We start from the raw sequence: 69,561 nt of genomic DNA, 5'->3' as shown, positions 1-69,561 counted from the left end.
CTTAGAGAGGGATTGCTCGGACTTGGGGCATCGGGGTCAATCAGTACCTTCAGATCAAGACAAGCATGTTAGCATATAGACGTGTTTGAGATATACTGCAAACATTAAGGCCTTTTGTTCCTATAAATTTATTCAGAATGGTACTGATACATATTCGGCGAAGTGCATAGTACTTTTATATTTGTTTAATAACATTAGGACTTGCATACATTATTCTACTTGATAGTATCTACTATCTTCAAATCACTTAGCTCACCAGGGTGTAGAAAGCCCTCATGTCATTGCCACCAAGATCAACTCGTGGTTTACTTAAAACCGCAGATGGCTTTAGCTCAGCACCTGCTAGAAGTAGCCTGTTGTTGTACGTTATTCTGAGTGGAACGGTTGGTGTAAAGGGCTCCAACACATCCTGTATGACATGAGCCATAACCAAAGGATCCATTGTAGCCTAAAATATATTTGATGAAATATCTCGTCTAATGATTGGCTATTGCTCTTGCTAGATCTCTGAACTACCTCTCTGTGGACATGGAGGCAGTTGCAGTCTGAGTATGAACTATTTATATTGGAGTTGAGGGGGGATGTCTTATTCACTTCTCTGAATTTTGAGATACTTGAGCCATCGCAGTTACTGCCTGTGCTGCACCATCCCTGCAAACGGATGCATAAATATGTTGTGCTCTGCAAACGGAGTCCACTTTTCGCCATCTCACGATAAGGATTCCAGTTTCGTCCTGCGCTATCCAAGTAGAATCCTGTTGTACCACCTTCACATGGGTGAAGCTTTTTTACCACTATCCCTTATCCTAGGTTAACTTTTGGAGGCACGCTTTTAGTATTTTTTTTACTGTGGCTGTGGTCGAGTGACGGGCATAATATCATATTTGCTTTCCCGGATGCTAAAACGAACCGAGGCTCCCTACTCCTCGGTAACTTTGGAGCATGTGAAAAGATGAGCATCTCTTTCCCGGAGAAAACGAAAATGGTGGCCAAAGGCGCGCGCGATCAAATATGAGAATATTTCGGGCGCTCCTTTTTTATCCTCCTTTTATCTGTTCTTTTTTTTACTGAGTGGACAATATATATTCTCACCTTCCGATCCTCTCTTGTGCTCAAAAGGTTTTGCACTTGATTCTGGCCATCGCAGGCTTCAGCTACCTGCAGTCTTGCCTAACTTGGTTCCAGCAGATTCCACTGGCTCTGCATCTGCTAACCCTCTGAAGAATCCTTCTTCCTGTGGCTGTCAGGCATGTGCGATGCCTCGACATTATTGTTGAGCAAAGCGGCAGCGGCGTCCACGACAGTATCTGCTGCAGTACGTACTATGTAATGTTCTTCCTTTCTCGGACGTGTGGGCACGGCGATCGCTTGCGCAGTTCTTGTCCACTTGTGAATTTGTGATCGCGAAAACGCCTGGGCGCAGGCGGCCGGCAGCTTCTGTCGGGGTGGACGGGGGCGCCAGGCATCACGTGCTTTCCACGTGCCACAATAGATGAATAGAACTCTAGGAGGATGGTGAGGTCATTCCAATGAAAATTTTTCTTAAATATCTGAATTGATGAATGGAACTAGTCTTCGGAAACAAAATTCCAGTTCACGGTTTCATAAATTAATTAATTTATTGCGAAAAAATGCTTTAACAACTACGATAAATGATTTCTTTATATGAACAAAATGATTAAACAAAACAAACAAAAAGGTTAACATTGCGAACATCTGAAAACTAAATATTAGGAACAAATGAGTTCACATCACGAGACAATTTAGTCGACAAATTGAAAAAACAATTTAACATCACGATTAAACTAATCATAAAAAAGTAAAATATTATTTTTACATAGACCGCGGTGGATGTTGTAGTTATTGTCTCTTTATGTTCTGCGGTGGATGTTGCATGGAACATGGTGTTAATATTGCGGTGGGAATTTTCCATCCTCGAACCAAATGTCAGTCTTTTGTATACATATTGTTTTGTTGTTGCAAATGATAAGTTCTGACCTTGCAACTGCTATTTATCAATATTGTGATGGACTGTTCGATGAAAAATTCTGATCGGATCATCCGAACGCTAGGATTGCTGAACTTTTTAATACCTAGCGTGGTACGTGGTAAAAACTCCGCACAGATGGTCTTACACAAGTGCCTATACTTTTTTTCACGAACAACGTATATGTCAGAATTTTTGCGTGGATGCATGTAGAGCTCTCCCGAGTCCCGACTCCTGGTGGTTGTACCATCCTTCTGCAACCTCATGTTTTTTTAAGAAAAAAGAGGGTTAAGAATTTCTTAAACATCAAAATAGCAACCTACAAAAGATTTGCGCATCTCCTTTAGTTTGGCCAAGAATGAAAAGGAGGAAGTGGAGAGGAGAACGCTTCAGCATCTTGCTTTTCTGTTGACGCCAATGGTGCACCTAACGTCTCGACAGTGTTTGTTCGACCGTGCAAGTATTCAATTCTATCAACTATAGTACCAAACGATTCTCATCTCACAAAAACAAAAGGTGAGTTACAAAACTTACAATAATTATAATCCTGATGATACGGAAAAGCTAAAAGGTTGGTGTTAGTTTTTTCTGTTGGTACCTGTAGTAGCCTTTTAATTTGAACAGGTATCTTGTAGTACTATCCGAGATCGATCCATGGCCATAGCAGAGAGGTCCATCCTGATCACTGCATTGACATGCATGCAACAGCATGATGTAGATTGCATGGAGTACTAACAATGATCATATCATAGGCCTAAGTAAAGCACATGCTGCGATTAAATCTGCAGCTTTTGGTGTGAGGGACCGAAACTGGCGACCAAAGGGGGTGAATGGGAGCCGATCAAAATTTCAATCGAAATCGATCCGTCGGCCTATATCCCGAAAATCACCACAAACCCTCAAATCCTAGATGAGGTGTGGAGTAGCTATAGAAGAGCTAAACCAAAACTAATCACCCCTAGGAACGAGCGAGAGAAAGCACGAAAGCGATCGAGAAAAACTGCAGATCTAGCAGTCAGGGACCGGTCAGACCGCTCGCTCTGGGCGGTCAGATCGGTCGGGCTGGATTTGAAATTCTAGACCGGCCAGACCGGTTGCTCGGACCGGTCAAACCGGTTTCTGCGACCGGTCAGACCGCTTCTGCCCAGAACAGAATTCCAGCCTGCGAACTCGAGGTGATTTTAAGATTACTCGTTCAAATCATCACCAAATGGTCTCAAAATTTGCAGGGAGGTTCCTGGGATAGAGACGAACCTCACCATAAAAAGAATTAATCCAAAACGCAAAGGATCACTAGAATTTCGAGGGGGAAAGAGGCAAAAGAGGGTTTTCCAAAAACTCCAAAAACCTCAATCAGAGGGACTCGTGATTCTCGGGGGTTTAGCTCTAGGCTAGATGGTCGAGATGCAAATCACGGAGTCCCTAAACCCACCAAGAGAAAGCTTTGATCCCAAAAACCATCAAAAGGGAGGAAATCAATCCAAGAACAAAAGATGAACGGGAACACAAGAGAGGTGCTCAAAAGGGTCCTCGATTTCATTCAAATTCATCGTGATTTACAGAGGAATTCATCTATACAAGAGCTAGACCTCCACCCATTCATCCACCCTCTCAAATTTGTGGACCTAGCTATAATCTAGACCACTTTGCCATGTAGATCTCGGCCTAACCCTAGAATAGATAGAGGAGCAAGGAAAAACAGAAAAGGACTCGTGGCTTGGAGGCTCACCTATCCAAGGGGGGCAGGTGAGATGTATTTATACGACCTCGGGGGCGACCGGTCAGACCGGTCTCACAGACCGGTCAGACTGGTCCCTTCCCAGAAATGACCTCCACCCTAACTCATACACTAAAAACGCTCGTAGGTGCAAAACCGGAAAGGGTACAAGATCTCATCCGACGGCAGAGTTTCTTTCTTCGACTCGAAGCCTTCTCTGCGATGCCGCCACATTGATGCAGATCTGATCCGCGGTTTTGAGGGGTCCGCAAAACCTGGTGAGGTGGCCGGTTTTGTGAAAACCGCCAAAACTCCACGCGCGGGAAGATTCCCGCCTCCACGCTGTGGCCCTGGACGCCGTTCCCGCCTCGGCCTTCTGACAGCCCTAGACGCCGCCCGATGCCCGACACCTCCTCTCCCGCAGCGAGGCCCTAGTCGCCGTCGACGCCCGTCACCTCCGCTAGTCCCGAGGCCGACGCCCGTGCCTCCACGACTTGGCGTCTTCAACCGCCGTCCGCCAGCTTGATTTTGTGGCGCAAACCAAGAAACCCGTCATCCACCGGTGCTTGCGCCCTCGATCCAGGAGTGGACGCCACAGTTGCCGCCCGGCCCGAGCTCCGGTCCCGGCTGACCTTCACCGCCGTCCACCGCACGGTCCATCGGCCACAGCACCTCCACGCCAGCTCACCGTCGACACTCGATGCCCGTGTACCGCAACCAAAGACCAAGTACACGATCACACCGCACGGTTGACAATTCACTCATCTCAGCCAGGAGTGAGTACTGCTCATTCCTCAATCTCCCCCTTGATGAGTGCATTGTCAACACACCACCTGTAACCAGAGAAGTGAAAAGTAAAAAATGGCACGAAGAAAGTGAAGAACTCAAACAAGTGACAAAAAGCTCAGAAAGGTAAGAACAGTCACTTACTCAAGCAAAGATCGATTCCCTAAGACAAGGGCAATGGCTCGACGCAATCGATCAAAAGCCAAAACATGACTCCTCAAAGACAGAGGTAATGCTCGACGCAGTCATGCAAGAAGCAGAGGGAGGGCGAGGAAAGATCAGGAGCCAAAACAAAGCAGACACTCCCCATGCAAAGCCTTTCCCTCTCACAAGTGCAACTCTCCCAAAATGATGCACTCTCAAAGCCCTGTGCGCAACAAGTTTTTCAAAAATCAAACAAGTCTCTTCCTTGTTCGATCACTTCTCTACCAAAAATTCTCCCCCTTGTTGGCACATGCACACATCAAGCCTAAAAAATGCCTAAACCTCCCCCTGAAATCATGCTATGCAATGAATGTCGTGCAGAGGGTGTAAGTGAAACATTCAGGCATACAAAGATATGATCATCTAGTGACAGGCATGTGTGCTTCATAAACAGGAACTGAATCTAGCTCAACAGGGTATATCAATCAAGTCCAGAGCTAGCAAGTTCAGTTCAGCAAAAATAAAAGCATCACCCATGATCTAGCAATCCCACATGGATCTTTTCAATCCATTTCAGACATATATTAAACAATTTTAACAATTTTAGCTCATGTCCAAGATTAAAGGCCACACTAGCATGAATAAGATAGCAAAGCATATCAATACAACTTAACATGCCAGTAGCCAAGACAGGGTGATCATGTTTTCAGATTTTCAAATCAAAATAGCTTAACTCAGATGATATGACATATACTGAAGAGCAAGCCATACATGATCAAGTCTAAGAAACTACACTAGAAAGCACTAGAGGATCATAACAGTGTATACAAGAATGCCAGTGTAGTAATGCAAAATGCAAATATGTACAATGTAAATGCATCTATCAGAAGCTAGAAAGCGAAGAGAAACAAAAACAAAGACATACAAAAAGCTAACCAAAGAGAAGTCAGCGATCAAAAGGGGTAACAAACCCCAAGCTCCCCTCGCAAGCGCGCAAAGGTGTCCTGCTCAAGTGGTTTGGTGAGGATATCTGCGGTTTGCCTCTCTGAAGGGACATGGTTCAAGTCTATATGACCTCTCTCATGGTTATCTCGCAGGAAGTGGAACCAGATATCTATGTATTTGGTTCTGGAGTGTAGGACATGGTTCTTTGCAATGCTAATGGCAGACATGTTGTCTACAAAGATGGGAACCCTACCAAAACTAAATCCATAATCCTGCAAGGTCTGTTTCATCCAAAGGATCTGGGAGCAACAGCAAGCAGCGGCAACATACTCAGTTTCTGTGGAAGAAAGCGCTACGCTAGCATGCTTGTGAGAGGACGAAGACACCAAAGATGTACCGAGAAATTGACAAGTGCCGGATGTTGACTTGCGATCCAACCGACACCCACCGAAATCGGCATCAGAAAAGCCAACCAAAACCAGAGAAGAATCCGCAGAGTACCAAAGACCAAACTCAGGGGTGAATTTAAGATACCTGAAGATGTGTTTCACCACCTGCTTGTGGGAGATGCGCGGCGAAGCCTGATATCGCGCACAGAGGCCGACCACAAACTGAATGTCCGGCCGGGTCGCCGTCAGGTACAGGAGAGAGCCGATCATGCTCTTGTACTCCTTCTGGTCCACCGCCTCACCGTCCAAGTCCTCATCAAGCGCCGTCGATGCGCTTATCGGAGTCGGCTGAGGAGACAAGTCACTCATGTCGAACTTTCGCAGCAAGTCCCTCGTGTACTTGGCTTGATGGACGAACGTGCCCTGGGAAGTTTGCTTGATCTGTAGCCCGAGGAAGAACTGCAGCTCACCCATCATGCTCATCTCGAACTCCCTGGACATGTGCTCAGAAAACTTCGAAACAAGAGCGTGAGAAGAGCCACCAAAGATGATATCATCCACGTATATCTGAACCAACAAAAAATCAGTGCCAGAGCGCATGAGGAACAAAGTTTTATCAACACATCCCATTTTAAAATCTTGAGCAAGCAAGAAGTTTTTAAGCCTATAGTACCAAGCTCTAGGCGCCTGTTTCAAACCGTAAAGAGCTTTCTAGAGTTTGTAAACTCGGTTTGGAAACTTGGGATTTTCAAAACTAGGGGGTTGTTTCACATAAACTTCCTCTTCAATAAAACCATTCAAGAAGGCAGATTTCACATCCATTTAGAAAACTTTAAAACCCTTGGAAGCAGCAAATACAAGAAAGATTCGAATCGCCTCTAAGCGTGCTACCGGGGCAAAAGTTTCCTCATAATCAATACCCTCTTTTTGGCAAAAACCCTAGGATACAAGCCGAGCCTTGTTCCGCACTACCAACCCATCTTCACCTTGCTTGTTCTTGAAAACCCATTTGGTTCCAATGGGATTACAAGCAGGTGGAGGCTCAACCAAAACCCAAACCTGATTCCTTTCAAAATTTTCAAGTTCCTCATGCATGGCATTAACCCAATTGGAGTTAGAAAGAGTGTGTCCAACATCTTTGGGCTCAAAAGAGGCAACAAATGCTGAATGAGCAAAGCCAGCGATACTTGTTACCTTAGACCGTGTGACTCGCTCGTTGAGGTCACCTAGCATCTGTTGAGGTGGGTGACGACGCTGAATGTGTCGCGGTGCTTCCCTTGTCGAAGTCGCCTCCTCCTCAACCAAAGCTGGTGTCTCCTCATGTGCAGCAGGGGAAGGCTGAGTCACCTGCTCGATCGGCCCCCGGGAAGTGGATGTAGTCGGATCGGGGCCGTCATCATCGTCCGAGCTCATGGCGGAGGCGGCTGGATCCACAGCATGTGTGGTAGCCTCAGCATCACCCTCCGCAGCTTCTTCCTCCTCATCTTCAAAGATGGGGGTGCCGAGCTCATCATCCCCTGCAACCTCAAAGACTGCAACCTCAAAGACAGAAGAATTGCACGGTGCAGTCTCGTCGAAAGTGACTTCACAAGTCTCTCTGACGATGTTGGTATCAATAATCAGCACGCGGTAAGCTCTAGAGTGAGAAGCATAATCGATAAAAATACTGTCAGTCGATCGAGACTCAAACTTATCAAGATTTCCTTTCTTCAGCACAAAGCACCGGCAACCGAAAACTCTGAGATGGTCAACACGGGGCTGGCGTCCAAATCGCAACTCATAAGAAATCTTGTGCATGAAAGCACGCAAGAAAATACGGTTGGACACATAACAAGAGGTGTTAACCGCCTCAGCCCAGCACTTTCTAGGAGTCCTATGCCCATCGAGCATCGTCCTAGCCATGTCCACCAGCGTCCGATTCTTCCGCTCTACAACCCCATTCTGCTGTGGAGTGTAGGGAGAAGAATACTGATGTTCAAGACCTTGATCACCGCAAAAGGTGTCAAAACGAGCATTTTTGAATTCTGTGCCATTGTCACTGTGAATCGCTTTCATGGTCTGGGGTAGCTCATTTTTCAACCTCAAGATCAAGTCTCGAACAAACTCAAAAGCCTCATCCTTGGTTCTCATGAAAAAGACCCAAGAATAGCGAGAAAAGTCATCCAGGATCACAAGAACGTACCACTTCCCACCAACCGACATCACCCGAGAAGGACCGACTGTGTCCATATGTAGCAACTCTCCAGGGTGAGTGGTCATCACTTGATTAACAGACGGATGGGAGGTGGCAACCATCTTCCCGTGGCGACACGGGTGGCAAACAATGTCCTTTTCAAACTTCAATTTGGACAATCCTCGGATCATGCCAAGTGAGCTAAGTCTCGACAACAAGTCAAAGCTCAAATATCCAAGTCTCCTATGCCACTTCCACAGATCAGAAGAAGGACCAGCCAACAAGCAACAAGGAGGACCAAAAGGAGTTCCAGAGAAATCGACCAAGAAAACTCGGTCACGAGGAACGATCCGGCAAACCAGGTCTCCTCTGGAATCCAAAACACGAGAACAACCCTCCTTGAAGTGAACTTCAAACCCATCCTCAAGAAGTTGCGAAACCGAAAGCAAATTAAAGCCAAGATTTGAAACCAAAGCAACATCTCTCAGGGTGAAGCGATCAGAAACTCTAACAGCGCCAACACCACGTACCTTGCCCTTACCATTATCCCCAAATATGATGTATTCTTTGTGGCGCATTGGGGTGAGGCTAGAGAACCACTTGTCATTCCCGGTCATATGACGCGAACAACTAGAGTCCATGATCCACCTGTTCTCCAAGCCTCCAACCTGCACATCAGTAGTGAGACAAAGGGTGAGCAAATATCTCAACACTGGGGTTAGCAAAGTGTGAAGCAAACCAGTGTCGAGCCATTTGCTCTACAGAAGGGTTAGCAAAATCAGGAAAAACGTATCCCCCGTCCCGTCTACCGCGAGGCAGACGACCACCACCGCGAGGAAAGCGTGGTGCATCATAACCTCCTCCAAAGCCTCGGTCTCGTGGTCCATAGCCGTACTGAGGACGACCAGGAGCACGACCGGCAAAGCGATCACCCGCTGGAGCACGGTAACCACCACCGTCTCCCTGTCCTCCACCTACACGGCGCGCCCTAGCATCTTGCCTACCACCACGCCGAGGAGGACCATGCACCCGAGCAGAGTACATGTCCGAGTTGCATCTCTCCTGCTCACGCCTCACAGCCCACTTCCTCCTGAAGCAAAACTCCTCCAAGTGACCATCTCTGTCACAGAACTCACAGTGGTACCTCACCTTTCTCTTGGGAGGTGGAGGCCCCGCCTTTGGACGGGGAGGAGCGGCCCCCTTCTTCGGGGCGACCTGGGCTGCGGCAGCAGGGAGCGTATCGAGGGGATTCCTCAGCTCATTGGGCTTTGGAACCCAAACCTGCTTTTGTGGAGGTGCTTTTGATGGTTCTTTCAGCACACCATCCACGGGGTCAACAAGCGAAGGCTGCGTGCTCGTACTAGCAGTGTTTAGAGCACTCGAAACTCCAGCAGCCTTGCCGATCTTACCATACAGCTTGTCAAAGTCTGACTGCGTGTAGGTGTAACCGACCCCAAACCCATCACCACGCTTAAATTGCTTGATCAGCATGCCCAACTGCGACTCACTGGCAGAAACCCAACTAAGAATCGCCTAAGATATGTGTTCTCATTCTCCAAGTTGGCTTTCTCTACCGCAAGAACATCCAAATCAGAAATCAGACCAGGGCAAATAAGACAATCATTAGGTGGGCTAGACTCAACGACCTTAGTCTTCCCCAAGGACTTAATCAAAGCATTCTTCTCATCTAGCTCCGACCTAAGCGTGGGACAAAGTTTACAAGCACCAAGCAGAACTGGCCTAGACTTCACCTCTTCTAGCTCGCAAACAACAGTAGCAAACTTAGACTGCAACGAAGCTAGACCAGACTTAAAGATGGGACACTCATCACATTCAAGCACATCACTAACAATAGGAGCGTCCTTGGCCAGTTCAAGCTCATGCTTGGCCTTGGCTAGCACATGAGACACGTCAGCAAGCGAAGTGTTGGCAACATCCAAGTTCGCGACATTCTCATCATGTTTGGCACGGAGAGCAACAAGATCATTTATGTGAGATATGCAGCCAGCGCACTCATCCTCACCAGATTTCTCTCTAGCACAAGCCAGCTCAGCCCTAAGCTTCTTACGCTCTCTAGCTGCTTTCTTAAGCAGCCTTTTCTGATTGTCGAGAGCGGCATACAACTCCCTATCCTTAGTGTCAAGCAGGTCGATGGTGGAGTTTACCTCTGAATCACTCTCAGATCCAGGAGAAGAGTCGTCGTGTGTCGGTGTAGCATGTCCACCTGGAGATGCACGAGCACCATTGGCCTCGCCCGCCATGGTGCAGAAGCTCTTGCGACGACCAGCCGCCAAGCAAAGGCCGATAAAGCCGGTGGCTTCCTTGTCCCGCTTCTTCTTCTTCTTGTCATCGTCGTCGAAGGTCAGTGAAGAAGAGCGGTCGGTGTCGGAGCTCTTGTCGAGGTCGCTGAGCTGCGCTAGGAAAGCCTTCTCCCGCTTCTTGGCCTTGTACTGGAAGCGCTTCTTGAGCGACTCCTTATCAAAGCGCCCTCCTCGGTCACGACTGCGGTGCTTGTGGCGCCAACGCTCCTTGTTGGAGCCTCCCTCGTCGCGGTCGCGGTGGCGATAGTAGTCGACTTCTTGGGGCAGTCGGAGACGAAGTGGTTCGGATCGCCGCAGTGGTAGCACCCGGGATTCTTCCTCCTCTGCCTGTTGTGGTAGACACGCTGGAACTTGTTGATGAGGAGGCACAAGTCTTCGTCGCCCAGCGTCTCCAACTGCTCATCTGTAACAGAAGGCAGAGAGGCAAAAGAAAAGCCAAGAGCAGAGTTAGCGTTAGAGTTCGATCCACCTGGGCCAGTCACAAGAGCGATGCTCTTGGAAGGAGGGGCATCATTGAGCTTGGCTCATGTCTGGTTATCCACGTCAGTGGCCTTGAGCTTGCCGAAGAGCTCATTCACGGTCAGAGTCTCATTGCCTGCAGACTCGATGATCGTGTTCACCTTGAGATCCCACACAGAGCGGTCAAGTGCGTAGAGCAACTTGAGAGCCTTCTCATGCTCTGTGTAGTCAAGGGTATCAGCAGATCTATTAGCATTGGCTTTGTTCACAATTGATTGAAACCGACTGAACATGTCGCCAATGCTCTCACCCAGCCCCTGTGTGAAGTTCTCATATTCACGCCGGTGAGTCCCGAAAAGCCTGGCCTTAACCTGAGGTGTGCCCTCGTGGTTATTCTCAAGGCACGTCCTGTGGCAGCCCCGCCTAAATTAATCCGGCAGTGCTGTCGGGTAAAATCCCGATTAAACCACTTGAAACAGGATCGACAAAGCAGTCCAGAGAATGTAACATTCCACAAATTTTACAACATATAGTATGAAAACTGATTGTTATTATTACAAACCGAGTTTGAATTTATAAAAGTACAACAGAGCTCAAGTTTGACGAACAACGAACGATAGTCTAGCGTCGAAACCCGATGTCATGATGAAGCCCGTACATGACGTCAGCCACACCCCCAGATGTACCACCTGAAAAACAAAGCCACAAGCAAGGCTGAGTATTTTAATACTCAGCAAGGCTTACCCGACTAAGGGTATACTTACCCCTTTATCTAGACATGCAAGGTTTTTGGCTGGAGGGGTTTGTTTTGCCGAAAAACAGTAAAGAGTGGATCCTTAATTATAGGTTATAGTTTTCAGGTTCTAGTTCAATTAACCATTCTAGGTGAGCATCTATCCAATAGCATGAATGGTGAAAACATTTATCTTTTATTATCCAATCAACCATATTCATCATTCTCATCTTTCACTTCTTACTCTATGTGGCAAAAGAGTTAAGCAGTCCCATTATCCGTGAGAGGTGGACGATTCGAATCGAATTTGTTAACCTTGCAAGGCAGACCTAAACACACATCACGTGGTTACTCCCAGAGTCACACGTGCAACATTTCCCCTTTCTTTCCGGGTTGTGGATCAGGGTCACCGTCCTCGACTACAGAGTACGACGACTCTGCACCCGCATGTGCGCGCATGAGAAACGACGTTCAAAGAAGGTGAGGGAGAAGTCCACTCGCCGGGCCAATCAGGTACTTAAGCTTACCGATTACCATATTCTCGGCATGTGTTTAGTACGTTCAAACGCTTAACTACCACTACCACACACTGCGGCCTTATCACATTTCACTAAACAGACGGGACATCCCAAGTACCACAGTCCCGCCCGTAGGCCTTATAGTTGCAGCAGGTAGTAAACATCCAACTCCTATAATTCTCGCGAGTGACAGGAAATCACTCGACTTCTACCGAAACATTAGCATAGCCAACTAGCGACCTACACATACTAGTGTTCAAACATCGGTACCTAGGATTATGCAACTAAGGTTCCAGTCAACTCCTGTAAACTTAAATGCACAAATAGATAGGAACAATAATAAGTTGCATAAATTTAAAATAGTAGGACATGCTCCGGGGCTTGCCTGGGAATAACACTAGGTCAGTGTTAGTTAGAGAACAACTGCTCAGCGAGCATCTTTCTCAGTCGTGCACATCGGGATCCATCCGTCCATCTTCTAGACGTTTCCACCATTCACCGTCTTCTGGCTTGGCTCCAACGTCACATCCTTCACGTGGTTCATCTATCGTACCTAAATGAAATGCAACAATGTATACGTATGAATGCAAAGTTCCGAGTGGCTTAGTGATTTAGGTGTTATTAGATTTCCTTCACGATAAAGTTGCAGTCCACATAAAACTTAAGTCAAGAAAACACTTATTTCATTTCCTACTTACTGGGCAATCATTTATAGAGTAGTAATATAACCTATCTAACTATACAAGATATCATGATCAACAGCACAAGAAAGCTAGACTAAACTCCTAAACAAGTGGGAGTAGCTTCATAAAGCAATTAAATCATGGTTGGTTAATAAATCAACAACTCAACACACATACAGTATTAAATTCAACAAAAATTACATCAAACAGAAGGTAAACAGAAATAGCTATCCTGCAAAATTCATCCCAAAACCTGTAGCCAAAAATCCAGAACAATTCATGTAATCAGACAACTCCTAGAACAAGATTGAATTATACAAGTTAGACCAGAGTATAAAACAATCTCAAACTTTAATAGTAGGTCTAAAAAGAGATGAATTAGATACTGTGAGTTTTTCATTATTTATTATGCCAAGAAATAAATAGGAGAAAATAAACAAAACATACATCAGCTTATCAAGATTAATTTTTAGATCCTATTTCTAATCATGAACTGGGGCTCAAACTCTATGGACAAGCTAAACTATGCAAAAAGAACACCCAGAAATATTTTCATGATTTATTATCAACATAAACTATTTATCATAATTAATATCTACTAAACAAGCATTAAATCAAAGAAATAGATACACAAATATAAAAATATTGAAACTTGGACAGTGGTGCTCATTTAGTATTGGAAAATATACAGAAAAAGTTTCATACATATATCTAAGTCATAACATCCAGAAATAAAAAAGCAAAATATTATACTAGATCTAGCCAAGACTAGGGTTTCATCTAGTTACAAAGGTCAACTGGTCCTCAAATTTTTACACAACACTAAGCATGGCATGTACTACCTACCAGACAAAAATCAGACACAGCTACTGAGTAGAACTCCTAGAATAATTATAGTCTATGAAATATAATCTTTTTCCTAGATTAAAATACAGACAGAAAATAAACATGTGCATGTAAAGAAAGTTGTAGATCTTGTTGCAAGGATTCCAAAACAATTGGATTTGCATTTTTCCAATTTTTCTACAAATTTCTAGGAATTTTCAAAGTTTGCTGGTTTGGAAGACAAAAAGGAAAAAGGATTTCTTTTTACACAAAGGCCCCTAGAAGACTTTTTCTTCTCGCGGAGAGGCCCTTGGCCGGTTTGGGAAAACAGAGGAGGCGGCGGGCGGCGGGATTTCGGCGTGGGGGCTCACCGGGGGCGGGGGAGAAGTAGGGGAAAAGCTTCACGGCGTCGAGAGGAACCTAGGGGTTGGCTCGGTTGGGGCTAGGGATGGCCGGAGCGGCGGCTCCGCAAAGAACAGCGGCCGGCGGCGACGGTTTGCGGCGGCGGCGGCGGTCCGGTGGTCTTGGGTGACGGCGAGGGGGTCGGGGAGTACCAGTGGAAGGCGAGGAAGGTGGCTGCGGGGGTTGTTGGGCACGAGGAAAGGCGGAGAAGGGGGCTCCGCGGGAGCCTAGGGCGCGGCGGCGGGCATGGCTGGCTGCGGCGGCCGTTCTAGGTGGAAAGGGGCGCACGGAGCTGGCTCTCGCGCTCAGGGAGGAAGGAGAGAGGGGTGAGGGCACTGTGGAGCTCGCGGGAAGGGTCTAGGCGAGTCAAGGGCGAGAAGGGGCGTGGCGCGGTCGGCCGGGCCTTCACGGCGCCGCCGTGGCGCCTCGGCGGCCATCCTCGGCGTGCGCGCAGGGGGCGGTGCCGCGTGGCGAGGCTGAGCGGACTGGGTGGGTTCGGTTCGGGGCGAACCCGGGGTGGAGAGGCGGTCCTGGCCGGGCGGGCGGCGCGCGGCCGGCGGCTCTGCTCGGCCGGGCGCGAGACAGGGGAGGGGAGAGAGAAAACAGAGAGGGTAGAGAGAAAGAGAGAGAGAGAAATTAAACTGATTCAAAATTTGAATTTTTCTCAAGGATTCCGTTTGAAACATGAAAAACTCTGAACACGAAAATTGTAGAGAATTTAAAAACCTACAACTTTTATCTCAGGAAAAAGTTCAACCGAACAATGGTTTAAAAGTTAGTTTAAATTTTCGAAAACTACAAAACAAAACACTTATCATTTCATGTAATTTTGGTCACTTTTACCCCTAAGATTCAACTAGACATTGATTAATCTTTTCATGGTGAACATGTCTATTCATTTTCATAAGCCTATTTGCATTGGTTTTGAAAATTATTTGAGGTTCCTGACCTAGGCACACATACACATACACATACATGCACACATAAAATGTATTCGAGTCCATCTCCTTGGTTGATTATGCATAATATCGTATTTAATATTTCTTACTTAGCATTTTAAAACTCTGGGATGTCACACGTCCAAACCTTGTGGGCTTTCTGAAAATCCTGGACGCGTGAGAACTCCGCACGAGAAACGCCAGCGAACAAGGCATTGACATCCTTGGCGTTAGCCTCGTGCTCGGTCACTTGCAGATGAGTGGTCCGAACGGCAAGCACCTCGTAAGCCTGATACTTGGTTATATCCCAAACCTCGGCTCCTAAGCTCTGCAAGAAGGCCCGCATGTGAACCTTTCAGTAGGCATAGTCCTCGCCGGTAAACACAGGGATCTTACCAAGACTCGTCATGGTCGCCAAATGGTTTTCGAACCGGTTAGGGTAATGAAAACCTTAACCAAGCTCTGATACCAATTGAGGGACCGAAACTGGCGACCAGAGGGGGGGGGTTAATGGGAGCCGATTAAAATTTCTTTCGAAATCGATCTGTCAGCCTATATCCCGAAAATCACCACAAACCCTCAAATCCTAGATGAGGTGTGGAGTAGCTATAGAAGAGCTAAACCAACACAAATCACCCCTAGGAACGAGCGAGAGAAAGCACGGAAGCGATCGAGAAAAACTACAGATCTAGCAGTTAGGGATCGGTCAGACTGCTAGCTCTGGGCGGTCAGACCGGTCGGGCTAGATTTGAAATTCCAGACCGGTCAGACCGGTTGTTCCGACCGGTCAGGCCGGTTTCTGCGACCGGTCAGACCGCTTCTGCCCAGAACAGAATTCCAGCCCGCGAACTCGAGGTGATTTCAAGATTACTCGTTCAAATCATCACCAAATGGTCTCAAAATTTGCAGGGAGGTTCCTGGGATAGAGACGAACCTCTCCACAAAAAGAATTAACCCAAAACGCAAAGGATCACTAGAATTTCGAGGGGAAAGAGGCAAAAGAGGGTTTTCCAAAAACTCCAAAAACCTCAATCAGAGGGACTCGTGATTCTCGGGGGTTTAGCTCTAGGCTAGATGGTCGAGATGCAAATCACGGAGTCCCTAAACCCACCAAGAGAAAGCTTTGATCCCAAAAACCACCAAAAGAGAGGAAATCAATCTAAGAACAAAAGATGAACGGGAACACAAGAGAGGTGCTCAAAAGGGTCCACGATTTCATTCAAATTCATCGTGATTTACAAAGGAATTCACCTATACAAGAGCTAGACCACCACCCATTCATCCACCCTCTCAAATTTGTGGACCTAGCTATAATCTAGACCACTTTGCCATGGAGACCTCGGCCTAACCCTAGAACAGAGAGAGGAGCAAGGAAAAATAGAAAAGGACTCGTGGCTTGGAGGCTCACCTATCCAAGGGGGCAGGTGAGATGTATTTATACGACCTCGGGGGTGACCGGTCAGACCGGTCTCACAGACCGGTCCCTTCCCAGAAAGGACCTCCACCCTGACACGTACACTAAAAACGTCCGTAGGGGAAAAACCGGAAAGGGTACAAGATCTCATCCGATGGCAGAGTTTCTTTCTTCGACACAAAGCCTTCTCCGCGATGCCGCCACGTCAATGCAGATCTAATCCGCAGTTTTGAGGGGTCCGCGAAACCCGGTGAGGTGGCCGGTTTTGTGAAAACCGCCAAAACTCCATGCGCGGGGAGATTCCCGCCTCCACGCCATGGCCCTGGATGCCGTTACCGCCTGGACGCCATTCCCACCTCGGCCTTCTGACGGCCCTAGATGCTGCCCGACGCCCGTCATCTCCTCGCCCGCAGCGAGGCCCTAGATGCCGTCGACGTCCGTCACCTCCGCCAGTCCCGAGACCGACGCCCGTGCCTCCACGACTTGGCGTCTTCAACCGCCGTCCGCCAGCTTGGTTTTGTGGCGCAAACCAAGAAACCCATCATCCATCGGTGCTTGCGCCCTCGATCCAGGAGTGGACGCCACAGCTGTCGCCCGGCCTGAGCTCCGGTCCCGGCTGCCCTTCACCGCCGTCCACCGCACGGTCCATCGTCCACAGCACCTCCACGGCAGCTCACCGTCGACACTCGACGCCCGTGTACCTGCAACCAAAGACCAAGCACACGATCACACCGCACGATTGACAATTCACTCATCACAGACAGGAGTGAGTACTGCTCATTCCTCATGGTGGTTTGCGTTGGGGTAAAAAGGAACGCAACTAAACTCATGGTGTCCGAAGGGTGCCGTGCGCCCGGCCTTTGGATGGCCATGATCGACGATCCATGAACCTGCTGAGGAGAGCTCAAACTTCGCTGGATCCATAATTGTGTCCTCTCCATCGTCGACCCTTGCTGAAACTTAGCACAACAATCATGGTGACACTGTTTGGTTATTGCTTTGTAGCTTGTCCTTGGGTACGGCCGGTCCTCATCAAGCTAGCTAGCTAGTAGTATGTGGGAGCGCGCCGCCGAGCTGGTAGTTAGTTACATAGTCGAGGACGTGATGTTACTTGCAAAATCTAGTTCTATTTTCCTTGTTCAATACATAGAAAGCCTCTGGCATCCTACACCCATCTCCATCCTCTCGCAAGTGAAATTCGTGTCTAATGCCCATATCATACAAATCCAACCTTGCATTTTCGGTGTCCTTGTTCTTGCCCACAATTTTGAGTAATATGCCAAGGAGGGCATCACAAATGTTCTTCTATATGTGCATAACATCGAGATTGTGTGGCAGCAACAAGTCCTTCCAATATGGTAGCTTCCACAACCCAACTTTGCGACTCCAAATTTTGGGGCTGCTTTTCTCCCCACGCTTCCTTTTCCTGGGTGCTGGTGCGGGATGCTTTCCTAGCCTCACATCTTTCACCTTCTCTAGTTCCGCTTGAACCTCTTTACTACTGAATTTGCCCGGCGCATCCCTGGTTTCACGGCGGCCATCAAAAGCCAAGCTTTTCCGCCACTCATGATCCTTTGGAAGAAAATGACGATGGCCAATGTAAGCAATCTTACCCCTCAGTGCCCGTGACAAAGGATTTTTGTCACAGTGGATACATGCATAATAACCTTTTGTGGTTCGCCCCGACAAGGTGCTCAAGGCTGGATAATCATGTATGCACCACAACACAGTGGCACGAAGATCAAACTTTTTACCACTAACAGCATCATAAGTGGACACTCCTTTCCAAAGAGCAAGCAATTCTTCAATTAGAGGCTCGAGAAACAAGTCAAAATCTTTTCCAGGAGATGATGGACCCGGGATGAGCAAAGACATAAAACAGTTGGCTGAATTGACACATTCCCATGGTGGTAGGTTCAGAGGTGTCACAAGCACTGGCCACATGCTATATTGAGTGCTCATGTTGCCAAAAGGGTTGAAACCATCTGTAGCTAGGGAAAGCCTCAAGTTCCTTGCATCCGCCGCAAAAGATTGATACTTCCTATCAAAGTCCTTCCATGCCTCCCCATCAGCTGGATGGCTCATTTCATTGGCGACTGGCTTCCTATCCACATTGTGCCACTGGGCCTCCTCAGCAGTTCGTTTCATGGCAAACATCCTCTTCAGTCTTGGTATAAGTGGAAAGTGCCTCAAGACCTTATGAGGAACCCGCTTGCCACTCTCACCACCTTCCCATCTAGATTCATCACAAACTGGGCACGCTTCTAGGTTGGCATAATCCGTGTCAAACACCTCAGACTTACGAAACAAAACATAATTGTTCTTGCACACATGGATTGATTCATATGCATCGGACAATAACTTCAACAATGCAGTAAAAAAGTTATTGCCAAGTCGATAGCGAGACTTCATATAGAGAAGTCTCACTAGAAAGGAGAATCTAGAATGCGTTGATCCCGGGCAAAGTGACCGCTTGGCATCGGCAAGAACTTTGGCAAAACTTGGAGTCCCTCCATCTTCCTCTACTGCTGTGTACAAATCTGATATCATCTCTGTGACTCCGTGATCATCATCTTGGTCATCAGCTTGGTCATCATCTTGGTCATCCTCACCCAAATGTATCCCTCCACCATCATCATATTCATCATGCTGCACCTCCTCTCTGAACTCAGCAACCTGGCCATCTGGAGACTCTCCATGATGAACCCAACGAGTGTACAAAAGTGACATTCCAAAGATGTGTATATGGTCATTCACTTCATGCTGAGGCCGTAAAGCTTGATTAAGACATTTGCGGCAGGGACAATGTATCTCGCTGTCTGCAGGGAACTGCCCTCTAACAAATTCCATGAACTGTTCCACTCCGTCCATGTAGGCAGGTGTGAAACGCCTCCCATGAATCCAACTTCGATCCATCTGTTTTAGCATACATGTGCAAAATCAGAGGCAAAATACTATAACGGAACCTCAAATACAACTTAACAAAAAATGATTTACTAATTAACATACTGAAAAAATAGTAACTGGTCATATCATTTGGGCCCCTAAATCCTTACTGGATGAATGCACATCATTACCAGAAGTGACACTAGTCCAATCTACCGAACCCTAGAATCTTGAAACAGCACAGTAACAGCATACACTATCAGCACAACGAGAAAAGGAAAAAGCTTGAGATATTTGGTCAAAGAAGTCACCTTGCCGCCGCCGTCAACCGGGGAAGCCGCCGCGGGGACACTACCGCGCTGCCGCCGCTGTGCGCCCGCCGGGGATGCCGCTATGCTCCCTCCGCCGTGCGCCGGCGGCACTACTGTGGTCCCGCCGCCGTTCGCCGGGGACAACGCCGCGGATCCGCCGCCGTGCACCGTGGACGCCGCCGCTGTGCACCCGACTCGACCCGCAAGATTCGATTTGTGTCTGTAGGGTTCGATGGCGCAGTGGAAGAGCATATGGAAACCATTCGCTAATTAAACAAATAAAAAATATAAGTCTCCTTTCACAAGAACATTCGATGGCGCAGTGGTAACGCTTTCTCTTGGCTTCCGTCCAGTACGCGGTTCGAATCCTGGGAAACGCAGGTTTTTTGCCGATTAAACCTGGGAACGTTCGATGGCCGCGCGAGGCTGATGTTGCTGGGCCGCGCGAGGCCGCTCGGACGTAGTGCTGGGCCGCGTGTGTTATACTCAGTTGAGTGGGACCGGGATCGTAGGGACCGACGTTGACGTGGAGTGCCACCTGGTCGTGGGACCGTGCCGGAGTAGAGGGCCCGCGTGGACACGGGACCCGCCGATTCTGTCAAGTGGGACCCACGTTGCCACGTGGACAAGATGGGACCCGCCGGTTCTGTCAGGCGGGACCACGGTTGCTGTAGAATGCCACATGGCAGTGGGACCGGGCTGAGGTGGTGGGGTCCACGTCGCCACGTGGTCATGGACCCACCGCGGTGATGGGGTCCGTGCCACGTGGCAGTGGGACCGGGCTGGGGTGGTGGGGTCCGTGCCACGTGGCGGTGGGCCACTGCGTCATGTGACCCAGGTGGTGAGGTCCGTGTCGCCACGTGGACATAGTACCATGATCTGCATGTGGGTCCCACAGTCTCAACCACACTTACATGTGGGACTAAATCGCTGCTGTACCATGGCCTTTATTGTTTTGTGACGAACAGGTTGTTGTTTTGTGATGCCTATTTTTGTTCGTCGTTGTCTCCCCCACGTTCAGTAGTGGCATGATGCATCTATGACGAATCGTTTGTGCCTTCTATGACGCTCGTCTTCATTTCGTCATTATTTTCAAGCGGGTTAGCTGCGTCACTCGTCATATGTGACGAAGTAATAAATTTCGTCATTAAAAATAATGTTCAATGACGAATTGTAGAAACGTCACTATCAATACGTCATAGAAAAGCACATTTGTACTAGTGTAGGTTAGTACCATGATTCCTAATCTATCATGCACGGTTCACATCATGCGATCAGGTCGTTGTGGAGTTCCGTCATCAGATCAGCATTCATCAACGGATCGGAGTAGTACGCGGCAATGCTTTTGCTGTTTTTCAGACTCTTGACAAACCCTTGCCTATGAACAAGTGAAGAAGGTAAGCTAGCAAATAGATCGGATCTGCGAATGCACAATGGATGCACATGGAAATGAGTCTCTGCAGCACCGTACGAGAATCACCTCACGATATGCTTTGCTCGTTTGGTGTCGAACTTAAATCCTATGGACAGACTGTCCAGTTGGACCGTGTGACTCTTTTATGAGGCACGCTGCGGATGCTTCAGATCAGCGCTGCATCTGGGCCTCCGGGCAATTACAAGGTCGGATACGGTCCGTGCGAAGGAGCCGATCCGCCTGTCTCACGTGTGAGCGTGCGTGCCGCTGCTCAGTCAGCTCACACAACCCCATGGTCCTGACTCCGGACCTTTGAACAGCACAATACTCGCATCTTGATCACCACCAGTCCGCCGCAGTGTTCACTGGCCACCGGGGGAGTCCGACTACGATCTTTGCAGCCTGTGCTCAAGAACAGTGTCAAGACTCATGACACAGTGTTCCTCCTGCAGTCCCCAAGCTGCCACGCTGTTCTGCTCTGTAGTGTTAGTCAGCGCGGCGCCGGTGAGTGGTCACTGTTGAAGGGAGCGCACAGGCACAGCAGTTACCATCAAGAGGAACGGTCCCTCCCTCTCTGTCTAACTCTAACCATTCAACCATTTCTCTGAAAAACACCTTAAAAATTCCTCTGAAAGATTGCGACCTAACTAAAAAGCAGGATTATTGCGAGGCTTTGGTGCTGCGATTAAACAAACCAGCCGTGCCTTGTGAAAGGCAGGCAGCACGCAAAAGCTGAGCAGACGATAATCTAGACGCCACGTTGATTTTTTTTCTCTACTGATTTTTCGATTCGGACAGGACAGAGTGTAAGTGTGAGCCGAGTTCTTGGTCTGAGATGCTGTGTGGTCGCTGCGCCTTGCTCCGCAGCCATCACATTGCGTTGTCGGGCTGCCCCTGCAACCACCTATGATGGATAGCTCGTGATTGGCGCGCGTGTTTAATTTGTCGATGGACAGCTCGAGACGGGTAGCTCTGTTGCTAGAAGACATGGAGAGGAAAAAAAACTAGCAGAACCTTTTTTTTTTTGCGAACAATACTAGCAGAACCTGTAACCGGATTACCTTACGTCAGACTTTTTTTCTCTCTAATGGAACGGTTAACTGTGTAACGGCCAGAGTAGGTAGGGTAGAGCGTGCATCAGTAATACTGCACTGACATGATACAACTTTAATTAATTATCAAAATAGCGAATACGCTCATCCCCAAGGATCGGACAATATCGGAGGTAGGGCATTAGGAAAAGAGGGCGGACCCCCAAGCATTCGTCATTGGCGCCGCCACCAAGGGGCGTTGATCCATCACCTCACCAACTTACAACCTTTATCATCATTATTAGGCTTTCTTTCCTGTTGCACTAGAATAAAGATCAGCCCCACTGATTCTCATTTAGGACTAAAGTACCGTACCTCATATTGGTTCGATGGAGGGTTCAATTCAACCGCTCCAGCAGTACCCAAAAGTTGCCATTTGGTTTACTGGCTTACTGCTGCTCCTTAACTTCACCAAGGGCTGAAACCAGCCGTTCCCACGAAGCAAATAAAAGCATCTGAAACAAGGGACCCGTATAGTCCGTTACCAAAAGAATAATAAATACATAAATAACGTAGAAAAACAAAATATTCTTGGCTCAACATAGCACGCAAGACAGAGGAGACTACCCGGCATGCACACGGGGCATCGTGACGGGGACATCTCATCTATACTATTTAAAGAGAACGCTAAAATTAAAATTTATTCAGATTCTATGTTGTATGTTCGTTGGTCATCGGATCAGGGTCGAATAAATGAATTTGTGCCGAATTCGCACAGCAGCAGCAACTGTTTCTCCAAGAAAACAAAATACAACTACTTCCCAAGTTCCCATTCACATGAGGATCCGAGTCAGTGAGCACCGCTCTCCCCTCTCTCTCAATTTTAATCGCGAGAGGAGAAATGATCGCCCCGCACATCGCTGTCAAGCGGCACTAGAGCCCTCTCATCATTAACCCCGCGGTCATGGCGGACGGGAGGCGTATATAAGCGCCTCCTCCTTCCCCATATGCGGATTTTAAATAACCCCACCAGTAGCGCACACACCGGAACAAAAACGATCAAAAGCCGCACCAAATCCCCCAGCGCGGCCGCTGCTCAGGCGCGGAGACGTCGACGAGGCCGAGACCGAGGCGCGGCCCCACGCCCCGTCGCCGGCGGCGGGAGACGGGGTCGGCCGGAGCGGTGGGAAGCCACGGCCCGTGGAGCGGCGGCCCCGGGCGGAGCGCAGCGCCAATGTCGGTGGAGAGAAAGGCCCGCCAGCGGCAAGGTCCCTGTCCCGAGCGGTGGCGGTTGGTGGGAACTGTGCGCGGTACAGTTGATGAACCTCAAGCTTTTCCTGTGAGGGATGTGGTACCCTTTTCCCGTGCGTGCGTGGTACGGTGGCTGAACTTCGGCCATGGGTTTTTTGTGGCCGAATGTTTCCGATGGTTTCCTTGTTTGCGACGGGGTTAGTAGGTGTGGTTAGGATTATGGTTGGATTGGACGGAACAGGAAATATTTTGTTCGAATTTGAATTGCGGAGCCTGCACTGAGGGTCTGAAGCTGCTTGATTCACGCCTGTTTCGATGGTTTTTGCAGAAATCGCCGAGGGCAAGGTGCTGATTGGAGCTGCGACGCATACGGGCGAAGCCAGCGATTCTGATATTGCAGACTGAAGTTTGGCGAGTCCGTGTTTCTGCTCTTGAGCATTAGCAGTTGTGTTGAGAGGTTGGGAGCCATGGAGTCACGGATGGACCACTACGAGGTTATGGAGCAGATTGGCCGTGGCGCCTTTGGTGCTGCCATCCTCGTCAACCACAAGACGGAGAAGAAGAAGTACGCTGCAAGTTGCTTCAGTTCAGTTGCAGAGTCTGCTCCCCTTCCTGAATTTGCCTAGTTGACAGCTGCTTGCTTTGCAACTGCAGGTATGTGTTGAAGAAAATTCGCCTTGCAAGACAAACAGAGCGATGCCGCAAGTCTGCCCATCAAGAGGTCAGCCAAAAGAGATAATACCTACGTCTTTATATTTGTTTGTCGTCAGTTCGCACTATTTTTGGTGAACTTATAGATGAAGTGGGAACTGCAGATGGCTCTTATCGCGCGCTTGCAACATCCTTACATTGTTGAGTTCAAGGAGGCATGGGTTGAGAAGGTTTGTTCTTTAGGAACATGCACCCATGTTTACTTTTCGTTTGGTTTCATTTTATTTCAGCTCAACGCATGAGTTTTTGGCAGGGATGCTATGTTTGCATAGTGACGGGATACTGTGAAGGTGGTGACATGTGAGTGTGCTGTCTTAAGGCAGCTTTTCTACTGGCAATCTTATTACTCTTTTATCTCATTATTATGTTCATTTTTGATAGGGCTGAATTGATGAAGAAAGCAAATGGGACATACTTCCCAGAGGAGGTTGCTATTATTTTTTGTCCCCCTTTTATAGCGCATTGAGTTTTTTTTGTGTGGAAATTTGTGCTTACTGTTGTGAATATCCTATAGAAACTGCTGAAATGGTTTGCTCAATTGGCATTAGCTGTTGACTATCTGCATTCAAACTTTGTTTTACATCGAGATCTCAAGGTAAGCGACCGAGAATAGTGATGCTATCAGTTTATCAAGCAGGTTTTTAATGTTGTATAACCTCTGTTTTTTTGGCAGTGCTCAAACATATTTCTCACTAAAGAACAGGATATTCGCCTTGGTTAGCTTCATATTCTAATCTAAATACCACAACTGTGCTTCACCATATTATGTGGTTTAATATTTCTGTTTTACTTTCAGGAGATTTTGGCCTGGCCAAGACTTTAAAGGCAGATGATTTAGCCTCTTCGGTAACTTTTTCTCTTATTTTTTTAATTGGTACACGAAATATTGCCTTCATCTTCTGTTTGTTTCCGTTCTGAGATCCCTCATGAATAATGGAACCACATATTTGATCCTTGTATGTTCTATATTTATTGTGTAAGTTGTCTTTTCTATTATTAGAATCTTATGTTCTAGAATGATGCTTCTTAGGTTGTGGGAACACCAAATTACATGTGCCCGGAGTTGCTTGCAGACATTCCTTATGGCTTCAAGTCAGACATATGGTCTCTTGGTAATGTTTTCATACTTATATAGAGATGTTTAAATGAATTGATGTTATTCGTCTTTTTTAACTGATATATGTCTATCCAGGATGTTGCATGTATGAGATGGCTGCTCATCGGCCTGCTTTCAAAGCTTTTGTGAGTTCTTATTTGGCGTATACTCCTTGCATAACTATCCACTACCATATCTAACACTAGTTTGTATTCAAAGATGGTTTTAGTTTTAGTCTATTTGCCTGCCACCTTCATTGTCTACTTGGGTTCAGGTCCTATTTCCAACAATGCTCCATGGTTTGCCCCACCCTATGTGGAGAGCAAATGATGAATTAACTTTGAAACACATCCATCTGTGACATATAAACCAACCAACTAGGAAAACGACCATTTGTCACTACAGATTGATTAAAGATAAGATGCTCTAATTGATGCAGAAAGCCCCTAAGCTGCCTACTGGAAGGACAAGACTAAACCATAGCCTTTGATATAAATTGAGCTATTAGCTGTCGTGTTGCTATCGAAAATGAAAGATAACTAGAACACCAGATACACTTTTTCAGTGGCTGTTCTGAATTGTCACAATACACAAACTATTTTAGTTTCAGAATTCAGACTCTCGCCATAGCAAGGAAGAGTGACTGGGCATCTTCCATGGAGGGGTTGCGACATTAGCATCTACGCTGAACAATCAATTTCACTTGTATCACTTTCATTTAATTAATCACAAAAAAGACCAGACAACATAGAAATATTGACCTATTCGGTCTTTAGTGTGTCTGACTCTTGGTAGACGTTTGTCATTATCATGACAATAATGACTTTCAGAGACCTTCCTCTCCCTCCCTACTTCCCTCCCCTCTTTATGTATATGAGAGTTCACATTTCATGAGCATGCTATGCCAAGCATTATACAAGAGAAGGATAGGTTTATTATTCAGGCTCACTAACATATTGGGTCAAAGTTCTTCATGATCCATCCGGGAAATTCATGTCTTTAGGTCTGTGAATGATATAGATATCATGTCTCACGGCCTTTCAAATGGTATTGGAAGATGTCAGCATTTGAATGCTTTGCATTCCAGCCAATACATATAGGAGCATGTAACTGGATAGAAGTTTTGACTGATGTAAACATCAGTTCTTTGCAACTGAACATTATCAAATTGCTGCCATGCCTCAACTTCATATCCCTCAGCCTTTACCATGTGATGGTGTTATTAAATTCAAAACTGTTCAGGTGAGCTTAATAATCCTCTGTGTTTCTTTCAGGATATGGCTGGACTGATAAGTAAGATAAATCGCTCCTCCATTGGTCCTTTGCCTACTTGCTATTCTTCATCTATGTAAGCACACCTGAACAACTATTCTTCAAAATTCATTTGGTAAAAAAAACAATTCATATACAGAAAATTTTCTATCCAGCTTTTTTTTGTGGGTATCCAGCTTTATTGTTTGAAAATAATTTCAAGTCCGCATATATATATTTTTAATGTTTTGAAAATATTATGATGAGTTTACCTGTGTATAGCTAGCTAAATGTGCCATCTTGCTGAATGCAGGAAAACACTTATTAAAAGCATGTTGAGGAAGAGTCCTGAACATCGGCCTACTGTAAGTAACTATAGACGCATAGATACCTCTACTGCAACCAAGATGCTTGTTTGCTATCTTTATAACCTGAGAGTATTTGTCACACTTTATTAACAGGCATCTGAGATTCTAAAAAGTCCATACCTGCAACCTTATGTTAATCAATATCGTCCATTTGCTGATATATTACATCCCGGTCGATCACCAGAGAAACCAATCACCAGTTCACGGAGCAGCCAGAGAAGTATGTCTGGGAGTCAGTGCAGTAGCATTTCTGCCAGTGATATGGACAGTATACAATCAAGCGAAAGAAATACATCAGGACCAGCTTCAAGTTCTAACAACACCATTGATACTGAAGGTGCTGAAAGTACTGATCTTCAGAGTCATAAAGATACTGCTGGTCCTGAACTGGAGAGACAAGACTCATCTAAATCCATACATAATAATCAGCATCTTAGACACGAGAATAAGCAACCAAAAATCATTAAGAAGGTACTAACAACTCTAAGAGAGGAGAGCAAGTTCAGGGAAAGCAGTTCACCAGTGAGAGCTAGCCGTGTAAAGCTAAATTCACCCAGCAACAGGGAGCGCTCATCTGATGAATCAAAGCACAGTGATATTTCCTCCAGTTCAAGGTCTAGTGAAGTGATGTCACATGAATCGGCAAGGGTAAGCTTTGAAGAACCTGTGAAACGGGGACAAGCATCTCCTCCCTTGAAACATTTGGTAAGGATCAATGTTTTTTTTTTTGTGCTAAACCCAGTTTCCCATGTTGCTAACTTTTCTTCTGGTTCTATCTTGTAGTCACCAATTGTTGAGCATTCACAGACAGTTAAAAATAAATTAGATGAGCGGCCAAATCCAGATCCTGCCAAGCAGTTTGGGCAAGATGTTGATGCTGCTGCTGCAGGGAAGGCTAAGAACAAAACACCACCGAGTTTTATTAGATGCACAAGTATTCCTGCTCGGAGGCAAGGAGTAGCGAGTCCAAGTCGTCAACACACTGGGATAAAACGAGCTCACAATAAGGTCGTTATGGCTGAGCATGCAAAAAGTCATTTCCGACCTCCCCATATTCCAAACAGTGCTCTTGTGGAACTTCCAGGTTTTCCAATGATTCCTCCAAGTCAGCTGGATGGTATTCAGAGAAAACCAGACAATTCAAGGGCGAAATCTGCTCCACCTAGGGCTGTAGCAACCCAGGAAGAAAGTACAGCTTGCTCCAGTTCTACAGTAAGTTATCCTGAGAACACCAACCGATCTGAACCATCTGAACCTGGCTCACCAACCTACTTGGTACCATCCTGCAAATGTTCGGTCCCTGACACTACCATACAAGCTCATGGCGTAACAACTAAGCCAAATTCAGAGGTCAAAACAACCAATTTTCAGAAGAAAATGACTCGTAATGGTGATATTAGTCCAATCTCAGCCATGGAGGCATCTTCTGATGAACAAGAGTTTGTCTGCAAGGATGACATGCCCTCTAGCAAGGTGGGCGACGATAGTGACACAGTTACTGTACAAAGTGATGAAGACAAATTCACAGTGCAGGAACTGCTTTCATCAGTACCAGAAGTTGCTTCATTTGTTACAACAACAGGCATTACTCCAGATAGAGTGTCTTTTCCTTTCCAGTCTTCAGAGAAATCACCAGCATCCCATTTAAATCCTCCAGTTGAGGATGTTATACGTGTCATAAGCCATAGCAGTTCCCATGTCAATGGTGAGCAGGCATTAAGGGAAACGGGAGCACAGAGCATTGAAGTTGGAAAACTTCTTAACGTGGTAAGAGAAGAGAGAGATGTGAGAAGCATCCAGCCAAACCTGATACCTTCAGGACCTGTTGATTCTGCTACACTGAAGCCGAGTGTTGTAGAAGCTAATACTACCATTCAGAAATCAGCCAGTACGGATCTGATAAAATTGTCCACCATACCGGAAGGAAATTTTAGTACACCAGTGACCAACAATGGGTTTAAGGAGAAAGCAGCTCCACCCAAGGAAACACTAGACGTTACATCCTTCAGGCAGCGAGCTGAGGCTCTTGAAGGACTCTTAGAGCTTTCTGCGGAGCTTCTAGAACACAGCAGACTGGAGGAGCTTGCGATTGTTCTGAAGCCCTTCGGGAAGGCCAAGGTGTCCCCTCGAGAAACGGCAATATGGTTGGCTAAAAGTTTCAAAGGCATGATGAATGATGAAGCAAGCCGCAGTTCAGCGTGAATACACATAGACTGCCTTTTTTTTTCCTCGGTTACTTTCTGTTTGTGTGCTCTGAATCAGCAATGGTTGTCTTGTTCATATCCCTCTTCTTGACATTCTGCGAGTCTCACGTTTCAGTCTTGATAGTTCGCCATTCTTTACAGCACATGTTGTAAATAGCCAAGCTTGTGAACAGAAAACCAAGATATGCCAGAGATAATGTTAAATTTTACACGCTCAAGTTAATGGAAAGACTACTTTGATGCTGTATCTCTTTTCCTTAGTTCTGTTCCGAGATTACCTGAATTCTGCCGGAAAAATTACAGGATGTGTTTACAATTGTTGTTGGTGTGTCAACTACTCCTAAATCATCCCGTATATAAGTATTTTGGTTACACTGTTTACATATTTGATAAGCTGGTTGTTGCATCAGCCATGTACATCTGTTTTTGTCCATGTAGCCTTGTAGGGCTTCATGTTGTATGATGAACCGTAATGTTTCATCTTCTACTGCTGAACTGTCATCCTATATGCTTACAAGTATTTTTCTGTTACAGTATAGGTGTAGCCGTATAAGGGATGCTCTTCCGTTGGGACTTCGTTATTTTTTGAAAGGAAAACTGTAGGGGTGGTAATGGGTTATGGCCCTAGTGCTCTATTCACAATCCAACTTGATCTTTAATATTTTTAGCTCAAAATTATATAAGATTAGAGCTCTGCTCTTTTAGAATCCGGTCTTTAGATTATCTAGGCTAAAAATTAAAACCCTTTACCACCTGTAGCTTTATTACCCGTTTGCAGTTTTTTCAGTGAATACTACCCGTTTACAGTTGCATCTCCATCTGTTCCGAACAGCTTTGCTGTTTGCGCCGGCCGGTGAACCCGCTTGGCCGCTTGGTTTTTGTTGCGCACCTCTTGGCTTTTCTCTGCTGCGTTGCTGGCTGCCGCCGCTGCTAATGCTAGCTAGGCCAATTCTTGAGTAATGTCGTCACTCGCCATTGGCTAGGACTCAATGAACGGGGTTGATAAAATTTTATATTAGTTCTAAGTGGTATCAACGGATGGGCTCGATGGAAGATCCGAAGAGCCTCTTGAAGGTATCGTCGATGTGTTTTGTGTTGTCTTGAGATGTTATATATCACACGTCATCAGCATTGAACAAGGCAGCCCTGGTGTCACCTCGTCTCCCTCCAGCCATGAACCATCCGCAGGAAGGAGTTGTCTATGGCTACACCGAGCTCACCTACGTGTCCACCGCCGGCCCTCCCCCGTACCCTCCTCCTCCGCCGCCGCCGCCGCCTCCACCACGCCGCCGCCTGAGCCTGTTCTGCATCCTGGTCAGAGCCTTCATCGGCGTGTGCTTCTTCATCGGCGCCCTCGCGCTCCTCATCTGGCTCATCTACCGGCCCCGGACGATCCAGGTCGCCGTCGCCACGGCGACGCTCTCAGGCTTCGACCTCAACACCACCGCGTCGATCACCCCGGTGCTCTCCTACAACCTCACGGCGGCGCTGGCCGTCACGAACCCCAACCGGCGCGTGTCCATCTACTACGACCAGCTCCAGGCGGTGGGGCTGTACCAGGGCGTGCGCTTCGGCCGCGCCACGCTGCCGCTGTCGTTCCAGGGCACGAGGCGCACGGACGCGGCGCCGGCGCTGCTCGCGGGCAGATCGCTCGTGGACCTGAACGCCGACGCGTTCGGCGAGGACAGCAGGACGGGGGTGTTCCCCGTGGACCTGTGGGTGGAAGGGATGGTGCGGTACAAGTTCGGCGAGCTGACCACCACCACGGCGAGCACGCTGAAGGTCAAGTGCCACCTGGCTCTGAAGCTGATGGTGGCGTCGGGTTGGGTCGATTGCACTGTCATCGACTTTTGATGGATCGGGAAGTTCATGTGTAAAAAGGAAAAGAAGGGGAAGGTCTCCAGTAGGCCCATGGGGGTCGGTCCAAAGGATCCAAGGTTTTTTTTATGGATTTATAGGTTGTGGGCCGGACAAGGATGTGCATGCATGTGCTGTGGGCTTGGTGGGCTGGACCAGCGATCGATATTTAGGCTGCTTTTAGCCGGACTCTTGGGAATCACAGGGCCCAACCCAAAAAAATAATGCTGAGGAATCCGAAGGACATGCTGAATGTGGTGGAAGCACCGAAGCAGAAAGGCAGAGAGCCGTGTGAACACACAGAATTTTCCCGGGTCCGTTTTCACGATCAACTGCTCTGCTCTCGCACGCTCTGCTGCATGCTTTGGCAAAATTCCCAAACTAGATCCAAGTTCAGACTCCAGGCGAATTCCCAAACTAGATCCCAGAACTTTCGCCGAAGCTGACATCTCAGACCCCGGTTTTTCCACACACACGAAACGTAAGCAACAGCTACAAGTTTGCCGCTCAAACCTCTGAAAAGCAACGAGTCGTACCAACGGAAAAAACCAGACGCGTCTAGAACTCTGAAAAGACGACACGCGCTTCCAAGTCTCCCGTTTCACCGTGTCTCCCTGCGTATAAATAATCACCGAATAGATTGATCGTGTATCCATCACCAATCCATCGCGGTCTCAAGCAAATTCTGCACTGCGCGCGCTTGTAATTCCCGAGCGAAATGGCGGCCTACGAGAAGCAGCAGCCGCAGCCGCCGCTGAACGTCGGGTACTACGGCCCGCCGATCCCTCCTCCGCAGCCGGCGTACTACCCACCGCCGCCCGCCCCGCACCGTGGCGGCGGCGGGCCGCGCCGCCTGCTGTGCTTCCTCTTCAAGCTCGTGGCGCTGGCCGTCATCGTGCTCGGCGCGGCCACCCTGGTGCTCTGGCTCATCTTCCGCCCGGACACCCCCAAGGCGTACGCCGACTCCGCCGCGCTCTCCCGCTTCGAGCTCGGCGCCGGCGCCGGCAGCGGCGGCGGGGACCTCCTCCAGTACAACCTCACGGTGGCCATCCGCCTGCGGAACCCCAACCGGTTCGGGATCCGGTACGAGTACGCCGAGGCGCAGGCGTTCTACGACGGCGAGCGGTTCGGCTTCGACCCGCTGCAGCCGTTCTACCTGGGCCGCAAGAGCGACGCCCGGATCACGGCCGCGTTCAGCGGCTCGGCGGCGGTGGACGGCGACGACGATGTGCGGCGCACGTACCGGAGGGAGAACGGGGAGGGGTTCTACTACATCAAGGTGAGGGTGTACTCGGACCTGAGCTTCAGGGTCAGGGTCTTCCGCGTGCACGATTACAAGAGCAAGATCACCTGCGTGCTGCGGCTGCCGGCGCCCACCGCCGGTGGCAACGCGAACGCCACGGCGATGACGACGCTGGGGACGAGGTGCGACGTCGACTTCTGATCCTTGCCCGATTGTCCAAATTCCAAAGGCATGTGTTGTGTCCTTTGACAGCTTGTCTTTGTTAGCCGGCCGGGGATAATGCCGTTGACAGTGTCTTTGTTTGACCGGCAGTTTGTAAATGTCTTTTGGCTCGCGTGATCATTCTTTTGTTTTTTTATGCATAATAAACCTGAACTTTGTGATCCGTAGTTTTATATATGCCGTGGTGCCATTGACATATTGTCTTCACAGATTATTCAGGCTTGTAGTCTGTACAAGCTCCGCGCTTTGGGTTTTCATAAACTCTGCTAAATGCAGGCAGTCACGCATATAGTTTACAATGAGTTCATAACTTTTGTGACAGTTATTCTACGAAAGCTTAACAACACAGCCCCTTAATTTAGCTATGGCTGCTAGTATAGTGAGATTGTAATTAGTGACTGAAGCATTGGAGCAAAACCATGTAATTTCTTTAGGAGTCCGGCAGTCGCTGATACAACTGGTTTTTTCACTCTGCTACATGGAGGGGAGACAAATCTATGTCTTGCTTGCTTCATTCCTGTATACTGCCTCTAAAAAAATACAAACACTTGCTTAAAAAAAGAAATACAAACTCTGTCTGTGTCGACTGAGCTGCAAAATTGATTTTCGTACCATTCGCTTTGAGGCTGTTATCTATACGATATTATCAATGGTCAAACAATGTACTCGCAACAGAGTGAGGCCAGGACGAGCCCAGATAATGGGCTGCCAAACGGCAATACAGTATGATTACTTGTCAACTCTGCCATTTGCAGATTTAGCAACTCTGCTGAGTGCTCCAATACGACCTTCCTAAAATCCATCTAAGCTAGAACGCACAAGCAGCCAGGTGCGAACGCACGGTATTAACTGATGTTTGCAACAGAGCGGAATTGCATTGATGCGGCATTATGATTAAAAAGAAATTGCTACTTGTACAAGTTTAACCCATGTATTACATAGACCGAATTGACAGGCCATAAAGGCACTCCATATTGGCAACATATCCTATAAAAACCAACTAGCCTGTGCAAACTATAGAAACTCGAATCTGGGTTTTTGGATGAACATCCGATGAATGGGACTGGAGGTGGGACAAATTTGCATATAACCTCCCGTAGTTATCCCACTTAATCGTGTATTATGCAAATAGACCCCTCATACCAAGCGCCGCGCCCTCGGCCCTGCCCTGGGATTCCGGCGACGTTGTGAATTCCTGCTGTTCGTGCGGAATCCTCGAAAGACTGCAACGCTGCCGCCCTTTCGTATCCTTGACGCCCTCCGCCCTGCCCTGGGACTCGCTGAGGATGCCGCCCAGTGAAACGCCGCCGCCGCCGCCGCAGCAGCCGCAGGGTGACTCGCTAGTGCCGTCGCCGATGGAGTCCGCCGACAGTGTGGATTCCGGCGCGCACGTATTCGAGGAGGAGGACGGCGAGGGCCACCGCGGGATCAACCTAGGACTACCTGTTGTTCGTGCTCCTCCATGGCCTGCACTTAAATGATTATTATCAGAGCTACGTGCTCCTCTTTCGCATGTTGTTAACTGATCACGGCCATGAATATTTGCCTCTTTGTTCTTTATGCAGGAGTTATTAGTTAAAAATTCTACCAGTGCTACACCTTTTTTTTTATTAGTTCTTGTTGCACATTGTCAGGAATTATTAGGGCCAATTTTCTACCAGTGCTAATTTTCTTCCATTAACTGTTGGGCCATCCAAATTATGTTCTAGTCTGATGTACAGAAACAGGTATAGAGTTAATTCTAAATGGAAAAGCCATCGCACAGTGATGCTGTTATTCTTGAGATCATCAGGTTCCAACATTGGCAATGCCATCACTCAATCATTCTGGTATGTGTGATGCAAAGTGAGAGGGTCCAACATGGAAACTGGATGCTTTATATACATTGCACATTTAGTGAAATAGCAGAATATGCAGAGACATCAGACATTTTTCAGTGATCATACAAAATCATGTACACTATATCTGCACAAATGGCAAAATCATATACAATATATGCACAATTGACTACAACTAGAAGAAGCATTGGCTAGAACTAGAAGAAGCATTCCCTCAACGCAACACAGGCCTAGAGCAGCTAGCTCATGTGCCGCTCGATTACAAGCACGAGGAACATGCATACAACTGAAGCTAAATAGTTTAGCTGCCACCAGATCCTTCATCTCATCAATCAGCCCAGCAGACAGCGAACTGGAATGAGAATCCACCATGATGGCTTGGACATTTACACGCTTGGACTTGGTTATCTGAATGGCATGCCTATCTGAATATCTGCACTGTCATCTCTGTGGTGCTCGGCACCGGCGGTATCTTTACACCAGCGACGGTGCCGGGGGCATCTCCACGCGCCGCACCTTCTCTTGACCGCACGCGCGACAGTGCCGGGGGGCCGTCGCCGGAGAAAACGGCGCCGGCGACTTGCGTGCGGGCGGACGACTGGCAACTCGCGAAGGGTCGGCGGCGCAGCGAGAAACAAAGGGGCAGCGGGCGTCGGGCTCCAGCGCGGCCAAGCGACGAAACTGGGCGACAAGTAGGAGGGCGTTGTGGCGAGAAATAAAGGAGCAGACGCGGCGTCGAGGCTTGGGATGGGCGGCGGCGGCGCAGTCTTTCGAGGATACGAAACGAACGGCGGCATGTCCCAGGGCTGGATGCGGGCGAATCCCAGGCAGGACGTGGCGCTTGGTATGAGGGGTCTATTTGCATAATACGCGATTAAGTGGGATAATTGCGGGAGGTTATATGCAAATTTGTCCCACCTCCAGCTCCATCCATCGGATGCCCATCCAAAAATCCAGATTCGAATTTCTATAGTTTGCACAGGCTAGTTGGTTTCCATAGGATACGTTGCCATGTTGGTTTCCAAGTGTATATCATCAGTCTCTACAACTAGGGTTGAAAATGGGACGGGAAAATCCCGTCCCGACCGGCTCCGTTTACCGTTTAAATCGACCGTAAACCGTTTCCGCGAAAAAAATGGGAAAATGGGAAAACAAAACGGGAAAACGGGCGGGAACGGGAACGGGAACAGTTGGGGTGTTTTCCCGACCGTTTTCACGGTTCCCGTTTTCAGCCGGGAAAATTCCCGCGGGAATTCCCGTATTTGTCGTAGTCGGCTGTGTTACCTGTGTTGGAAATGTGAATTGTTGTTTGCATGTGTTCCAACGTGAATTGTGAATTCGTGATTCACTTTACCTGTGTTTCTTAGTTATACGAGTCTTGTTTCCATGTTATTTATGCATAGTTGTAATTATTTTATCGAGTTAAATGTTTGAAGTGGTTGTATGTATTTTCCCGTTTTGAGTTATCGATTCCCGATCGTAATCGGCATGCTCCCGACCGATTGATTCCGTTCCCGATATCCCGTAATACCGATTTCGTTTTCCCGTCCGATTTTCCCGTTCTCGTTTCCGTTCCCGACCAAAAAATACAGTTGCGGGAACGGTTGAGGGGTTTTCCCGACCGTTCCCGACCGTTTTCATCCCTATCTACAACAACGCCTCTCCACTACCTCGTGTCATTTCATCATCAGTTCATCACGCCATCACGGCATCAACCTTCTGCGGTTCAGCCAGCCATGAACCATCCACAAGAAGGAGCAGGCTACAACGAGGTCACCATCATGTACAACGACGGCGCTGTCCCATTCCCATACCCTCCGCCACCGCCTCCCCCACGGCACGGCCGCCTGAACCCATTCCGCATTCTTGTCAGAGGCTTGGTCGCAGCCAGCGCCGTCTTCGGCGTCCTCGCGCTCCTCATCTGCCTCATCTACTGGCCCCGGACGGTCCGGGTGGCCGCGGCCGCCGCGACGCTCGCCCGCTTCGAGGTCGACCGCTACGACACCACCCCCACGTCGATCACCCCGGTGCTCTCCTACAACCTCAACGCCGTCCTGGCCGTCTCCAACCCCAACAAGCGCGTGTCCGTCTACTACGACGGGTTCCAGGCGTCGGGCCTCTACCAGTACCACCGCTTCGCCCGCGCCGCGCTGCCGCTTCCGTTCCAGGCCACGCGGCGCACCGACACGGTGCCGGTCGAGCTCACCGGGAGCTCGCCCGCGCACGTCGACCTCCGCGCCGACGCTTTCCCACCTCACGAGAAGGGGGTGTTCCCGGTGGACCTGATGGTGGATGGGATCGTGCGGTACAGGTTCGGCAAGCTGACGACGGCCGTGGCGAGCAAGCTGACTGTCGAGTGCCGCCTGGACCTGAACCTGATGGTGCCTTCCGGTTGGATCGATTGTGCCAACTGGAGCTGAAGCTGATGCCTGATGGTGGCTTCCGGTTGGGTGGATTGGTTTTTAGGACAAACGGGCTGGTACTCCGCCTTCTCTTTGGTTGAAGAAGAAATAGAGGAGGTAATTACAGACACTGAGGCAAAACAACAAAATGGAAAGCAGGGGACCAAATCAAAGAGCGATAAAACTGTACTCCCTCCGTTCTGAAATGTAGGACATTCTAGGACTCAAAATTTATCCTCAAATATAAGGCATTCTAGGTTGATTGTTAACCCAATCATCTTAATTGTGCATCGTTTTCGGGTTTACACATCAACAAAGCGAAGAACTTTGAAATCGATAAAGACTAATAAGATGAAATACGAGCATAACCTTTTCTTTGCGAGTACTGTGGGCGATGGATCGATCGGTCATTAACCATTAGAATGAATCAAACGTATGGCTAATCGATGAAAATAGAAAAAAGAGCTAAATAGAAAGACATGCATACAACCATGTAAGGAGAGGTGCATGTAGGAGGGGTGCATGGGGAAATGGCATGCTACTTTAATTAGCACATATTTAATTATTAAAATAGAGTTCCAATACATAATAATTAGAGGTAGGAGAGTCTTTTCTACACAACCAAATCTGTTTTAAAAACTTTAGAATGGCTTATATTTCAGGACGGAGGGAGTACGTGGCGATGGATGCACCAGCCCAAGCTGGTCCACTACCTAAAGTTCTTGGAGACCTTTTGTGTTCTCTCATCGATCGCCGATGCTAGAGGATAGCTGATTTTTATCATTTATGGGGATTTCATTTAGAACTTTGTGCACCGGATTGTAAAGATTACTACCACACAGCAGCTACTGCCACGTGCCACCCAAACTATTGCTACTTGATCATAAAGAATGGCACTTGATTAGTCATAACCACTCAAAACTAAAGCAGAGTTAAAACAAGATATCTTAAAGGAAGTTCAATAAATATGGAAGGTCCGAGAGGAATGGTACTTGATCATGACCCCTCTATCTTGTCTAATTTAGGCTTTACATTATTCTTCCATATAATTGATTCTGCAGCACAAAGATCTGAGCTAGCAAAAGACCAACACTTTCACTCATCCACTCAAATAAAAACTCCAAATGCTTTGGAGATGTGAAGGAACTACAAAGACAAGTATCAATGTGAAATGATAAATGAACGATAACTGATATATGCACCTTAGTAAATAATATTACACCACAATCAGCCAGCCAGGGGAAAAGCAGAACTCTCACAGTAAGAGGCTGGAAGTTGTCTTGTTTCTTTCAGAGAAGACATCTGCATATTTTGTGTAATGAAGAGTATGGCAAGGAGCATTCGGCTCTTCCTCAACACTGTGCACATCTCCCTAAGTAACTGTGCCAGAGGGACTGAGAAAATAATGAAGATGAAAAACGTAAAGCAAAATCTCCTGAAGCAAAGAACCATACATTGTTAATCTGGTGGTAGTGCCAGAACTGTGTTCTCAGTGATGCTTTGGTTCAGTATAGCATAATAAACTTGCGTCATGCGCCAATGAGCATACAAAGCCTAATGAGTTTACACAACAAAGGGCTTTATCAAAAATGAAATTAACTAACATTCAACTACAGTAACACCCTATGAAAATTGTTGTTCGATCTCGGGATTATTTGAGAAGGTTCAACTACAGTAACACCCAATCAACATTCATGTTGTGATTATCTCGGGATACATCATGTTGTGACTCCATCAGTCAAGGCCCATGATGGAACCCCAGTGAATAGATCATCAAACCGGATACTGTCTATGATAGCAAGCATTCCAGTCTGTTCATAGTAATTCCACAACTCTTCATGGAGAAGTGGGAGAAATCTTGAGAATGAGTGCTGGTAAAGCACAGAAACTGCCTCAGGTATGTAATCAGCTTCTTTCATCCCAAGCAACGTTCCAGTTTCTGTCTCTTTCCCATAGATGTGTGAGAAGATATTCCTACCGAACTCTATGAAATCGAGAGCCCTGCTTATCTTGTAGACCCTAAAAGCCAGCCAACTGCTGAGCATAGCGTGCTGTTGGGCTATCAGGATCCATGAATCAGAGTGCTTCTTGTAGGGCATTTTGAGTCCCAGGATCGACGATGCGTTTGCTGAATCTTTTCTCATCAGGAAACCAATCATGTGCCCGTGCACCCTAAGGAATGCAACAGCATATGATGTAGCCGGTAAAAGTGAAGGGTCATTCTCTATCAGATATGCAGGTGTCTTTGCCTCTTTGGGTTCAATGAGCTTGTTATGCAGACCAATGAAATCTGGGCGGATACTTCTTGTGGCACCGGGTCCATGCCTCCACTTGAGTATCTTGGTAAGGAGGTTGCTTACCGCAGCAAGATCAGCAACCCTTCCCTGTTCAGTCAGGGGGGTGGTCTGCACTTTCTTCATCTGGAACGTACCAAGTGACGAGATCATCAGGTTCTTGATACTCAAAGACCCCAAACACAGATTCTGCTTGTGGCAATGAGTGACAGCTGAAATGAGCGACCACATTGTTTCCTTTCTGTTGAAATATGCAATGCATACTTGGAACATTCTAGAAGTTTGTGAAAATCTCAAGAAACTAACTTTGCAATGCATGAGGATAAGATCATGCTAAGGTAAAAAGGTTCTAGAAGAGTGAAGAGCAAGTATGGGTAATAGTTATCATGCTTCATGGTGAAGTGTAGAATTCTCTAGAGGAAAAATATTTGTATGATAGGATAAAGATGGAGAAAACTCTAGAAACGTAGAAGAGTGTAGAAGGTGGACACATAGCAACACCATAAGAACCATGGAGTCCTATAAATAGGGGTGACCCCCTCCCCCTTGCCATACCATGGAATAAGAGGTCTTATGTAGTAGATGGATGTTTTTCCATGTAGTGTAGTTGTGTCATGGTATGATAGTCACATAAAAAGTGTAAATATCATCTCGTGTTGTATCAAGTTGAGTTGTGAATAAATATTTGAGTTCCCTTATAAGTGTCGGTCTTCTAATTTCTAAGTACTTGGTGTATAAGTTGTGATCTATAGTAGGTTGGCTCTGCCACCCTAGATCACAAAGGATCTGGGCTCCATCATAGGAAGTCTCTGCCTCCCGGAAGATAGCTTCATCTGTTGGTAGGCTCTGCCACCCGGAAGCGAGAAGACGGCTCTGCCGTCGAACGGACCTTATACACTAAGTAGCTAGAAATTGAAAAGGCTAACCGACTCGAGAGTGAGTTGTGTGTCTTAGGTGTAGGTCTCTGCATAATGGGTATTAGGGCCACCTTCGTTCCCAACAATTTACCTTATCATTCAACATACGGGGTACACGTGGATTTTCATTCAGAAGCTTGTACAAGTCCTGTTGACAGTCAGGCACCTGTAATAGTAGATAGGGTCAATCTTCATCACCGAAGTAGGTTTCAGCATCCCCCTTTGTCAGCGAGAATGGGTTAACATTACACCTGAAAAGCCCAAAATTCCAATTAATTCTTGCATGAAGGGAAGAACACACCTAAGCAGAATTGCTATGGATTTGCCACATCAAAGGAAGGAATCACGTCACAGTTCAACAAAATTGCTACATCAACAATCAACAATAGAAATCAAACCACAGATCAGCACTTGCTACTAATTTGCTATATCAAAGCAAGAAATAAAGTTGAGCACTAATCACAGTCCATCACAGTGGCTACTGATTTCCAACATCATAAGAAAAAAATCATGTAAAATTACTACATCAAAGGAAAAAAATCATGTCATAGTTGAACACAAATGGCCGAGCTAAGTACCATCTGCGGGTCACAGTTCACATGAGAATTCTAAAAATGACGGTTGATAGGATCAGAGGAGCCACAGGGGTAGGAAGTAGAACTCACTTGGAGGGATTTGCATCACTGCAGTAGGTGCGAGTCGCCGTCCAGGACGTGGGACCCCAGCAAGGTGCGGTAGCCCCCCACTCGGTCCTCGAGGTGACCAAAGGTGGTGGCGAGTTGTATGGACGAGGTGGTGACGACGGTGACCGTATGCACAGAGGTGGAGTCGGCGATGACGGTGGCGGCGTGTACAGAGGTGTAGTAGGCGATGAAGGTGGTGTGTACTGAGGAGGAGGAGGAGGAGGCGGTGATGATGGACATGTGGTCCATGTGTACGGCGGCGGGGGAGACTGGATTGTGATACTGTGAAACGAACCGGGTTTCCGAAAGGAGAATCCGACACCCTGTATTGTCGTGATAGTCCCTGGATCAATAGCTATCATATACAAAACTCATTTCAATCACATATCACGGTCATACTTCTCAATAGAAGTCATTACATGGGTTTAATTACACATAATCCAGAGGATTTGAGATACGAAAATCAGAGTACAAACCCCTCGAGCTAAAGGATTACAAACAGAACTCGGAAACATATCTTCTGGGCATCCTTCGTCTTCTGGATTATTTCCTCACAGGCAAACTTGAGCATAGCTCAACCCATCCTTAGCGTCCTTCATCGTCATCCAGCTTGATCGTCGAAACGAAATAGGATCATGTATCTAACAAAGGATCATGTATCTAACAAACTATCACCAAGGACGGAATATGCTCACATCACCATCCGAATGCAGCTTTTAAGTGGAATGCACGGATATAAAAGAGTAGTCAAGGATAAGGCTAGGGTTTTCCTAAGCAGCAGTAGCAACATAACATCAGCCAAACTCCCAACGCGGGCCATTCCGACATCCCGGACTCCCGGTCAACTCACTCCTTCAGACTAGGCCTAACCCACCAAGTCGGTACGAGAACTCCCTCTCCTCACACCTCACCTGCTATCCAAGTAGGAAAGTAGACTAGAGGGAGGTAGAAACATCCATTAACACTACTCTATGAAAGTGAAGCTGGATAAAGAATCGTACATGACCGAGTATGCGGCTATACGTATAGTTTTAACTCTGCAGAGCTTGTACACTTGTACGCACTCACCCCGTGGATAGCCGGCAGCAACTCCGACAATCTTCGAAGCACCGGTCTACTGTAACGAGACTAACGGCTACGGACACCATCCTGCTTTCTCGGTCTGGGGTGCATCCTCCCACGAGAGGTCGCCTGGGACTGTGAAGCCTTCTACAGTCGGATTCCATCGAATCCTGCTAATCGGGAGCCATAGGGTCAACCCCTCTCCCCCTAACACTGATACCCTATCCTCCTACAGGTATGGTGCCATGCGTAGCTAGCTCGGACCGGGCCCATCCGCATAATGGATAAATGGTGTGTATGTTTGACATAGTTTCGTCTCCAGGTCCACTAACTCGATCCTTAAGTTGCCGAGGCGAGTATCTCCGTCTAAGTGCATATCCATCAACACGGTCCACGGTCGCACCCACTACAGGTATTGCCCGCCAAACTCCGCTGTGGTTCTCGAAGGAACGCCACCCCGAAGGGATCCTACACCCGCCACAAGTGCTCCGTAGGATTGTGCCCAACACACAGTCCCCAGCCCCTGATCCGAGGATCAGGTTAATTCTCTTGCCCCCGCTAAGATCCTAGACACCAGCTCCTCATATGGTGGATCTCCACTCACGCCAAGACTATCTACCACGAATTCCCACACAACACTCTCTCAACAAAGCACAACAAGACATCTAAACCATTCAACATGGTAGATAATAGGAGTACAAGGAATACGATAAATAAAGTAAGCCATGCAGGTTTATCTCAACATATAGTAAAGTGCTAGCAAATCTAGCAAGCAATGCCTACTAGGTGGTTAAATCGTAGATGGGCGTGAACCTGGCGTGTTTTCGTAATCTTCCTGGGCCTTTGGGGTCTTCTCGTCGTCCGAATCGTCGTTCGACTTCTCAGCAACAGGGTCCTATTCGTAAATAAGTATAAATGTCGGGGCTAAAGTGCAAATATGCACAAAAGTGTCCAAATAAGATCCAAATCACATCAATACATATTCTAACGCGTAGATCATGATTTTAGAAGAATTATGAAACTTGTTTCATATTTTTCGAAGGTCCAGTTGATTTATTATGAATTTTTTGAAGTTTAAATCAATTTTTGAAAATAATAAATGAATTTCGGAGAAAGGAAAATCCACAGGCTGACATGTGGCAGCCTCTGGGCGTGCCACGTGTCATACTGACGTCAGCATGATGTCAACATGAGCCGGTCAGTGCTGACGTCAGCATGGTCAATGTGATGTCAGCGTTGACTCGGTCAGCGGTTAGTGGGTCTGCGGGTCAGTGGCCCCACCTGTCAGTCAGCGTCACTCACCGACAGGTGGGCCCCATGTGTCAGTCGAGCTTAAAGGAAAAAGAAAAGGAAAGGGTGGCTGGGTTACTGGACCGAAAGCTAGCAGGCCGGCTCGGCTCGGCCCAGGGTCCGGCTCGGCTCTATTTGACCACGCTTACAGGCGGGCCCCGTCTGTCAGCGGCGTGGGATCCAATGGGGCATGTTGGATCCGATGCAGCACTCCGGCGTGTGTGCGTGCGTGCGTGTGTGTGGCGTGCGCTCCTCTATGCCGGTTGCAGCGGCGTCGGGCGTCGACGGCTATCTTCTCTGGCGCTGCTTTACCGGGGCTTCAGTGAGGAGGATCGGCGAGGCGAGCGTGGCATGGACCCGGCGTCGAGGCCGATCCCGGCGGGCTCCGCTTCCCTCTATTGTGGCGGCAAGTCCCCCTCATCTCTGTTCCTTGGAGCGTCGACGGCGGGGTCAGCGTCGATGACGGGGCTCCTTTCTTCCTCCTTTCTCTCTCCGTTCCACTTCTTGGAGACGGCGTAGAAGAGGCTCACGACGATGGGGTCGGCCAAGGCACGGCGGCGACGTGCGGGAGCTGTGGCGGAGCTCGGCTTGACGGCGGTGAGGCAGAGTGGTGTACGGTCGGCGACGGAGAGGCGTGCGTGTACCACCCAGGTCCAAAGGTGTGACCTTTGGCCGCCATGGTTGCGAGGATACACCGGGGCATGGTGTCGCCATGCCCAAGCTGGCGGAGGGGCTCTGCTCCGGTGAGGCTAGGCCACGCGGAGCTCGGCGAAGCCTGGGTGCTCACTCGAGGGGTCAAGGCCAGCCTTTGTGGTTGGCACAGGGGCGTGCTCACGGGCGCGGGTCCCTGGTGTGCCGGGATCGCGGCGTGGCCACGCCGTGCACGGTGAACCGGCGTTCCAGGTTCATGGTACGACGTGGCCGTGGTGGTCTCTGGCGGGGCTGTGTGCGTGGTGGGTAAAATGTTCATGGCCGGTGTGTCGGCAGCGTTCGTGCGCGCGGGGGGCACGGCCACGGCAAGGCCGTGACATGGTGGAACGCGGCGACGGCGTGGCGTGCTGCACACACTAGGGAAAAAACAGGGTGCTGGGTGACGTTGGGCTCACCGGCTGGCTTGGAGAGGACGGGATTCGGTGCTGTGGTGAGGTGAGGCAGCGGCGGCTCGGTGCGGTGCGGTGCTGTGCAGAGCGGCGGCGCTGGTGAAGACGTTCGGGCGACGGCTGGTCGATGTCCGGCGGCGGTGATCGTCCTCTTGGTGCGACAACGGCTCGGGGCGTTGCGCCTCCCCTCCCTGCTCGACTGCGGTGTCGCTGTTCCCGTTCCCTCTTCTTCTTCTTCTTCTTCTTCTTCTTCTTCTTCTTCTTCTTCTTCTTCTTCTTCTTCTTCTTCTTCTTCTTCTCTGGTCGCCGGTTCTTCTCATCTCCTCCTCTGGTTCCTCTGTCTCTCCCTCTGCTTGCCCTCTTCTCCAGAAAAGGCGGCCGCGGCGCACAATTGGCGAGTGGGAGAGGCTTAGCGTGGCTAGGGTTTAGAGGCGATGGCGGAGGGTTTTATAGGCGGCGCCAATTAGGGCTCCACGCGGCCGGAATCCGGCAATTTTTGGCGTCCGAGCCGTGACGCGTGGCGGAGAGGCAAGGGTCGCGGCCGACAAGAGCAGGCGAGGCTCAGCGCGAAACGCGGCGGGAGGCGCGGTGTTGCAGGGTGGCAGGCGGGGCCGCTAGCCCTCCTTTGGCGTGGAGTGGGGACATGCCGCGCGCGAGTGCGCGAGCAGGTAGAGGCGGCGAAAGCAGAGGCAGAGAGCGGCACGTCGAGGGGAAGGAATAGGGATGGCAACGGGTACCCGAAACCCAAAACCCGATGGGTTTTTGTTTTATTAGGGTGCGGGCATAGACTAAATTATATACCCGCGGGTTTCTTAATGGGATAGACTTCGTACCCGTCGGGTTTGCGGGTGCGGGTTTGTCCTTCAAGTACCCAAACCCGCAAATCCGTGGGTACAATAAACCCGACAACATATAACCTAAAATACTAATGTCACAAGGTCTTGTATCAAAATAAGGTCTAATCACATGCTAAGAGAGACTTAGGATCATGTACTTCCATTCCCATCGATGATTACCTATTCATAGACTCATTTGGCTATAATGCATTGTGTATTTGTTTATGTTTTCTATTAAATTTTGTTGCTTCTTCTATCGGGTACGGGAAACCCGCGGGTAAAAAAAAACCTCGCACGGGTACGGGTACGGGCATGAAATCATACCCGCGACAGGTATGGGTTTTTTAACGGGTATGATTTTATCCTGGCAGGTGCGGGTTTGGGTTAGTGATACCCGACAGGTTTGTACCCGTTGTCATCCGAAGGAAGAAGGCCCACAATGCCCCTGGTCGGTGGGACCCTGCCGTCAGTGGCACCGAGCGGGGCGACGCGCGTAATCAGGCCAAAACAGGCCGAGCGGCGGGGCGTTCGCTGGCTGGTGGGGCAGGCCAGGCAGTTCGCCGGGTCGGGCCGAGTGCTGGGCCCAAATGGCCGGAACGGGCCGGCTCGAGGGTGTTGGGCCGCGCACGTGTACCAGGCCTGAGTGGCCTTTAGGTTTGGTTTGGGCCAGGTTGGTTAGAGGTCTTGTTATCTTTTTGCAAATAATTTGAATGGCTAGATTCAAATTATTTGCCACTCAAATTCACACCAAAATCATTCAAATCAAATTTTAAACAAAGTAGATTCAGTTGAAATCCAAAAGCTCCAAATATTCACACTAGCATTAATATTCTTATAATTATTTTATTTTAATTCACTAAGAATTTGGGGGAGATTTTGAAGTCAACCTTATGTCATCCTAGCTATTATCACTTGCACATGAAAGCTTTTTGAAAACTCGTATTTTTGGAATATATAACATTTCGTAAAAATACATTGAAAAAGATACATTTTCTGCATATTGTGATGCCAGACATATTAGCTTTTAATCTGATGAATAAAATGAGCAATCATTTCGTGGCTGTTACCCCATGGAAATAAACATCATGTAACTTATAATATAATAATACAAAATTGATACCCACAAAACGGACCATACTGCCCTGTCATTGTAGAACATACTGCAACACTGCAGAAACACAAGTGGAGCTGCATTTCGATGGCTGAAAGTGGTCAGAAGTGGTTTGGGTCATATAATACACATAGCCACATTCCTCAGGTACAGTAAAATTTAGAGTAGCACGGTTCTCTTATTTTTTTATCAGATTCATATCAATAAATCAGAACGGAACAATTGCAGGCCCAAACTACAAACAAATTGAGCACGACACTTTCAGGTCTCATAGCATGAAAAACAGCTGAATAAGAAAGATTCATATAGTGGTTCAAATAATAATACATCGAAAAAGATACAGAAGCTTGGAGGACAACTGTGGTGGCAACTGAAGCACATATATCCATAGCGACACCACTTAGATATTGAAGTATTTTCAGGCTGCGTTTAGTTCCCAAAAAAATTTGTGCAGTACCCGTCACATCGAATTTTCGGACACATACATGGAGCATTAAATACAGTTAAAAAAATAATTAATTATATAGTCTAACTGATTCCTACGAGATGAATCTAATGATGCTAATTAATCTATGATTAGATATTAATTGTCAAATAACAACGAAATGTGCTACAGTAACCAAACCCAAACTTTTTCATCAACTAAACACCCCTCAGTTCTACCAAATGTTAGGCACAAAGTCTGCAGACCATCTCGACACCTTTGACTCGCCAAACTGTCCTGCCTAGTTTTGACAAAGCAGTTTGGTTGCACGTGCAAACACCCAGCCAATGCCAACAATGCCCATGTCTGGGATCATGTAACGGCGAGACTCGTGCTTCGTCATCCGGAGCAGCCCTCCAGGCCCATCCAAGTCCATCACAAATCCAGTGAAGATGACAAATGTCTCGCGCTGCGAGTAGACATAGCCTTCCTTGGTGACATGATTGTACTCCTTCTCAAAGAATTTGGCAACGCAGAATCTAGCTGAACCCAGACGCACAAGATACGAGCGACTCAGGATGTATCCCTGACACTCTTGCATCACCTCCTCTAGAACGCTGGACACATTAGGTTTGTCACGCTCAGAGGCGGTGCTGAGGTCCATCGAGCAGAGCAGGCCACATCTGGATGAGAAGCCAAGCCATGAGTTGCACTCGGGGATGTAGTCAGCGCGGTTGCGGAAGGGAAGCACCCACTTGCCGACCTTGCTCCATGTGCCGGCCGATGTGTTGGAGTAGGTGCCAATGTCCGGTGTCGATATCCAGATGTCTGAGCCACCGACCACCGTATAGGCGCTGATTGGGGTGGGTTTGTAGCCAGGTGCGAGCACGTATGGCGGCGGCTCAAGACGGCGCCAGTGCCATTCCAAAATGCTCTCGTCGTGCTTGTTGCATTGCTCACCGTCGTACACAAGGGCTTCTAAGCTGCAGTGGCGGCGCAGGAGTGGAGTCCTCTCGATGACATAGAGGGAGTCACCAACGGCGTCAGAGACCGCGTCGATGCCCTTGTGCTCGTTAAGGCAAACCTGGTTGTGGACGGTTCGCTGGGCGAGGTCGTACATGACTGTGAGGCCATTCTCGTCGGCGCCGGCGATGAGGCTCTTCTTCTCGCCGCGGCCAAACATGGTGAAGAAGTCCTGGACCCGACTGCCATAGTCGGCGGTGGGTGAAGCGGCGTGCGGTGAAAGAGATGAACGGTGGAGGCAGCCGAGCGTCCTCAAATTCTGCAGGAGTGATGATCTTTTGATTTGCGGAGCAGAAGAGAGTTGACGCGTCGATCCGGCGCATAGGGTAGTTTTCCTTGTTGGAATGCTCCAACAGCAGGTACAGGTACCTCTGCCACTTGCTCATCTTCGATTTCGATCCACCCCTCTTTTGTTCAGTGTTCCTGTGCGATTGATCGATGATAATCAATATAAATTGGAAAATGTCCACTTTTGACCCCTTAACTATTGTGTCAGTCTAATTTGAACCCTTAACTGTAAAACCGTCTAGTACCAGTACCCCAATTATCAAAACCGTTCACTTTTAGCACCTTGGCGGGGGAAAGCTGTTTTGACCAACGTTTAGTGGTTTTGACCACGCCACGCTGGTGTTGACCACCATGTAGGCATGTGGGGCCCGCACATCACCCGCTCATTCCCTCCCTCTCTGTCCAGGTGCGCACAGCGCCTCACCTCCCTCTCCCGAGCTGCGGCACCTCTCTCCTCCCTCTCCTGTGCCGCCCTCTCCTCGGCGAGCCCCGGTGCATCTCCGGTGCGCCAGCACGCGCACGCCATGGTCTAGGACGGGGCAAAGCTCACCAGGGGCTCGAGCGGAGGGAAGCTGCAGTGGAGGAGAGGCGCGACAAGCAACGGCAGTGACGGGCGGAAGCCGACGGCGGGGAGGCGCTATAGGAGGGGAATCGGTCGGGGGAGCACTAAAATCGATGGAGAAGAGGAAGGAGAAGGTGTAGGCACGAGGAATCAAGATGGGTCTCATCCGAGGAGGTAAATTGCGGATGGCCGGATTTGGGGAAGAAGGTTGCGCGGCGGCGGAGGTCGAGGACGAGGCAGCAATTCCCGGATGCCACGACACGGGAGGTGCCGCCCATGAGCGCGGCGAGCGAGGGCTGGAGCCGCGCACTGGCGGCAGACAGGGGTCCGAATCGCAGGAGAGCGGAGGCGGCGACGGTCCACCTGCGCCCACCTGTGAAGGTTGTCGTCCCTTGCTTCACCGCCGGCGCCGGCCTTCCACTCGAAGAGCTCGACGTCGGTGGTCGTGCACTCAACGCGCCCCGCGGCATCCATCGTGTAGACTGCTTGACGCTGCCACGGCGGTGTCGACCCAGCAGCGCGCCGGCGTGTCGAGCAGAGCCCACTCTGTGTCCCCTGCCCGAGCGACGGCGAGGCGGGACAGGAGCTGGCGGATGAGCAGCACGGCATAGCCGTCCCAGGTCCCCGACGGCGCAATCCTCCGCGGTGCGGCCACGACGACGGCCTTCTCGTAGACCTCGTACCGTAGTCTGTCCGACGCGAGCGTCTCCAGCGGGATCAACACCTCGTTCTCGCAACCGTTGTCGCCCGTGAAGCAGCACTGGAGGTTGTAATTCGCACCGCGGCTGGCATCTACGAACGGGAGCACTGCCCTCCGCCAGGCTCAGGAACCGCGCGGCACAACACTGCTGGCAGCGACGAGGGTCGACTGCCACGCGGCGCAGACGGTGGGGAAGCAGAGGCGGTCCGGCACAAGGAGGAGGCCGAGGACGAACTCGAGGAGGTCGCGTGGGAGGTCAGCCCAGCGGTGGAGCGCACAGGGATCCTGCGGCGGCGCTTGGGCGGGTCCGGCGGCGGTGCAGGAGCGGCGCGCGACGAGCAGGTTGGAAGGCGCAGGCATCCGAGCTGGCGGTCGTGGCCAGCGTGGCGGGTCAAACCCGCACCACGTCAGCGCTAAACCACTTAAAAGGAGCACAGGTGCCAAAGTTAAATGGTATTAGTAGTTAGGGTGTTTATTGTGCCCGATTTTGTAGTTGGGGTTAAAGTTGGACAAAGACAATAGTTGAGGTGTCAAAATGGACTTTTTCCATATAAATTTTAGGACTTTTTTAACCTACAACACCTGACATTGCAAATAGACTAGCAGAGAGGCAGGCAAGGGTTTATTTACCTTGGCTCTCGATGCCGGACTAAAGCCAGTCCCAACCCAAGACATTATTAGTGATTTCTATACTTGTAATGTCATATAGACACTACGTATAAAAACTACATCCCCAATGCATGATTTCTTCATAATAAATTGCTATCCAATTATATCTCTTCCTCTCTTTATTTGTCTTGGTTTTCGTGTAGATATGGTTTCTTGCATGAGACATGATTTCTTCAAATTTTTTCTTCTCTCCTCATTAACTCTCTTGCCACATTAGCTTTTTGCTTACATGGCAGCCTATTTAATGATATGGAAACTAGCTGACTTGAAGGGTTGGGACTGCTCTAAGAGCAAGGTTAATAATTTAGCCTGCTATTGGCAGTAAGAATTCTTGTAGTCTACCTCTCAGCCTACTCGTATAGTGGTTTAGTCATTCATCATTAATATATGGCCCACTTGTCTCTCTCCCAAATTTTTTTAATTTTTGTGTCGAAGCCGGCTATAAGTTACAGTCTACTTCTCCTCTCTCTCACGTCCTCTCTCTTCTACCTCATCATTCAACCTGCTTACACTATGCTATAATACTTGCGCTTGGAGAGCGGATCGAAGGGGAGGCGGCCGCGACGGGGACTGACCTGGAAAAGAGGGCACCGGGTATCCTGCGTTCGGTCGGGGATGGAGATGCGGCGGCACGGACGCCGCCGCCGAGGGAGGTGCTGCAGGCGGCGAAGGCCCTGTTTGTTTCCGCTTATAAGCGGATTCTCGGTGGAGAAAAGCAAAAAGCCCACCCAAACGCTTCACTTTTTTTCGCTTATAGCAAACGCCGCTTATGTGGGAATCCTCGATACAACGTAAAACTCGATTTTTCCCATCGCGTCTCCAACGTCACGCACGGGAGAAGCGGCCCGCTTCTCCTCCCGATACCCCCCCTCCCGTTACCCCCGGTGCGCCGCCGCCGCCGCCCTCGCCTCTCTGCCGCCCTCTCCTCCCCTGCTGCTGCCGCGCCGCCGCCCGCCATCCCCTGCTGTCGCGCCGCCACCCGCCCTCCCCTGCTGCTGCCACATCCTGCCGTCGCGCCGCCGCACGCCATCCCCTGTTGCTGCCGCAACACCGCCCGCCGTCCCCTGCTGCTGCCGCTCCCCGCCGCGGCCCACCCTCCACTACTGCTGCTGCGCGGGACCTTGAGCTGGCACCGGAGCTCCACAACGAGGAGGAGGCTTGAGCGGTGCAGCAGGCAGCTGCGTGAACCGTGAAGAGATAAGGATGCGGTAGGAAAAAAAAGATTCGGAGCTCCATGGTGAGAGACAGTTGAAAGAGCTAGAGTAGAAAAAAAAAAGAGAAGAAATATTTAACTTTAAAATATATTTAATATTATTGTGATATAATTATTTAGTTAAGATACTAAAAGAATATAAGAATTTTTGACTTCTACTCGTATAAAGTTAAAAATGAAATATCATTAGTCTCATGGGCACTTCAGACATTTTACTACTTAGAATTAACTCAAAATAATCAAAATTGCCAAACACCCAGTTTATCTAGACAGCTGATTCTCCAGCCAGCTGGCTTATCTCAGAATTCCGATTCTCAGAAAAGCGAACTCCAGAAAAGCGAAAACAAACCGGGCCGAAGTTGGGTGGCTCCGCCCTTAATCGGTAGGACCATGGGCCGAATGCCGAAGCTTCCTACTGTCCAATGATGGGCCGCCCGCAGCTTGCGGCACCGCGTCAAATGGTCTGGGCCAGAAACCTCCTCAGCCAGCAAATGATCAGTCCCCACGTGCGCGCGCTCGCACAGGCAGCCCGGTCCCGCGAACCAGCCATGGCGAAGGAGGATGTGGATGTGGTCATGGAGGCCGGTGAGAAGCAGGAGCCTGGCGTCGACGTTCGCGGAGCTTGGCATCTGCAAGGAGCTGGTGGAGGCGTGCGACCTCATGGGGTGGAAGGAGCCCACCAGGATCCTGCAGGAGCTGCTCGAGAACCGCGAGGTCCAGAGCATTCATTCTTTGCCTGCGTGTTGGTGGTGGAATGGATCGGATACAGCAAGTGTTATCACTTGGAAAAACGTCCTCATATTGTGGTGAGTGTTGTAGTTTCTCAAGTGCCAAAATAGAATTGGCACTTCCGGAATCGCATTCAGTCGGGTCAACACCCGCTCACTAAAATGCTAATTCCCCCTAAAAAAACTAAGCTCTTGTTTAGTTGCAAAAACTTTTGGAATTTTGACATTGTAGCACTTTCGTTTGTATTTGGTAATTATTATCCGATCATGGGTTAACTAGACTCAAAAAATTCGTCTCGCAAATTACAGACAAACTGTGTAATTAGTTATTTTGTTTAGTTACATTTAATACTTCATGCATGCGTTCAAAGATTCGATGTGTTGGAAAATTTTGTAAAGTTTTGGAATTTTGGATGCAACTAAACAAGGGCTAAAATGCTAATTCTTCTCGACCAACATGCTTTCAGACAGAGAAAACAATGCATCTGATCAAAACGAACCAATTGGTCCTTCTCCGGAAGCGTCATTCGATTAGTTCTGCAACAGCCAACAATAGCTACCAAATGCTTGTAAAATCCTGAACTGAATTGTGTGTGTGAAACGCTGTACCGCTTCTACTTCCCTACGGCCTTTCTCGTCGTCAGTCAAGGTTGGATGGCTGGCGCACGGAAACCTTGACTTGTGGTCGATACTGCACCCAGAAGTCAAGCACGATTGAACCGATGGTAAATTTGCTAGATCATGGTTGGGCGCGTTCGTTTTCCTGAAAACATATTGCACGTTTGGATGAATAATACTACCTCGAAATCTCGGCGCAATTAGACCCCGACAGTGGTTATGGAATGTCAATGATTTTGGTAGACTGGTAAAACTGATCAACGGGGACAATCGCAACCTGCAGGTAATTGTAGGAGTAGTATACTGATGCTGTTCTAGAAGCTCTGTTAGACAAATAATTCATCCATCTACAAATACTTTACTGCTACGTTTTGCATGATCTTCTACAAGAATCATATGTAGTGGTACCTGGCAATAGATCGATGAACTAACTGTTACTGCTCAAGAATCGTACCGCATCCAGCAACGCAGGAAAGGAACCAAAAGTACCATGGCGCTAAGCCTTAAGTTGCGCCGCGATGGAAGCCATGTCGAGAGGCCGGGCGGCGCGGGCCTCCCGGCGGTCGGGCGACGCCGGCGGCGTGCAGAACGCGGGCGTCGTGGCCGCCGTCGTGCCGCCCTTCTCCGTCCCCTCGTCTATCGTGGACAGGCACCTCGCGGGGCCCCCGAAGATCTTCTTCCACCGCGCGATCTCGCACTCGTCGGGCTCCGCCTCGACCGCCGCGGCGGCCTCGCTGTCCCCGCGCTCCCGCGGCGCCCGCCACCGGCTCCGCTCCACGGACGACGGCGGCCTCGCGGCGCGTGGCTGCCGCCTGTCGTCGGAGAGGCAGACGTCGAACAGGACGAAGCCGCCGCGGGTGGACGCCGGGACGGCGCCGCGGCGCTGCCACCAGTGCCGAAGCAGGACGAGGCCGAGCAGGACGACGAACAGGGACGCCAGGGCGGCCACGAACGCGATAACGAGCGCCTCCCTCATCTTAGCCCGCGACTGTTCCAAGTAAGCGGAGGCCCCGAGGCAATGTAGTCTCCGATCAGCGGCGACAAGTATTCAGGACGACTGCACGACTCCTCGCCGGTCGTTCCACTCCAAAAGTATGGCAGCGACCGCGAAAACGCCAGGTTATTTGCATCTCCGGAGACCTGACCGGCCGGTGATAGGCCCCGGCTGCTTTTGATTAGTACACCGTTTGTCGGGTATTGGACATCTGTGCGCTCGGGAATTTAGACGGTTCAGGACGTTTTTCAGCCGGAAGTTTCTTCTTGCCGGTTTGTGGGTCTATTCTGCTCATACTGCTCCCCTGAGAAGTGAGAACTTGGCTTCCACGATGTATCATCAGAACGTACATCTCCGGTGCCCAGTCTACTCATCTTTTTGTTTCGTGAGATCAAAATCCAGAGGTATGCCTACACGTCTTATTTTGATCAAGGAAGCCGGGAGCTGGACTACTGATACATTTGATTTGGCAAGCCTGCAATTACACTCGCAGGTTGCAATGAGGATGAAATAATAAAGTGTTGCAAGGTCCTAACTCAGGAGTTGGATGTGTTTGGAGAAGACACCATGGCTAATCAGGGGAGTCTGAAGGAGTAAAGGTCAAAGCAGGAAGGAAGTTCAGGAAGAAGATTGCCGAGGACATGGTGCGGAATTAAGAAACAGACAATCAGGAAGGAAGTTCAGGAAGATTGTCTGCATGATTCATAAGTAAGGTCCCCATGGACAGCCTTTTTTCGGCCCATTAGATAATGGGCAGAAAGAAGGCTCTAAACCGGTAAATCCCAGCGCGCGACCGTCAGACCTAACCTGGTGGTCTAGTTTGGCGTGGATCCTCATGCAGGCCACGGCCCACGGCCACGCAAAGTCTTTATCCACTTTATAGTGCTATATAAAACCAACGTATCATCAGGCCAGGCTCCAGTTCCACCGGGTTGCGAGTTTCCTGCATGATTAGCTCTGGCCGAATCAAACAGGCCGGTCGTGAACTAGTATGTGAGATTTGTTTCTATAATAACACATGCTAGTAATTTAGATTTAAATTATATCATTTTTCAATAATGGTATTAAAGGCAATTTAGATGCAAGTTTAGAGGGCTATCTTAAGTTATTATTTTTATAATGGCATGTGAATTTGAGTTGTACTGGGACGACTGGTCTTCCGGAGTAGTACGACCCTTCTGCTTTTGTGACGTTGTTTGTTCTTGACAGATCGTCTACCAACTGAGAAGTTTCAGGCCTAGCGCGGTAAGAGAGGAGGCTAGCAATTACTACTACCTTAATTGTGATTTACCACTGGTTTGACTTGCCCACGGATCGGAAACAGGCCCGCTACGTCCACACACACAGATACGTACTTGAATGCAACCACATTGTAGTGCACTAGAAAGGCATCGCGGCATTGCCGCAGAACCATTTGATTTTAGCAGTTGAGACTTCAGTTATATGTGAATGAAAATATGAATCTAAGTTTTTCATTCAGATAAATGTGAGGCTTTGATGATGTCGGCAATGAATGTTTATCTGGAGATGCATTTTGTAACCACTTGAAGAAAGAAAAGTGTTAAATAAGCATTCAAATATTATGGCAAACACAAAATACTGAGAATTATAAACTACACAATTGGTACAATGTTGTTGTGGCTGCATTTGCCAACAACTAGTAGCAGACAATGGTAGATGACAGGAACATCCATCAGCAGGGAGTACAATAAGGTTTTCAGTTGAGATCTCCCTAAGCAAAAGATCACCATTTTGAGAGTCTATAACTATGAGGCTACCAGAATGGTGCTTGTAGTTATAATATTGGTAATCTAAACGTAGCTCCCACGTGGCTTTGCAGTCCAAAATAATGTTCCCAGAACCTGTGAGTACGAAAAGAGCAAATGAATTTTAATGGTTCGTTAAAGTAATTACTGTATAAAGGACTAAATAAAAGTTGTGTTTTATAATTTAATTTTTAGAGAGGAACTGAATAATAAGTAGAAAATGGATATTATGTGATGAGTTATAGGTATCTTACAAGTGTCTCTGCTGACCAAAATGTTTCCCCCATAACCTCTTGCGCTTCAAAGAAAAAAAAAACAAACACACACAAATTATTCTAGGCGGTTTGTTGAAGGAAGAAGTGTACGTAGCATTAGTTAAAAGTTCTGCACACACATACACACACAGAGAGAAAAGACATTCTAAAATTACAGGAAGGGTTTATTTTGGTACCTTGTCTTATTCTTGAATCTTTAGCTTCTTTGTTTTGTTCTCATCGTCTTTGTCATCATCATTGTTGTTATGGTTCTCAGTCTGATCCCAAGCACTGCAAATTTATTTTCAGTGGTAAATATTTGAGGATGTTTATTTGCTTCCCATTAAAATATATGCTAGAGATATATACATACTAAGATTGTCGATCTATGTCCATGTCTTTTATGCCTGCGTAGTGCGTACTGTGCTTGCTGCTTGTGATGATGAAGCCTGCAACAATATTACCATGTGTGATAGAAAATATTGAAGGGTAAACTGGAAGTTCCAGTAAACTGTGGTCATAGCTAAGTTCTTCTTCAATCAATTTGTTATTTTCATCGATTCTGTATTGTGTTGTCTTGTGTGCTAGATTATAGGTGTACATGCTTATCCCATTCTTGGCAAATATTTCTTCAAGCTGTTCTAGTAATTTGTCTTGTACCTCTTCATCTGTTGGTATATATGTTACTAGTTGATATTTGTGTACTAAGTATCGCTCGATGTCATCACTCATTTTTCTCCAATTTTCATCATAAAATTTTCGCTCATCTTGTAGATTGCAGAATACAAGCATGGTAAAGAACAGATATCGTAATTGTGTTGTTGTTGCCTAGTTTGCCGCTTCACTAAATGTATCATACCATTCCTTGTCATCTTTTAGTAACCCCCGTGCTGTGCATGCTTCCTTAAATGTTTGATACGTTGTTCCATTATATGTTTTTAAGTCATCGTAGTTTTTTGCTCCTTTAACTATCATTAGTAGCATCCGTAAATAGAAGCGTTCTCCTTCTATTGGATTTACATAGTACAATCGACCAATCTTAAATTTTTGTTGTCTCTTAGTCCATTTCCTATTTTTTACGTCCCATGTCCACTCTTGTGGGAATTCGCAGTATGTTAATTTTCTTGCATCTTCATGTTTTTTATTTGCTTCAAACCACTCTGTCAATTTTGTTTTCTGTAATTTTGGATCTGTAGCAATCGATTTCAGTTTAGTTGCTTTACGTAGTGATACTATATTTTGTAATGGTAAATGCACAGGCAACCGTTCAACTGGTGGCCAATGGTAATGTATGTCGTATCCTAATAGTCTCCATAGTGCATCTTGCTCACATATGTATCGACAATCTAGGTATTCCTTAATCTCATCAATGTCTTTTACCTCTTTTTGTGAACCATCTTGCTCTTTATTGGAAATTTGTTCAAAGATCACGGTTGCTTGATCTGCCTTTTTGTTAACATACTTGCAAAGCTATTTTAATAATTTGCTCTTGTTCGCATATTCTACATTTATATGAGCTTGATATTTCTTAAGTAATTTTAAATTATACAGAACCACCCATCTGTTATCTAAGTTGTGGTTTCCTCTTCTAATATAAATCTTACTGTCGCGTCTGCGATATAGTGTAAACCCATCATCTGTAAATGTTGTTTCATGTCTGAAATCTTTAGGATAATATTTTGAGCATCTTCCTTTTTTCATGCAAGGAGAACTTTCATTTTTGTCACCACAGGGTACATGCATCATGTGTTCAGATACAAGGACATATCCTAAAGGATCTTTTTCTGGATCAGGAATCTCAGCTGATATCCATGAATCAATTATTTCTGTGTTGATATTTAAGTTTTTTTTATCTATCCACACTAATATATGCACATGTGGCAATCCTCTTTTTTGAAATTCTATTGAATATAAGATAGCTAATACAGGACCGAACAGTTTACCAGACCAGATATCTTGTATAAATTCATTTAGTTTCATATGGAACACTGACTATAACATCAGGTCTATCACTTGGTTGTTCACCAGGTTCTAAAGCACGAATTATTTCTTCCCATCTTGGGTTACATGTGAAGGTTATAAAAAGATCTGGAGGTCCCTATACTCGACAAATAGCTATTCCATCATGGTAGTTTTGTATCACATAACGTTTTGATCATGTATGGCTTGACGGTAATAATATTTTCTTACCAATTTGATTACTATCAGTCAGTCCTTTTTCTATTGCATCAAAGACACCTTGCAAATATTCAGCCCGTAGTTTATCTTGGTTTCTAGCTATGTATGCCAATCTATCTTCATCTTCCATTGCACGTGCATCTACTATTGCTTGTTTTGATAGCCTTCCGTAGCTCAGAAATGGATTTGGTTGACCTGGTCTATAATGCATGTGATACTTGTAATATTCATGCATTGTAACATTTTTCCTCTTTTTATTGTTAGTTGCATTATTTTGATCCTCATAATACGGTATACCAAGTTGGAATCCTCTTTCACCATAAGGGAATAGTGGTGGATATTGCAATGCCATATATGCTGGATGGAAAATAGTTATACGCTGGAGGCCTCTTTGTTTTGTACTAACTATAATATCTCTTTTATATTTCTCAAGACTTAGGTCACCGACTACTAGCATTGCTAGTTCTTCTATGTGTGGCATTTCATATTGTACTGCGTCACCTTTTCCTGCTCCCAGTATGCGTATGCTTATATCAATTCCTTTATTTTTCTCGAGTAAATCACGTGCATGTCGAAATATTTTTACCAAAGGATTGCATTTGTCAAGCATATCTTTTAGGTCTTGGACTATAAATGGATTAATATCTGATTCATTTGATTGTTCTTTATTTAGCGCCTTAATTCTATTTTCAATTTCATTCTTTGTGTCAAAAACATATAATTCAGCATATTCTGGTCTATGGCCTTGTTTTGGAAGCAAAGATCCAATGCGATGATGTATTTGCCCATTTATCCGAAATATGTATGGACCCTCACCTTTGTTAATATCTTTTATTATATTGGCACCCATTGAGGTAAATGCAAATAGACTGTTGTATTGCCTTATTTTTTGAAAGAAATGCCTTGACATTGGATTGTTTTTACTATAGACTAATTGTGAAAGTAGCTCCGGTGGATTTTTGTATGGTGGTATTTTTATCTTTCCATTTTTGCAACAGTTTGTATACACAATTTCTCTATTTTTCTGGCTTTGTCTCTCGTTACTTCATTGTACCAAAACATTGCATTGCAATGTTTGCATCTGTAGATCGGTTCACCTAAATATGACCTTTCATTATATGTTTGTTTCAATTGCTCAATATATTCAGTTGGGAAAGATACCATACCTTGACAACTATTCAGATATGAATGGTGTGTGTCTGGTGCAGGTATTATTACCCTTTTCTTATTTTCAGTTGCTTCATCACTGGTGTCATCGTTTCTTTTCCTTTTCTTTTTCTGGAGCACTGAAATTCTTTCTTGTCTAAATTTTTTATATTGTGGTTTGATATTTCTTTCCCCTATTGGTTGATATTTCCTTTTTGTTCGTGCCATTTATGTGCTCTATATATGCCTTGAAATTTTTCTCTATATATGCCTTGAAATTTTTCTGCAAATATTGTCGCTTATATATATGGAGGCTTACATATATATAAGTTTTATATACCTGATTATTGGTTAGCTTATTTTCGCAGGCTATTTTTTGGGTAACAAATAGTCCATCAACACGTTAGTATGGTCCTTGATAAAAAAAGAAAAATAGAAGTGGAGTTGATCTATGTTTTAGAAGAAAGGTTCATTGTACAGTACAAACGAAACAGCAACAGTAAAATGAGGTTGATGGAAAAAACTACAGATAGTGTCGGTAATTGGTGAACTATTGAGACAGATCAATACAGGATAAGCTAGTATATTTTTCCCCCTGCTTAGAGTGTCGAATGCATATTTCTAATTCTATCAGTAAGTCTCGTTGGCTAATACTGTTTGTGGGAATAGGTTTGTGAAGGATAGATAGCTTAACGCTATTAAATTTCATGGACTCTGGTCTGGGTTATGGCATGAATGTAGTTGCACTTCCAATTGAAGGTCCCTGTGATTCCTTTGTGAAATAATTGTTGGAACATTTCTATGTTTATGGCTTACTTTTCTTGTATCTTTATGCCCTAATAAATTATTTGTGTCATTTGTTCAATTTGGTTGGTGGTCAAGATGAAAAGCTCGCTGAAGGAATCAAACTCTATGCTATCCCACTCACAGCGACATCAAAACGCACCATTCTCAGCAATCTAATTACGGTATGTTTATGCAGCTCATGGAAATTTTAGATGCTTTTCCCTCCCCTGTTCTCACCTTTGGGTTCGACTTCGTTAACCCTTGGGATAAAGTAAATCGTACAGACAGCTAGCGCATGCTAGTTTTTAAACATATAAGTATATTTTTTTACTCTTACATGGTCCTATTATTTTCCCATGAATACCATTTCTACTTTCCTTGAATTCTTTGGTTACTGTGTTTATTTTACCTTGGTATAAGCTGTTTTTTGTGTATAAAAAATCTTGATATTTCTACTTCTATCTAGCAGTAATGAGTTGGTGAAACAGTGCTGGCTTTAGTATTTTCGAAAAGGATTTGTGCTGTTTATTTTCTTAGTTTCTGATGTTGCAAATTAGGATTTTGAAAGTTGATTATCGAAAACTCTATGGTACCATCGTACTTTTAGTAAATGGTTAATTGGTTGTCATGGTGCCTGTCTCCAGGCCCTGGAATTCAGTATATCATGAAATTTGTCACAGCCAATACTATCATGTTGGTGTATAATTTTTTCTGTCTGAGAACACAATTTCATCCATGTATCTGCCACGCATATTAAACATAAAAGGATTCAGTTTTGTTGAGCCTTGGTCACTTTCACATATCCATTGCATGGGATAACTTGTGTTGTTTAATCAGTGTCAATGCTTGTATGAAGCGGGATGCAGATGAGGTTTCATTGGCACTGAGACACTTCATGGTGATATTTCGCAGAATCAGCGTGAGAGGACACTAAGGGCCTGTTCGGATCGCTGGATTTGGAGTCTGCTAGGCTCAGCCGTTCGGGATCCCTCTACCTGGTTTGGCTGGCGCGTCCCTGGTCCATTTTGAAATGGCTGGCGGTGGTTCTGGTTGATTTGGCTTTGGTTGGCTGTGGCAGCAGTTGGTTTGGCTGGGTGCTCCAACCAAACATCGAGCCTAACCATTTAAGGCTAGCTAATTCTAGATATAGTAATTATTGTGAAATTTTCAAATTAACTATGTATGAAGCTCTTTCCTACCAGATTATTAGCATGCATTCTTCTAAGAAATGTCGGAGTTTTTGCAGTGATAGATTAAGGGAACAGATTAGCTTACCTGTTGATTTGTTGCTTTGGCTTTCTTCAGTAGCGTTGAGTTCCAGACTTTGGGTTAGTGCACAAAGTGGAGACAAGGAATAGTAGTAAGAATGCAGCTGGCTGGAGACGGGTTATTATATATATATTTGTTGTTTCCCCGCGCTGGAGATTTGGTGACCTGTTTGGAATGATGTGGAACATTCTTTTTTTTTTTACCGGACGCCTCCCTGGTGTAACGGGCCGAGCATACCAGGCTGCTCCGGAAGTTTCTTTGCCCATGACAATGTTTAGATATCGATAATCAACTTGGTTTTGTAGTTCTGGATTAAGTAGTTCTGGATTAATGATAGTATATATTGTTGTGTGGTGTAATGGGCCGAGCAGACCAGGCCGCTCTGAAAGTTTCATCGTCTATGACAAATTAAATTTCTATTTACTTAGCTTTTGGACGTACAGTATATATTGTTGTCTGTGCTTTTTTTTAGAAAAAAAGTGCCCGTATCTACTTGAGAAACTACTTACGCTTGAATCAATCCATACGACTACATCTTAGATAGGGGGTATATGACTTAAAATAAGATATTGTCCCTATATTACCCTTTTATTTAACAAAAGAAATCAATATAGCACTCTTGTCTGGAAATGTGTGAGCATTGTAGTCCATTTGTTTTTGGTCTTTTATTTTTATCTACCCTGTGACCCAAGGCAGGGTTATCTGCTCCTCCTTCGCTGTTGCTTAGCTTTCCCCTGAATCCATCGCGATTGGCGATGTCGCCTGTCCTGGCTTCCTTATCTTGCGCAGCAGCAAAGTAGCAGGGAGCTCCTGTCCCTCAGCAAATCTAAGCTTGGGTGTCGCGGTGGAAGAAGACGGCGGCTTCGGCGAGCCGCTGTGGTGGTCATCACGTCCCTCAGCAAGTCTTAGAGCACCGCGGGGGAGCCTACGCACCATCGGCGCGCCATGGCGGATGCTGACGGCGGCGCGCCCGAGGCAATCTCAAGCGTTCCGCAGGGGTTCTCCGGCGACCACGTCATCGCCGAGTGGCCCTCTTGGCTCACTTCCGTCGCCGGGAGGTCGTCAACGGTGGCCCACCGCGCCAACACGTTCGAGCGACTGGACAAGGCAATTAATTCCCCTCTTCTTTCAAAACACAAATTATCGATTCCTCTCTGGTATGATCGCTCAATCCTAATCCGCCATGGATCCGCATGCAGATCGGCCAGGGCACCTACGGCAACGTCTGCGGGATCTGCAGAGCGGCAAGATCGTGGCGTTGAAGCGGGTGAGCTTCGTCAATACAATCTGGAGTGCATCGTCACCTCCCGCCTCTCCCATAGCCTACCTCGTCGGCCACGCTGCACTCTCCGGCCAGCGCTTCTGACACGTTGGCCAACGCATCCTCTGGATCTTGGCTTGGCAGCGGCACATCTACCCAAACTGGGACCGGATCTGGCCCTCTAAACGCCGGCGGAGGGAAGACGCGCGGTGTAGTGATGATGTGCTGGCGGCGGGCGTGCACGCCCGGGAGCCTGCAGCACAGGCGTCCAGGTTTGGCTTAACGGGCCGATCCACGTGCCCGGTCCACTTACCAGGGAGGAGGCCCGATCCTACGGGCTACGGCTGAAATTTTGTGTTGTGTAGATCCGACGGTTAACGGGTGACGTGGATCGGATCCCTGTGGAATTGCACAGCTTTCGTAGGTAGAAGATGTGCATGGCCGAGCTGACACTACTCCCATACGGCACACACTTGTCACTTCAAAACTACAGCTAGCTGCATTCAGCTTGAAAAGATTAGTCGGTCGGATATACTAGCACTACTCCCATACGGCATGGATTTAACTAATCCGCGAGTTTTCAAATCAAATCACCCGTCAGGATCGGTTTTTAAAATCGCGGGTGGCAGCAGAGCGAGTGATTGAAGAAACCCTCTGCGCTGGCCCTGGCAGAACGCATTGGGATCGATTAAACCGGCCTTAAAACCTGAGGAGCGCAGGGCCGGATTCTCACGGACGCATGGGCGAGACCCGCCGTGCTCCCCGGCCGCGCGGCGCGGCCGGCCTTGAAGCCGATCGAAGAGCGACGACGGCGACGACGCAGCCGCGCATCGAGCTCCGCAACCGACACCGCCATAAACCAACCACTTGCTCGAGAGACCTGTTGCGGACCGATCCCGTCGGTGGACGGTGGTGTGCGTGGCGCCGTACTACGATGCACTGGCAGATGGAGGCTTCTATTCTATCCCCCGAATCCCTTCTGTGAACCTTCCCAAAGCATGCGCGCGCAGCAGCGCCCTCTGTCAGTCTGACCAGAGCATTGGGAGGATGCTCTTTGACTTCTCTGAAATGGCGCGACTGGTTAAACTATCAGTGCTAATCCGAGCCTAACTAGCTGTGTAGCTGCTGTCCTGACTTGGGCACTTGGCTATGATACTGCTTGTACCAGTGGTACTGATACTTGGGTTAAAAAATAACCGGGGCTTGTAGCTGGCAAATTCTTCTGGATCTGGGAATGATTAGCGATTCTTCAGACTTCAACAGCGGCTGTGCTTGCGGCCGAATCTTAGCGCATGTGATCATGATTAGCTTATTGATACGCGTGTGTATGCCGTGGGCCCGTGTGCAACACATTTTTGCAGTGACCGAACCAAACCTCACATGAAAAAAAAAGGAAAAGGAACACGAACAGCACCGTGAAATAAAAGCGCATGAGTCTGAACAGCCCGAGATGGATCTGCTGCGCTGGTGAGACTTAGGGCTTGTTTAGATTAGTTTGCATTTTGTATTTTTGCATTTTTGGAAGAAAATCTTTAACATTTGAAGTATTAAATGTAGACTAATCACAAATCTCGTCTGTAAACTACGAGACGAATCTAATGAGCCTAACTAATCCATCATTAGAGTGTATTTACTGTAGCATTACTGTAACAATGTCTTATTTAGGCTCATTAAATTCGTCTCGCGATTTACAATCCATTTATGTAATGCGATTTATTTTTCGACTATATTTAACACACTATTCAAGTAATTTATAAAAATTTTGCATTTTGTATTTTGAGATCAACAGGGCCTTACAAGCCGTATCCAAGATCCCGTCCAGGCTTTCATGGCTTCGTTCAGGGGGAGGAGAGCCGGAGCCGCCCATGGAAAGGAGCGAAAAAAAGGTGACCTCAACGTTAGCAGCAGCAGACGCAGCACACGGCGCATACGTTTTTCAGGCAAGGCAGCGCGAAGCCTACCTAGCCGGGCTCGAGAGGCAGCGCGCGCGCACTCCCGCAGCGTGCTGTTCGAAGGCGCATTATTGTTCCCCTCGAAGTGCACACGCGCGTGAGATGTGCACTTCATCAATGTCACACGCAGATCGTGCTGGGGATCTCGTCTCCTTTCCTTTCCCTCATTCACACGCCGTGCTCGACTGTAACCTGCCGGCGTCGGCCGATGCTTCATACAAATACAAGCATGGATGCAAGAAACGCACGGGCGTCCCCATGGATGATGGCGTCCGAGCACTGTTTCAGCTTTCTCTGAAGATACGATCCCGAACAGGAGAGGGAAAGCTAGCGAGACCGCGGGAGGTGCTGAAAGCTACAGAGCCACGAACAGGGTGAGAGCAACCACAATGTTGCAGCAAAGTAGTCTATAATAATTTTAATATTGTGTATCAGCTAGCTAAAATATTGTGGAGGTAGTACATAAAGCAGTCTATAACTAAAACTACCCATAGTCCTATGGACTGCCCATAAGAAATAAAAAACTATTTCCTCTCTACTGGCTCTCTCTCCCTCTCCTCCCACATATAGACTACCCAGTCTATATATATTATAAAGATAACAATAACTATGGACTAATGACACAAAAGCTGTCCATATAAACTACTTGGTCCATATACATACTGAAAGCGGTGGCTTCATGAGGGGCCACCATGAGTGCAGCAGCGACCAGCGGCAGCGGTTTGCTGCAGCCTGCAGACCATCAAACGCGTGGATCATCTGGCTGGAAACGAACGCGCGTAGTAGTAGAGGCAGATCACTTTGCATTTTGTATTTTTGCATTTTTGGAATAAAATTTTCAACATTTTAAGTATTAAATATAGATTAATCACAAAACTAATTACAGATCTCGTCTGTAAACTACGAGACGAATCTAATGAGCCTAATTAATCTATCATTAGAGCATGTTTATTGTAGTATTACTGTAGCAATTTAGTATCTAATCACGTCCTGATTAGGTTCATTAGATTCGTCTCGCGATTTACAGTCCATTTATGTAATGCGATTTATTTTTCGACTACATTTAGTACACCATACAAGCAATTTAAATTTTTTTGCATTTGGCGTTTTGGATCCAGAGTATCCGCCGGGAGGCCGGAGGATCTTGGGCGCAGTTTGCTTCCTCGTTTCATTCGTCTACGTTCCTGCACGATCTCTGGGTTTTCGCTCTGGTATATATTTACTGATCGTACTGCGTATCTGTGGGAATCTAGTCGAGGTACAGGTACTCCTAGTTTGGTTCTGTCAGGTACTAGTGTGATCTATCATAAAGAAAACCAACGGCACATGATCAGACTGAAATTAGTGTTAGCTATCTTATTATTACTAATTGAAGACTCCTTAAAGCCTCAAAGTGAAGCTATCTAGGATCTTAGGGTGCACTCTGAAAAATAGAGAAATCTTATATATTCTCACAAAAATCAAAAACATTCATCCATCAATCCAACAACTCTAATGATAATAATCATCGGATATGTTATCTTTCCTAATAAATTACCCACCTCTGCCATTATGAAAATAGACTAAATAACCCCCTAAACATGTATCTAAATTACTCACCTATGCCATTATAAGAAAAATCTAATGTAACCCCCTAATCTTTGTGAAAATTACCCACCTATGCCATTATAAAAATAATACAAATACCCCTGTAAATTTATATATAAATTATCCAATTATGTCATTATTATTACAAGTTAAATTACTCATAAATCTGAATCTAAATTATATAATTATAATAATATATTAAAGTGCACTAATATAAAATTCTAAAATTACTATTTCTTTCATTGTTATTATATTATCTATATAAAAATAGTACGTATGATATATGTCACCATATATTCATGCATGATGGAAAAGATAAGAATATCAATTCACAAACAAATAGTTCAACTAAACATATATTGAATATATATGGATGGGCACAAAATGAAATCTATTGTAACTAAATAATGATAAATATATATTTTAGAGTGTGTGTTAGAATATTTAATAGATGAAAAGTGTGTGAGATAGATAATTATAATTATTGATCTTATTTTTATATTAATTCTAATTTGCCCGTGCAGGAGCACGGTTTGATATACTAGTGATACTAGTCCCTATCAGTACTAAACACTACCACCATCATGAACCCACTTTAAGGCCCATTGCTTTAAAGGAAATTTAGATATGAATCATTAAAAGATTTCAAAGTTAGATATATACCATCATTATCTCACTGACATGTGGGGTTCACAGGAGTCAATGACATATAAATCACGATGGTATATATCTAACTTTGAGATCTTTTAATAGTAAAGATCCAATTTTCCTTTCTTTAAAATAAAAAGTAAAGATAAATGGTAATAAACTTATGACACTGGACCTGGCAACATGCAATTAGAGTGGTGGCAAGTAGCAAGTCGCTTCAACAGAGAAGATGGGAGCTGGGCCAGCTTGTCCTCACATGAACAGATAGTCAACTCTTGCTGCGTCCAGGGAAAAAAAACAAAAAAAAAATCTTTACTCCCCCAACCATCCTCTTTCCCATACGCCCCTGCCCGGAATTTACTGCACCAAGGTTTAACCCCCTGTCTCGTGTCTAGTCACACCAACACCCATACATGCATGCTTACATATGCAGAGGCCTCCTCTGACACGATCCTCCAGGGCCCAATCTGGACATGTTGCCCACATCATCACACACACGCATACAGCCACATGTGTGGGCTGCTGTGCACAAGACCTCTCACTCTCCTAGTCTCCTCATCTATACACTGTCTCGTCTCTATCTGTGCATCAGCTCATTTTACCAGCGTGCACCATCTAGCTTTGCCGCTCTAATTATCCCCTTCACATGCTGCTCTCTCTTCTCGCTTCTCACCTGGCTGCTCACGTTGTTCTCTTTACTCCGGCCATTCAATCGTTTCCCCACGCTGTCACATGGCGCTCCATTAATATATAGCACCACACCACCAGGCACCAGGCCGGCTCCTCCAGCTGCGAGCTCCGAGAACGCAACAGCTCGCTGTGGCTGTGCTGTATGTGCTGTACCCGAGCTCGTAGCATCGGCTAGCTAGCTCTCTCTCTCTCTCTCTCTCTCTCTGTGCGCGTGTGTGCAAGCGCAAGCACGTACGCTTCCACTTGCGGCCGGCATGTCGGGCAGGTCGTCCAGGAGGGGGAGGAGCGGCGGCTTCATGCTGCGGCAGCCGCCGGTGGTGGACGTCGGCTGCAACTGCCGCTGCCCGAAGCTGTTCTCCGTCTTCTCCTCCTCATCGTCGTCCCTGTTCCGCGGCGGGGGCAAGCCCAAGTCCCCGAACGCCTCCTCCACGTCCACCACCACGGCGTTCACGGCCACCACCGCGGGCGGGGGCAGCGGCACCACGGCCACCTCCACCGACTCCTCCTCCTGGGGCCCCGCGTCGTTCGTCGCCACCAACTCTCTGTACGACGACCCGGTGCCGGCGGTGGCGCCGCCGCCGCACGAGCGGGAGCAGCAGGAGGCGAGGCGGCGGCGGAGGCAGCAGCAGCAGCACCGCCGGCGCCGCCGGCGCGCGGCCCCCGCCCCCGCGCACCACGGCGTGGGAGACGACGACGAGCACGGGCGGCGGGTGGCGCGCGAGAGCGTGGCGGTGGCGGTGGAGTCGGCGGAGCCGTACGAGGACTTCCGCGAGTCCATGGTGCAGATGGTGGTGGAGAAGGAGATCTACGCGTGGGACGACCTCAACGACCTCCTACACCAGTTCCTCTCCCTCAACTCGCCGCGCCACCACCCGCTCATCCTCCACGCCTTCGCCGACCTCTGGACCCGCAACGGCCTCTTCTGCCCGCCGTCGCCCTGCCAGTTCTAGCTAGGCAACCAACCACCGCTCGCCGCCCAACGCGAGGCGCCACGCCACGCCATGCTCGTACTACGCTTGCACACTGTATTAACCACTAGCTAGCTTACTACAGTACTAGTCTTCGTCTTACCACCACTACTACTACGGCTACCCCTCCACTCAGAAATCGTTCCGCCATTAACGGAGCTCGCAGCCGCAGCTCGCGCGTGACCGGGACACTATTAACCGAGGTCCCGGCCGGCGAGCTGCATCTTGCGTAGCTGCCATGGACGCCAAGGCCCTGAGCTTATTAATTAGGCTGACGAGCAGGAGAGAACGAAGGCTATGCACGATTAACTGTTGATGCCTGCTGTAATTTTCACCAGTGTAATGCCGTAATTCCATTTCGTTTGCAATGCCGATGTGTACCCACGTAATGATGTGTGCGTGTGGCGCCAAGTTCGGGTCGGGGGTGGTGCCATGATACGCTGGTGCCGCTCGAGTGTGATCCTACTGTGCGGTGTACTGGGCGTACTGACACCGGATGGAGCTTTTACTGCTTTAGGCCCTGTTTGGCACGGCTGCTGCTTTTGTTGCGATTCGTGTGGCCACTGCCGGCCCGCACCGTCCTGCGATCCTGTCCCTTCCCCAGTTCCCCTCCTCCCCCTTTCACGTTCGTTCGCGTCGCGCGGGCGCTGTTGCTCGATCCGGAGCCTTTCCCTTCCAATTCCGCGGCACCTACACCGGCTACACGTACCCCATCTCTCCGTTTCGTTCCGGGTGGCCGTGATGACGTGGGCCGTGTGGCCTGGCGTGCGAAAGCAGCTGCTGCCTGCTGCGACGTTCTGCGCTGCCCACTGTTCCACCGTGGGGCTGCTGCAGCGTTGCTTGATGGCTCGATGTTCCCGGTGGCCGGCCGGCCGGTGGGGCGCGGCGAGCTGACGCGCCAGCTGTACTGGCACTGTTCCGGCGGGCGATGAGATGGATTGGGGCCTTGAGAGTTGAGACGGGCTCTGGTCCGTGCGATTCAACGCTGGCCATGGCATTCAACGGCTCGATCTGGGCACAGTGCCGGGACTGTGTGGGCTTGATTGGCTTGGCCTCCAGGCCCCCCGCCCCCAAGGTCACCGAAACTACAGTCTCGCTCGCCTGCTTATTTACGGGCCGGCGTACTGCTAATTGGCATAAATTTTTGCTGGTCCAATCTTAAACGTTTCCACGTACTACTGCGATGAGGAGGTGCGGTCACACTACTACGGTGCTGGTTTCTGTTGCGGGGAGGACCAGGGTTCGCTCACCTGCATCGTTTGCATGAGCAGCAGGGAGCAGGGGGGCGATTTATGGCCAGACAGTAGAACTTGAAGTTGCACTGACAAGCATGCCCGCACCGCGCATCTGCTCAGCTCGTAGTATTCATGATCGGGGCACGCTTCAAATTCAAGCGAGTAGGGGGGCGATCGATGGATCGGTTGGTGGAACCGTGGAGCTCCAAAAACCTTTGCAGCGGCAGCACGAGCACCGGATTTACTGCTGCTGGTGCTGTACGAGCGGCATTGCTTCGCTTTAGGGCTAGACGAACAGCGGTACGGGTGGGCAGGTTAAGGTTGTTCAAGCACGGCGCTGATGAGCTACTGAAGCTGAGAGCCTGAGACCCGCCATGGCGGAACGAAACAACCGCCGGGAATTTTGGAAGCCCCGTCGACCTGGGGGCTGGGGACAGGCAGCGTCGTCTTCGTCCCATCCGCGGATTTCCGGTCGGCACGGTAAAACTAAAACCTGCGTGCGGTGGGCGGGTGAAAATGTGGACGGGACCAACGACCCTCGTCGGCGTCCTCGCGCGTCTGTACCCCGAGGCGAGCAGGCGGCGACCAGCGCGGCGCGGCCCGCGCTGCGGCTGCCGCGAATGAATGCCGAGCTGTCCGCGTTAGCCATTAGCGCGGCCGGCTTTCGGCAGGACGCAGGAGGGCGGGTGGGGGCTCGCTCGGGAGTTCGTGACCCTGACACGGTCAGTGAAGCTTTTGGGCGCTAGCTAGCATGCGAATCGGCGGCCGCCGGAGCCGCCAGCCCCAGCCA

The 69,561-nt window shown here is 47.8% G+C and overlaps 7 protein-coding genes and 2 long non-coding RNA genes across 14 annotated transcripts in view; 6 read left to right on the top strand and 3 right to left on the bottom strand.

Annotated features, from left to right (window-relative positions):
- LOC120671805 (protein RICE FLOWERING LOCUS T 1-like) overlaps nt 1–638 on the bottom strand; it is a 1,780-nt gene extending 1,142 nt beyond the window's left edge. Inside the window, exons 1-2 of the mRNA XM_039952043.1 lie at nt 257–638; nt 1–47 (exon numbers count right to left, since the gene is read on the bottom strand). The exon at nt 1–47 is cut by the window's left edge and continues 15 nt beyond it. Of these exons, the coding sequence (XP_039807977.1) occupies nt 1–47; nt 257–442 (233 nt within the window). The 5' untranslated portion in view covers nt 443–638. The remainder of the gene's footprint in view (nt 48–256) is intronic.
- Nucleotides 639–23,102: 22,464 nt separating this feature from the next.
- LOC120672080 (serine/threonine-protein kinase Nek5-like) lies at nt 23,103–29,204 on the top strand. 5 transcript variants are annotated; one of them, XM_039952373.1, is made up of 15 exons: nt 23,103–23,386; nt 23,656–23,892; nt 23,982–24,048; nt 24,143–24,208; nt 24,292–24,338; nt 24,420–24,465; nt 24,553–24,633; nt 24,712–24,754; nt 24,835–24,884; nt 25,069–25,150; nt 25,231–25,280; nt 26,409–26,482; nt 26,699–26,750; nt 26,847–27,458; nt 27,537–29,204. In XM_039952373.1, the coding sequence occupies exons 2-15, from the start codon at nt 23,795–23,797 to the stop codon at nt 28,953–28,955; spliced, it is 2,787 nt and encodes a 928-aa protein (XP_039808307.1). In that variant the 5' UTR covers nt 23,103–23,386; nt 23,656–23,794; the 3' UTR covers nt 28,956–29,204. The 5 variants fall into 5 exon arrangements, with proteins under 5 accessions (XP_039808307.1, XP_039808308.1, XP_039808306.1 ...); XM_039952374.1 differs by lacking the exon at nt 23,103–23,386 and adding an exon at nt 23,392–23,451; XM_039952372.1 differs by lacking the exon at nt 23,103–23,386 and adding an exon at nt 23,425–23,524.
- Nucleotides 29,205–30,130: 926 nt separating this feature from the next.
- Nucleotides 30,131–30,811, top strand: LOC120675071 (NDR1/HIN1-like protein 10). The gene has a single exon (XM_039956162.1). It carries the CDS (start codon nt 30,131–30,133, stop codon nt 30,809–30,811), a length of 681 nt encoding a protein of 226 aa, XP_039812096.1.
- Nucleotides 30,812–31,400: 589 nt separating this feature from the next.
- Nucleotides 31,401–32,770, top strand: LOC120672082 (NDR1/HIN1-like protein 10). Its single transcript, XM_039952375.1, has one exon. The coding sequence runs from the start codon at nt 31,533–31,535 to the stop codon at nt 32,256–32,258; it is 726 nt and encodes a 241-aa protein (XP_039808309.1). The 5' UTR covers nt 31,401–31,532; the 3' UTR covers nt 32,259–32,770.
- Nucleotides 32,771–35,853: 3,083 nt separating this feature from the next.
- On the top strand, nt 35,854–36,537 carry LOC120675070 (NDR1/HIN1-like protein 2). The gene has a single exon (XM_039956161.1). The coding sequence runs from the start codon at nt 35,854–35,856 to the stop codon at nt 36,535–36,537; it is 684 nt and encodes a 227-aa protein (XP_039812095.1).
- A 15,717-nt stretch (nt 36,538–52,254) lies between these two features.
- Nucleotides 52,255–53,132, bottom strand: LOC120676999. The gene has a single exon (XM_039958340.1). The coding sequence runs from the start codon at nt 53,011–53,013 to the stop codon at nt 52,534–52,536; it is 480 nt and encodes a 159-aa protein (XP_039814274.1). The 5' UTR covers nt 53,014–53,132; the 3' UTR covers nt 52,255–52,533.
- A 1,487-nt stretch (nt 53,133–54,619) lies between these two features.
- LOC120672123 lies at nt 54,620–55,178 on the bottom strand. Its single transcript, XR_005673959.1, has 2 exons — nt 55,052–55,178; nt 54,620–54,893 (listed from the first exon to the last, which is right to left on the bottom strand). It is a non-coding gene; the product is annotated as an uncharacterized LOC120672123 (long non-coding RNA).
- Nucleotides 55,179–55,568: 390 nt separating this feature from the next.
- On the top strand, nt 55,569–60,584 carry LOC120673978. 2 transcript variants are annotated; one of them, XR_005674936.1, is made up of 3 exons: nt 55,569–55,901; nt 56,784–59,343; nt 60,074–60,584. It is a non-coding gene; the product is annotated as an uncharacterized LOC120673978 (long non-coding RNA). The 2 variants fall into 2 exon arrangements; XR_005674935.1 differs by having other exon boundaries at nt 55,569–59,343.
- Nucleotides 60,585–66,405: 5,821 nt separating this feature from the next.
- On the top strand, nt 66,406–67,904 carry LOC120676749 (transcription repressor OFP8-like). The gene has a single exon (XM_039958075.1). It carries the CDS (start codon nt 66,823–66,825, stop codon nt 67,516–67,518), a length of 696 nt encoding a protein of 231 aa, XP_039814009.1. The 5' UTR covers nt 66,406–66,822; the 3' UTR covers nt 67,519–67,904.
- The last annotated feature ends 1,657 nt before the right edge of the window (nt 67,905–69,561 follow it).

This window comes from Panicum virgatum, chromosome 5N (genome assembly GCF_016808335.1).
Source record: "Panicum virgatum strain AP13 chromosome 5N, P.virgatum_v5, whole genome shotgun sequence".
Taxonomy (NCBI): Eukaryota; Viridiplantae; Streptophyta; class Magnoliopsida; order Poales; family Poaceae; genus Panicum; species Panicum virgatum.
Note: the sequence above shows the minus strand (reverse complement) of the source record. Positions and strands in the feature narration are given on the sequence as shown.

What these genes read in the sequence shown, in the direction of transcription:
- LOC120672080 (XM_039952373.1), top strand. Translation starts at nt 23,795, where the DNA reads ATGGAGTCACGGATGGACCACTACGAGGTTATGGAGCAGATTGGCCGT. An exon ending in GCAAGTCTGCCCATCAAGAG is followed by an intron (nt 24,049 to 24,142) that starts GTCAGCCAAAAG and finishes TGGGAACTGCAG; the next exon opens with ATGGCTCTTATCGCGCGCTT. An exon ending in CTCCTCCCTTGAAACATTTG is followed by an intron (nt 27,459 to 27,536) that starts GTAAGGATCAAT and finishes TCTATCTTGTAG; the next exon opens with TCACCAATTGTTGAGCATTC.
- LOC120675071 (XM_039956162.1), top strand. Translation starts at nt 30,131, where the DNA reads ATGAACCATCCGCAGGAAGGAGTTGTCTATGGCTACACCGAGCTCACC.
- LOC120672082 (XM_039952375.1), top strand. Translation starts at nt 31,533, where the DNA reads ATGGCGGCCTACGAGAAGCAGCAGCCGCAGCCGCCGCTGAACGTCGGG.
- LOC120675070 (XM_039956161.1), top strand. Translation starts at nt 35,854, where the DNA reads ATGAACCATCCACAAGAAGGAGCAGGCTACAACGAGGTCACCATCATG.
- LOC120676999 (XM_039958340.1), bottom strand. Translation starts at nt 53,013, where the DNA reads ATGAGGGAGGCGCTCGTTATCGCGTTCGTGGCCGCCCTGGCGTCCCTG.
- LOC120676749 (XM_039958075.1), top strand. Translation starts at nt 66,823, where the DNA reads ATGTCGGGCAGGTCGTCCAGGAGGGGGAGGAGCGGCGGCTTCATGCTG.